This window comes from Galleria mellonella, unplaced genomic scaffold, assembly GCF_026898425.1.
Source record: "Galleria mellonella isolate WM207_F2 unplaced genomic scaffold, CSIRO_AGI_GalMel_v1 utg172, whole genome shotgun sequence".
In the NCBI taxonomy this organism is placed as follows: Eukaryota; Metazoa; Arthropoda; class Insecta; order Lepidoptera; family Pyralidae; genus Galleria; species Galleria mellonella.
Window position 1 is genome coordinate 6,082,704 of NW_026442015.1, and position 53,501 is coordinate 6,136,204.

Consider the following 53,501-nt stretch of genomic DNA (forward strand, 5'->3'; position numbering starts at 1 on the left):
ATTTGGTAACATGTAAACAGCCAAATATTAAAATAAAATCGATAGTAGGCGCCCAATGCAATTTATAACGCCGGTATCAAATTTGAAACATGTAAATGATTTAAAAAAAGAACATTAAGAGCGAGTAGGTATGGGTAGTAAGTGTATGTCAGGATCACATAATCTTGATCGCAAGCAGACGAAACCAGCGGACGCAGCTAAGTCACTCACTAAGTTCACAAAAATCTTCTCAACCTCTATTAATCTTCATAAACAAAGTATCAAAATTAAATAACTTGCCGTCTTGTGACGTCATCATTCTCCCTCGGCCCTCAAACACAACGGCCATAAAATTCATAGACCATTCACTTACTGCCTTTTTATTGGATTATATTTTTATATATTACCAAAGGTATATTCCACCGTAAAAACAAGATCATAAGGTTGTAAATAGTACGACAGGGCGTTGGTGTATAAGCCGTTCGGCTCCGAGGGCCGTAGCCAATAACACAGCGTGGGGGGTGTGGCTAATTTCAAAATTGGAAGCCTTTTTCTTCAGGTCGCGCGCGCTTTTCCTTGTTTCCAACCTCCAACGTACTCGGTCAGACCATAGACTATGAATATGTCGCGTTCCGTTTCATATGTTCTTTTTTTTTATTCACTGTCAGCTCTTTGCCCATTTCTTTGTGCGCGTGGATTTCAAAAGTAGAAAAACCTATTATATAGTGTTTCATGTTTCTTGAAAACTGGTATACGATTTGTATACCAGTTTTCAAGTAAATCCTTCAGGAATACAACTGTTAAAACCGTATTCATTTTGGTGCAGTAATTTTTGCGTGATGCTAGTACAAATATAGAGACAGAAAATTTCTAAAAAATATTATTTTGACTTTTAATAATATTATATAAAAATCACTTACATCAATTTTTTTTTTTAATCTTTCATACAAAGATTATCAACCAATTGTAATTTAATTATGTAAGTAAAATTAGTGATTATTTACTTTAGTTTTTATTAATAGACTAGCTTTTACCCGTGACATCGTCCGCGTGACCTATATCCTTCTCCATCCCGTATAGTACGTTTATAGATAGATAAATAGAATATTTATTACCACTGTTGCTATATATGTACACACCTCCAGCGAGATGTACCTAAACAGTGCTGATTTACAGGCGACTCCTATTTATTATTGATTATAACATTATTATTTGCAATTATATATATATATATATATATATATATATATATATATATATATATATATATATATATATATATATATATATATATATATATATATATATATATATATATATATATATATATATATATAAGTTTTTTATTTGTATCAAAAGGAAGGGCGGAGGGAGGGGTACAATTATTAGGTGCTAAGTCGTAGACATTACACGGCGTAGTGGCTACGTAGCACACCTACATTGCTACGATTTCGCTACGAGAGTGCTACAATTGAATTATCTATACTTATACAATAAAGAAAAAAGATTTGACTGTTTGTTTGTAAAAGTTTGTAAAACTCTAAAACTACACAACCTAATTAGTAGTACCGCATTCGAGTATTCTGCCACTTCCCTACGGTTGACTGGGAGAGAATGCTTTTAGCATTAAGTCCGCCATGTACACATATATGTACTAATGAATAAATAAATAAATAAAACTTATTTTAAAAATTCATAACATGCTGTATATAATATTTTCGAAAATTCTAAATTAAATATTCTAATCAATCCGTGCGAAGCCGGGTTGGATCGCTAGTTATTAATATTTTATATTATGTTATATAACAATGAGATATAAAAGTAATTTATACATATATAAATGTCTCCTAGTCTTGATAAATTTTAATTGAGCTTGAAAATGTAGGATGATTAAAAATAAAGCGAATAAAATGTCATTTAAGTGGCGACCGTGTACAAGCAAACGCAGTACAACCCCTAATCGATATCTGCAGGCAGTTAGAAGATAAGTTCTATGTTTAGCAATAGGTAAGTGATGAATAGTAGAAATAATGATAATGAAAATATACATAAAAAAGGTATTAAATATTAACAAGTTATTTTTGTCAGGTTGTAAACAAGCATACGGTTTGCCTGATAGTAAGCAGTTACCTTATCCTGTGGATGCCACGTGCATGTTGCCGACTATGAATCCCCCCTCCCCTCCCACTCTCTGCGACTCCCTCTGCTCTTAGCAGCTCTCATTACACACCGCAAGATCATTTTTATAATATGGTAGATAGTAGTACTTTTTCATATAAAAATCCCACTGTTGCCTTAATTTTTAAGCATCCATTTCAGCGGATGCAATAGCACTTGGCTAGTTTTATATAGAGAAATTAAGCCACAAACATTTTAAATAAAAGCGACATGATATACGCCCTAAATAAATCTGAATTGAATAAAACAATGAATCAAATCAAAAACAGATAACCCAATGAAAAAACGTTCGTAGCACTTACAACCTTTTTAACCCTTGTCTATGATTCACACATAGACAAAGATATCTCAGTTAGTATTGCAAACTCATTACAACAAACTTATCAAATTATATAAAACCTTATTTTTATATTGTATTAAGGTGAAAATAGAATAACAATGGACGCAATCGTAAGTTTGTAAGTCGTTACACGTCCAGAATAACTTGAACTTTGTTGTTCAGTACAAAGTTCAACTGTGGCCACGATTGTACGAACAGATAAGAGGAGGGTGGCTCCAGTTACGCTGGTTGTTTCCACACAAAAGCGTTGCTAAAAAGCCACCCCGTGCGCTCGAAAACCCGCCCCTTCAAAGAACCACTCCCTTGAAAGTCAGTCGCTCTATAACCATTATAGAGAGTACATGTGTGCTCATATCGTGTATGCGCCTATAATCGCTGTGCGCTATCGGGTGTTGCGAATTTGAAATTGGAATAATCGAGTTCCAATTTCAAAAACTTCACAATTATAGTGATGTGTTTTGCAACAATCATGCGATAACCTGTTGTTATTGTTAAGAGAAATAACTGTTATTTTTATTATGAATGTATAATGTACCCAACGGAAAATTTAAAACATGGACCTTTGAAGTTGAATCCGTTTGTCGCGCAAAAAAACTTGGACCATAACATTATGTTGAAGACTATACAAAATCTCTGTTACAACAAGTCAAACGCCAACCCGTTTAATATGACATCGCCATTTTTGGTCGATAACATTTTGCATCAACAGAAAAACGTTAATTTCCATAATCAATATCTGAACCAGCAAATTGAGAATTATGTTTTACACAGGCAAAATTATGAAAGATCGAGGGAAAATTCGCCTGAAGTTGAAGACGGAAAGGCGGATTTAGACGATGAAAATAATAGAAACGACGAATCAGAAGAAGCCAAAATAGAAAATGACGAAGACTCCAAAAGCAGAGATGAAGAAGAAGGTTATAATAATGTAAAAAATGAACAAAATTATTATAATAACGATTATTATAGAAACGAGGAGAGTAGAAACGCAGACAAAGAGGTATTAAACATACCGAGCTTATCGCGTAGATGTACAAGTTGTGGTACGTTCGATTGTCCGCCGTTTCATTGCAAAAAATCTGGCATTAGACGGTTAGAAGAGTTAGAGAAAAGGTTTAATCTACATAGTTACCATGAAAACTCTGGTGATGAAGGGGAAACAAAAGACGGGAAGCCGTTCAACACGGACGATATGGTTAGGAGCTGTGAGGAGTACAATAACGAACAGAAGAAGCCCATGTTGAAATTCAGTGTCAGTGCTATTTTAGGCGACCGGGAAGAAAGTGCGGCGAAAAATAACAGTATAGCCGGTAAGTTATTTAAACTAGTTATTTATTTTTTCACAGATATAATAATTTTTAACAAGTGAAACGTTTTAAAAAGGCGTTAAACTTCACGAAACCGAAATATAAGCATAATGTTGTTCGTATCAAGTGTTCTACTATCTGTCTATGGTAGACAGGCGTAATGTTATTATTTATAAGGATGAGGTCATTTCTCAAACTCAGGATACCTTATATTCGACCAGTATTATCGGAAAATCATTTCAGGCATTAGAAAGATACTGTGTAACTTTAGCAATCATCATCATCTTCCTACCCTTATCCTAATCATTTGGGGTCGGCGTGATATGATTTTATCCATATTACAAAAAGATTTGGTTTTTTAGTTTTATGACCAGCCACCTGCTTGACGTCAACCCTCTTTGGGAATTCAACCCTCTTAGGGAATGTGTAACTTTAGCAATATATATACCAATAAAAAAAGAAATGGGTAAGAGTTTTTTAAAACTCGCTCTGACTTCTTGGGATAAATATTTATGGATATATTCTATTTTTTAACGATATTATTTTATGTTATTCTACAAATTTAAAAATCGAAGATTAATTATAAAAGTCAATCAAAGGACATTTGATTTATTTAAAATGCTAAATTTGAAATATAATTTACGTAAATTAGGCACTGATCGATTAGAAAACACGGGTTGTCGAATTTGTAAAAACACAGATTGGACCGTCGGAGTGCATTTTATTGAAAGTTTACAATTAAAGGGAATTATCTTTATTCGAATTGGATTGCCAAGATTTTATACAACATACATACATACATACTTTTCAACCGATTGTAAAAAGAAGCAAGTTCTCAATTAGACTGTATTTTTTCATGTTCAGTACCCCATAACTCCGTCAGTTGTAAACCAACTTGGATTTTTTTTTTGTCTGAGAGGTGTGTAGTCCGCACATTGATATAATACAGAGTGGCTCCATAGAGACTTTATCAATATCGATTTAGTTGTTCATTTTTTAGTTAGTTTACTCTGTTAGTTTATAAATAACTGATTTTGTTTCAATTATAGTAGATTCTTTTTGTGAGACACAATCTTTATATTTTTTTTATACCACTGAGGTGGCAAACAAGCATACGGCCCACCTGATGGTAAGTGGTTACCGTAGTCTATGAACACCTGCAACACCTGCACAATATTAACTTATTTTATTATTATATTTATCTTTATTTCACCGCCGGATTTGAAAATTTATTTTATGACGAGAAGCGTTTTTTTAGAAGAGAATCCCGTCTCTTATAAACCGTAAACCATGCAACCCGAAAGTATAAAAGTTAATTATTTTTAACCGACTTCGAAAGGGAGGTTTTCAATTGGGCTTTTTTAAATATATTTTTAAGAGCTTAATTAACGCGATAATGTGTCTAGGCAAAATATTTCGACCGTCACGTAACGACCGTCGCCGTGCAAAGTGTTTTAACCAACTTGAAAAAGAAGGAGAACTAAATTCGGCTATAGTTTTTTATATTTGTTATTTCATAACTCTTTTTTATCTAAATGGAAATATATCCATGCATAACATACATCCATCCATACATAACACAAAATGATACCATAGATATTTTGTCAAAATCAATTAAGTGGTTTAGTTTCAAAGTACAAAATTACTTTTTGCCTGTTTTAATGTGCTTTTAGTGCCACATTTGAAATCTGTTTTTTTTTTTTTCTCTAAGTAACAACATTTTAATTTATATTTTTTATTTAATAATAATAATAATCTTTATTTCAAACAATGGATTACAAAATTGATTAACAACGGTCCCCATATGGGTCGGGCCTGTATCTGGGGAACCAATTAACTATATATGGATAGATATAATTTTAATATAAATATATATAATAAGGCGGTTCACTTCCGGGAAAGATGCAGAAAGCGGTGCTCTTAGTTCTGCCCGCATTGTACGCCGGTTTCTCTGTGTGTGTGTGTGTGTGTGTGTGTGTGTGTGTGTGTGTGTGTGTGTGTGTGTGTGTGTGTGTGTGTGTGTGTGTGTGTGTGTGTGTGTGTGCGTGTGCGTGTGCGTGTGTGTTGTGTGCTTGCATTTCAATAAATATTTTAGAAAACAGGTCTTATCAGATCCAATTACTTTTTTTTTTTTTTTATACAACTTAGAATGGCAAACAAGCTGACGGCCCACCTGATGGAAAGTGTATGCACAAAGTTTCGCCCATGATACCCCCTATGCGTTGCCATTCCTGAGGACTCGGGTGTTATTTAGAGATATCGCACCCTTCAAACCGAAACACAGCCATGCAAACACAACTGCTTCACGGTTGAAACACGAATGGGACAATTACGTATTTTTAATTTTGCTTCTTTCACTGAACAATATTAAATATTCCAACTCTATTTCTTTTAATAATATGTTTGCCAGTTGTTACTCCGGCTAATGGTTATTTAAATAAAGTTCACCGCGTCACGCATTCCAATAATCAAAATTACATGACAAATTAAATTCATACAAGAAATAACAGAACAAGCAACATTACAAACAAAAAAATATGTAAACAAAACATGATAACATGGATTACAATAATTCCTCACCTTCACCAGAGGGAGACTTTGTACAAGAGTCGATTGCTTGGGTACCACTGTCCCATTCGTGTATCAACCGTGAAGCAGTTGTGTTTGCATGGCTGTGTTTCGGTTTGAAGGGTGCGATATGGCGTGAATTTACAGGGTACAGAGGAATAACACCCGAGTCCTCAGGAATGGCAACGCATAGGGGGTATCATGGGCGAAACAGTATACTCTGTTATGTCCATGGTACTGTTCATGTCTATAGGCGACGGTTACCACTTTCCATCAGGTGGGCCGTCAGCTTGTTTGCCATTCTAAATTGTATAAAAAAAATTGTTATTTTATTAATATTATATATATTAAATCATCATAATCATTACAGCCGTATAACTGTCCAATACTAAATATAGTGCTGTCCCATAAGACGGGTTTTGCCAGTAGTTGCCACGCTTAGCAGGCTGGTTGGCGACCGCAGTTAGGCTTTTGTGGTGTTTTAAGAGAGACGCAACTGTTACCCATCCTTTTACCATAAGCTCCCTTAGTGCCCTCTTACGACACCAACGGGACTTAGACAGATATTTATTTCATATTATAAATTGATTTTAATAGTTTTTTTTTTTTTTAAATACAATTAGTGTTATGCCACCGATTAAAAGAGTTACGTTAATTGTTACAAAATTAATGTGGAACCGACTCGTGAGTAAATGATATTGATTAAGGAATAATCATCAAATCCATTCGCAATTTAGAATCTTTTCTTTGTAAACTTATGCACGATAGTATATTATGTATGGCACCAAAAATCTATAATAAAATACCAAAATCTATAAAGGATGCACCAACTAATGTATTTAAGTATAAATTAAAAAAAATCTTAATCGATAAATGTTATTACAATGTATGTGAATTATTTAATGATAAAATTTGACAAAACGAATATTTATTTATATTTATTAACATCATTGTGACATCGTTCTTTTATTTTTGACTGACAATTGTTATTTGTTTAAATGTATTTGAAAATTGGAATGTGATGACGATTAATGGTATAAAATGGACTTGACTTGTGAACTATCTGTGTAACTAACTACATATGTTTGTATGCCGTACAGGCTAAACATGTCGAACGTTATTATATTGTCAACATCTGCATGTATTTATACGCATGTTTTACAAATAAATAAAATCTTGAATCTTGAATCTTGTAGTAATTATAAAAAAAAAATATTATATTTACTTACACAAGTAACAATATAACGCAACGCCTCGTCTATTGTTTCATTAGAGCGCTATTAGAATCGACACCTCATAATAACACCCTCTTGTAATTGCTCGCGTCCAATACTTGAGACAAAAAATGTAATAATAGAGAAATATCAGCAGTATCAATAATAAAGCAACTTACGTTCCAGTAAAGGACATATTAATTCCGTAGCTGGACTCCCTGTGTAGTGCCGTCTCACTCTCACTCGGATATCGCGCTATATAGGCGTCCCGTTCACGCCCCCGCGCTTAAGTGTTCGCCCAGATGTTGCCACTTTTATTGAAAAAGTCGGTAGCCATACTGTGACTTTCTGTAGTAAATTAAGATGTAGCGTTGGGCAAAGAAAATTGTTTGCAATAACGTTATATTAATAGCGCGTTAATAGTTTTAACCGTTATTTTTTCGTTATAATTAGTTTTTTGTTTTAGCTGTTAATTATTAGTTAAGAGTTAGGTTATTAAGAATTAAGAGTATTTTTTTGTTTTTTTGATGGGTGAAAATGGTATGGTAACCCCGCCTGCACTAACGGGATACGCTGGCGGAGCACCAGTGAAGGGTGATAGATGAGAATGGAAACAGGACAGTTAGCCCATCATGATGAATTCATTAGATATTAACCATGACAGTTTCCAGGGAGAATCGCGAGGAGGTCGACTTGGTTGGGTATATTGCTAGCAATGGGATTCTCAGTCTCTGTTACTAACAATCCCTTTCCCCCCAATTTAAAGTATTAAAGTATTAGAATTAAGTTAAGAGTTAATAAAAGAACATCTGTGATTTATTCAATAGACAGGAGATTGGTTTATTTTCAAATATACTCGCAGAACCACATTCCGAAATGGCAAAATCTTTAATTACTATATTTTTGTATCAATAATTCCCTTTATGAAAATAGACTACTAAGATATTATGTATTATCTATTTATGTATCAATGTTATAAGTATGTGACGTATTTTATAAAATTAGGGTATGATGAGACTGACATACCCTTATAGGATAAAAGCCTCTAAATAAAAAAGATAAAAAAATCTGTGATTTATGAAATTGCTTCTACAAAAACTATTTTATAAGAAAATCTCTGTGAAGAATAAGTGGTATACTATCTCGACTTATATAAACCTTAAAAGTACTTCATATGTATATGGTATACAGTTAACACTAAAAACAAGTAAAGCTTCTAGTTCTAATGATAGTAGTCAATCCTTAAACGTTGGCAGTTGTGTTAATATTCACTGTAGCGGAATTTAACAAAATAATTTCACCAAATAACCAGTTATAAGGATTTTTATAAAATAACACTTATTCACTATTATTCCATAGTCATGTATACACATTTTCTTTTTTTTTTTCATAAACTTTCAACCGACTTCAAAAAGAAAGGTTATATTTTTTTGTTTGTTATTTCATAACTCCGTCTGTTATAAACCGATTTGGTAAATTCTTTTTTTATCTGAAAGTATATGCCCCATAGTAAAATTATCAAAATTTGTTTCAGTTTCTAATTTTTAAATCAAAATAACTGGTTTTGCTGCAATTGGAGACTTTGTATAAAAGTCGTTTACTTGGGCATCTCTATCCTATTCGTGTTTCTACCATGAAGCAGTTAAGTTTGCATGGCTGTGTTTCGGTTTGAAGGGTGGGATATGGCAGTGAATTTACAGAGTACGAAAGAATAACACCTGAGGCCTCAGGAATGGCAACGCATAGGAAGTATCATGGGCGAAACAGTATACTTTGTTATGTCTATGGTACTGCTCATGTTTATAGGCGACGGTTACCACTTTCCATCAGGTGGACCGTCAGCTTGTTTGCCATTCTAAGTTGTGTAAAAAAAAAACAATAGGTAGAAAGTACTGATACAAGGTTTATAGTTAATTGTCTCTGATCTCTTACTTCTTCCACTTTTCTAAGCTGCCTGCAAAATTATTTAGACAATTTTATATCGTTTCATTGAAACCTTAGATTATATAGATAGTCTCCATAGAAATGCTTCGAGAAGAATAGGTCAAATTTTTCATACAAGTTTGTGTTAAATAGTTATGAGTGATTCCTTTATAACTTCTATATTTACTTTGCTTTATAATTTCTTCATCTTTTTAATGCGTGAACACTAATTTTATTTATTAAATAATACGTCGAGATGCATTATGCATAAGTATAAAGAACCCTGATAAAAAGAAACAAGTCAGCTAATTTGACAATTAGCTGACAAAAAGTGGACTCGTTTTTGAGGCTCGATGCTCTATTTATATAATCTATGATTGAAATATGACTTAAAATGAAAAGAAAACAAAAAAGTTACAAGACGTGTTCAGTACAATACCGAGCCAACATAAAACCTCTTTGATCTTTCAGATATATTGGAAGCAGCTGAAAGATTCAGCAGACAGCACGTGTCTCAAACGAAAAATCCATACAGAAGCGGCATAACTCGAAATCTCGCAAAAACCAACATCGAGCGTTATAAAATTATGCATATCGGTCCCGGAGGCCCGTATTAACATGTCATTGGACGCCATATTGCAATATTTGAATTCGGAACGACTCGTTCGCTCTTACTGCGCTCTACTTGAACAAATATAACCTTTATTATTGCCGAACGACTGTAGACTCTATTATATCAGCGTCAGAACCCATGGTAGGTGCAAATCAAAAAGTAGCATAAGATTATATTACTCGAATCTGGCGGGTTCTTTTAAGTGAGAGCTATAAAGTCGGAGCGTCGATGTTTTAGGCGATAAATCGTTTCGGAAACTCGCGATTCGATTATCGAATGAGTGAAATAAAGGAGTATTATTGTAGCGTTATCGGCAGAGGGGTGCCGATTGTTTTTACAAGTGCATTTTATTGTTGCTTTTAGCCATTGTGATCATGAAATAGGGTCATGTTTTTCATTGTTGTAGATATTGCTAAACTAGATGTATTCAATTAGTATAGAAAAATAAACATATATTTATGTGGAAATTATTTACATAAAACAAAGAGAAAATACATCACTGTTTTAAACTTCTACAATGATAAATGTTGGGTTAAAACATTCGTATATAATTTATTTTTTTATAAAAGAATTTATTTAAAAAGAGATTTGTGTGTCTAGGCGCTGACTGATAACACTGTTTATTTTTATAGCGCCCAAGTTAGTTCATTTTATTTAATAGTATCGCTTTAAATACTTAGCTAAACCATACCCATAATAAGAAATCAAATTCTTTTAAATTCACCTTTCAATATTAACCATTTTTTTCATCATCAGTCGAAAAATCTTTTTAATTATGAATTATAAAAATCATTTGTAATCACTCTTAGTAGTAATAATATAAAACAGAGTAACAACAAATTTAAAATAATATAATACTAGTCCTCATCTGCGACTTCATCCATATGACCGGGATAAGTTAATTGGCCAGAATAAATAGTAGCCTATATAGTTCTCCATCCCAAAAAGTATACCAGCATGCCAAATTTCATAACAATTGGTTGAACCGTTAAATTGCCAAGAGGTAACAAACTCGCTCTTACATTTATAATATTAGTAAGGACAATTTGCCTGTGTGTAACACAAACTATTCAAACTAACCTCACATGTCGCTATACGCGTAACGTGTACGACACTAATGCACTACAGTACACCTGTTAAACATAACAAACGTTCTAATTTCGAAACAGTACACTCCGCGACGGTTAACACGGCCGCAGACGCGTTCGGAATTTAAACGATACGGGTTGCGGTAATTTTGAAATTTTCGGGTTACGCTATTTGTTTTGTGGGGTCCAATAATTTTGATATTAGCACTGACCTAGTGAATGTTGCTGGAATATTAAAAAGAAATATGTAAATAAAATGTCCATTTATACATGAAATAATATAATAATCTAATATTCATAATAACGTTTTCAACCGACTTCAAAAAAGAAGGTTCTCAATTTGCTTGATTTTTTTATGTTGGTTCTGCTATAACTCCGTCAGTTCTAAATCGATTTGATTTTTTTTCTGAAAGGTCAAAATCAGCTCAGTATTTTAGTTTTTAAATCATATTTTGATTTTGACTGGTTTTGTCACAATTTAAGTCTTTTTTTGTGAAGCACCATCTATAATTATTTCCCTATGATTTTGTTCTAAAAAAACAGCAGCACAAGTTGCCACTAAATTAATAAATACTATTGAATATAGAAGTAATCATTAAATTCAGTTCAAAATTAACGAAGATATCGTATAACATATAGACAAAAAGAAATACAGTCCAATTAATGGAATATACAGTTTATGAAAGCTTGTTCTACCATCGTACAGCTCGCCATCGACAGGACATTCACTTCCATAACTTAGAGTCTAGATGTTTCCTCCCACGAACGCTCAGGTTATGGAATAAGCTCCCTGTCGAGTTTTTTCCAAGACACTACAGCATGGGGTTCTTCAAAAAAGAAATAAAGAGGTTTCTTCAGGGTCGGCAACATGCGTGTAATGTTAGCGTCAGGTGGGCCGTATGCTTATTTATAAGTTCAGTGGTATAAAAAAATATCTCCATACATTACACTCCTACACTATCATCAAGCCCTGTTCACTGCAGAATAAAAACCTCCCCCTAGATGGCATTGTTAGTAGTTGCCACGCTTGGCAGGCGGATTGGTAACCGCAGTTAGGCTTTGGATATATTTTAAGAAGAACGCTGCTGCCCATTCTTCGCTCTCTGTTAGTCGCCTCATACACACCCACGGGATAGGAAGAAGTGATCTATTCTATGGCCGGACCACACGGAAATATAGACCATATACTATAATAATCACATATTAACATCCGAATGGAGTGTTGAACACACTATTTTGTGTGACAATAAAACATAATATGCCAGTTACAGCGCGCCCACCGCAACAGGCTGTACGCTGCGGTGATTCGTTTATAATCGTACGCATGTTGCTTTAATATTAACTATTTCATTTACTTTAACTCAGGTACATAATAGTCTCTTGATATATAGACTTGTAACTTCTAACCTTCTTTACTGGGGGGAAAGGGATTGTTAGTAATGGAGACTGAGAATCCCATTGCTAGCAATATACCCAACCAGGTCGACCTCCTCGCGATTCCCCCTGGAAACTATCATGGTTAATTCCTGATGAATTCATCATGATGTGCTAACTGGCCTGTTTTCATTCTCATCTATCACTCTTCACTGGTGCTCCGCCAGCGTATCCCGTTAGCGCAGGCGGGGTTACCATTCCATTTTCACCCATCAAAAAAAAACTTCTTTACTTACTAGTTTTAATTCAATTACTAATAAATATGATTCTGATATAAAAAATTAAAGAAATTTGAATTTATATTCGACCTTTAGATATAAAGCGTTTGACTATAATAAAAAAAAAAAAAACAATTTCTTCATAAAACAAGATTAAATACGAATAGCCAAGAGCGGTGAATATAAATTAATAGTTTGTTTTTTATAATACTGGGTTTTACAAAAGAATTCATTAATGCACACTTAATAACGTATATTCATTTTAGATTTTGAAATTTAATAACACATTGACAAATATGACTTAACTTAATTTAAAAAAAGCCGCTAAATTTATTTCTTTTTAATTTTTTTTTTTGTTCTTGTAATAGTTCATTTGTAAGCTTAACTGAATATACTGTTGAAATAATCTTACTTATAAATGTAAAAAATTTTCAAAAAATGTTTCAATATTTAGATGATTGTTATTTACATACATTTGCATACATAAATGGCTAAATGGATTTGTGTGAAATTCGGTAGACGGATAGGTTATATCCTAACTTAGCACAGCATAAAACAACTAGTTAAAATTAATAACCAGAATAAATAACCAGACTGACTTCAGTTCACTTTTATATGATTAATTTGATATTTTTAATTTTTATTCATTTATTCAATGTACCTAAATCGAAATTATTGCATGACAACTCTAAAAACGAGTGGTTATTTGTAAAAAGAAACAAATATAAGCTAACATCTAAAATGATATATCGATATCATTTTAGATGTTAGCTTATATTTGTTTAATCGATATGTAGCTTATATTATACATACATCGGTATGTATAATATAAGCTACATATCGATTAAATTTTGCTACACTCAAACAGGGTTCTTGTACTTATTCTTCATAAAGATATTGTAACAACTCTATATTATGTACATAAATATAAATGTGTATTTTATGAAAAACCTTTTTCAGTTAGACGTTAAATAGTCACTGTTGAAGAAAAAAACAGTGTTACCAACACAATGCGTACAAAAAAAACGTGTTTGAAAAAACAAAACCTGTAACAGTGTCCAGAATTAATTTTCGATACAGCGGCCGCTCGTCCCCTTCGAAATCAATTATTTTCACACTTCGCCGCAAAAATTGTCGCCGCCAGCGGCCCGAGCGATAACCTCGCACTCAATCGTTTAACGAATAACAGTTAATTAAATAACGTTATTACAAACGATAACGGTTTTTATTCGGCTATAACGGTTTATTGTTTCGTGCCTAGTTCTTTTGGTTGTAACTAACAATTCAATTCGTAGAAAGTGGTGACTTTTTAATGTATAATAATGAATTGGTAAGCCCGCCTGTGCTGGCGGGATGGATTTTTTTTAATGAATGATAATAGAATGGTAGCCCCGCCTGCGCCAATGGTATACACTGGTGGGGCAGCAGTGAGGGATGATAGATGAGGATGAAAAGGCAGGTCAGTTAGCCCATCGTGATGAATACACCTGGAGTTCAGCACGATGGTTTCCAGGGGGACCACGTGGAGGTCAACTTGACAGGATATATTGCTAGCAATAGGAGTGGTAGTTTCCATTGCTAACTTTCACTAACCCCTCCCCCCCACCCCCAGAAAGTTGTGACTCTCGTCTATAGTCATGAACAGCACCATGGACATAACAAAATATATAATAAACACTGTGCGGTTTCAGAGGTGCTTCCTCCGACACTCAGGTTGTGGAATGATTTTCCTGCCGAGGTTTTCCCAAGAGATTATTGCATGAGATTCTTCAAAAAAGGCGTATTAAGGATTGTTAAGGATCGGCAAAGCGCGCGTGATATTCCTGATGTTACAGTATATATATATATGTCAAATTTACTTTTAATTCTGGTATTTAAATTAATCACTGGTACAGAAGTCATGAACGGAGTAATAGAATTTTTCCAATAAAAGGGATCGTAATTTAATTTTAAAAGAATTGACATTTTGTATATATTTCAACTGGACAGGTAATTTATTAAATAACAATACCCGTAAATATTATCAAGAGTTTCATGGCTGTCTTCGTTGCCTCTGGCATAGCTAATATGTTATTAGCAATTTACATCATATCTCAAAGCTTACTCTTTCATGGTAAGCACTGACTTACTATCAAAGAATAAGGTACTATTATTTGTAGACTACATTTATTACTGAAATAAATTTAATACATCCAATAATTCATGCAATTACGAATCTCTGTCATAATAATAAAAAAATATAATTAAAATATATATATATATATATATATATATATATATATATATATATATATATATATATATATATATATATATATATATATATATATATAAATAAATAGTTTGGCATAAAACTGGCTGGAAGAGAATATATGAAATAGTTGCGCCTACAAGAGGAAACTCTTAAATAAAAAAAGATAAAAAAAATATTTTTCTCTAAACCGGCTACTGGTAGCCAGTTTCTCAAGCTAGAATATATAAACTGGCTAATAATTATCTGTGGACATCACTCAGAAATCCCAGCTTTAAACAAATTCAGGAAAGTTCATTTCTTAAATTAACCCGACCGGGAATCGAACGCGGCACATTTATATAAAGCAACGTATCCTCCACAGCGCCATAATACGTCTCTTTCTATAAATTAATTGTCACTATAAAGATCACTTAGCGAAAAACTGACTTACAAGCTAATGAGAGGCGTGGTGAACGCCGAGTGGAATAAACTTCTTAAATCTCTTAAGCGAAACTCCACTAGGGGTAACGCACCCTCAGGGAATATTAAGGGATGAGGGAGGCGTCGACGTGGAAAACTTCAGCCCTCGATTTAAAACGTATGCCCTCTCCACTTCTAATTATAATTATTATAAGGATTTAATTGGTTTTGGTAATAATCGCTTCCCGATTTCACACTTGTTTTCTATTTTGTCGACCGCTTTAATTACTTTAAAACATTAAGTTTTGTACTTGTGGTACTTTATTCGTATGATATGGTACTATCAAATAGCTTAATAAATAAATCAATAATTTTTTTATACAACTTAGAATGCAAACAAGCTGATGATGACGGCCCACTTGATGGAAAGTGGTAACCGTCGCCTATAGACATGAGCAGTACCATGGACATAACAGAGTGTACTGTTTCGCCCATGATACCCCCCATGCGTTGCCATTCCCGAGGACTCAGGTGTTATTCCTCTGTACCCTGTAAATTCACTGCCATGTCCCACTCTTCAAAGAGATTCTTCAGGGTCGGCAACACGCGCGTAATGCCCCTAGTATTGCAGGCGTTCATAGGCTACGGTAACCGCTTACCATCAGGTGGGCCGTACGCTTGTTTGCCAATGTATGAAATGTATGCCGATGTTTGAAAAAGTATAAAAAAAATTCATGATAATCCCTTATGAACTCCCGCGGTGCAGTCTCGCCTAATGCGGGGTCCAATGTGCTCATGTTTCTGATAAAAATCATATGGGATGGAAGAGTTTTCTAAATCGGTTTATAGGTGACGGAGTTATGATGTAACCTCTTTTTTTGAAGTCGGCTAAAGGCATGCACGAAGAAATTATATGAACTCCCTCATTATTATCATATTTCTTCAGGGTCAGAAACACACGTATAATGTTTTTTTTTTATACAACTTGGAATGGCAAACAAGCTGACGGCCCACCTGATGGAAAGTGGTAACCGTCGCCTATAGACATGAACCAATACCATGGACATAACAGAGTATACTGTTTCGCCCATGATACCCCCCATGCGATGCCATTCTTGAGGACTCAGGTGTTATTCCTCTGTACCCAGTAAATTCGCGCCATATCCCACCCTTCAAACCGAAACACAGTTATGCAAACACAACTGCTTCACGGTTGAAACACGAATGGGACAAAGGTACCCAAGCAATCGACTTTTGTACAAAGTCTCCCACTGGTCTACAATAATCGCTTATCATCGGGCGGGCCGTATGTGTGTTTGACAGCTCAACGATAAAAAAATACATATCCGCAAGATAATTACAATCATGCTTCATTTCTAAACGGGTTTGAATTAAAATTTGGTAAAAAAACAACACATCTGTATATCAAGTATCGAGAGGTACAAAATTTTATGTCGTTCATGAAACATGTGTCATGTTTCTTTACCAATAATGTTAATTTTCCCTTGTAGAACGTTGTTTTCACCTGTATGTATGTCTAGATAGGAAATATTCATTAAGATTTTACTGAACTAGGTGTTATTTTGCGGAAATCCATATCACTGGTTATTTGTTTAGAATTATTTTGTTTAATCCCGCTACCATTACTATGTGTGTGACTGCCAACACTCGAAGATTGACCGCTACTATTAGTACCAGAAATTCTACAACCATCCATATTAGTCATCAATCTCCTACCGCGCATGTTTTGCGACACGTATTTCACCTCTAAACGAGGCATTTTTACGCAAATATTGCTGTTTGGAGCCTAGTGTCGACTGTTCGACGCCCAAACTGGGAATCCTAACTAATATGATAATGATACTAATCCATGCAAGTAAAACTGCAGGCTATAGCTAGTATACACATAAAAATTCTATGAAGGATCAATAAAACCCATGATTTTCCTATGGTCCCATATCTAAACATCCGAAACACCCTTCATAGGTAGTTTAAATTAATACACGCGAGTCAAAAACAAAATGCTTTGGGAACATGATTAATGGCATTACAAAGGCTATACAATATATTAAGCCCGGCGTGGCTCTGACAGCGGGGGTGGTAAGAAATCGGTGGGGTGCTCGCCGCGTGGCCCCACTCACGAGAGGAAGCGATATTACTCCCGCGCGGGAACTAATATCTCGACAGCAGACGTAACAGCACGTAAAAACGCGACACTCCCCACGGAAAGTGTGATAGCTCACGTTTCAGTGACGGTTTTTAAAGAAAAAAGCCTATTTAATTTATATTTTTATTTAAATTTATTTATATATTCAAAGTGAAATACAATTTGTATATAATTTTAATTTAATTTCAATACTTTTTACTGTCCGTTGATTAATTAGACAAAATATTAGTCTTGTGTAAGATTAATATCATAATCATCGTCATCTCAGCCATTATCTGTCCACAACTGAACCTCCTTCAAATTGTCAAAAGGAACGGTCTTGTGCCACCTGCGTTCACTGACTTCCTGCAATGCATTTAAGGTCGTCACTCCATCTCCATCTTTAAAGGGTCGTTCTACACGTATTAATATGTTTAGTACAATTTTTATATTATCTTATTGGGTTTAACATACATGCACAAACGGGAATTTTATGAACTTGGCGTGTTTGTCGTTTCCGACAATTGTTTCAACTTCATCCGGAAGTCTTCTTCCGTTAGGGGGCGTTCGGTGCTTTACGTCACAGCCTCTCGCCTCGCAATGCGGACTGCAGCTAGCAGCGGCTGCGAAGACGTCGATGCGGGCAGGGTAAAATTCCTGTTGCACATGTATGTTATATGTATGTAAGAATCATTAAAAAATGTTAAAAATAATATTATTGGATTTTAATTTAAATAGAAATTTAATACAATACCAGGTTGTCTGTAAGAGATTGCTTTTAGCGATAAGGCCGCCTTTTGTATATGCACATTCTGTATAAACACTCCTTGTATACATCTCTACTGTGCGCAATAAAGAGTTTATTATTATTATTATTACAATAATGCAAGTAAATCATTATTCGGTATATTAAAAATTCGGTATGTCTTGATTATTAATTGTTGATTCCACAATAAAAAGGTTAAATGTTCATTATCTTCGTTGTTTATTAATATGAATAAATAAATAAATCAGAAAATAAACTTCATTACTTTTTTTATTTGAATTTTTAAATCACATAAACGATGAGAATTAAAATCGCTACGCTCCAAACTTGGACCGTACACCAACAATTGAGAATATTCGCTCCGTATTGTATTTATAATGGTGTTACGCGATTAAGGCACTTAATGCTGTACCGCTCGTTTTATTCTGATTTGTAAAGCCGTAATCTTTAATTATTAATCGAAATGACGATCCTCGCAGCATTGATAAATATATGACTATATTTTTTGTTAAAGTAAATATAATTAATATATTTTTGAACTAATTATGGGATTGGACGTTGCTACAGGTTGCTACGCTTTGTTATAGATTGCTACGCACTGCTACGGGTTGCTACGCTTTCCGAGTTTCACTCGCTTTTACCGACTTCAAAAGAACATGAGAGTTCTTTATTGTGTAAATTACGTATTACACAATATCTTAGCTAATTCCGAGCCGATTTTAATGATGATTTTATTACTGGAAGGGTTTCACATTTTGGTGCCATTTATTATTTTTATCAAGATTGAAAAATGCTTTATTTAAAAAAGAACTTAATTTTTTTATCTTATTAGATTTTACGTTTGAATGCCGTGTTTTTTTTTATGCAACTTAGAATTGCATACAAGCTGACGGCCCAACTGATGGAAAGTGGTAACCGTCGCCTATAGACATGAGCAGTACCATGGACATAACAGAGTATACTGTTTCGCCCATGATAACCCCCATACGTTGCCATTCCTGAGGACTCAGGTGTTATTCCTCTGTACCCTGTAAATTCACTGCCATATCCCACCTTTCAAACCGAAACACAGCCATGCAAACACAACTGCTTCACGGTAGAAACACGAATGGAACAGAGGTAGCCAAGCAAACGACTTTTGTAAACACTGCTGTACTAAATTATATATATATATATATATATATATATATATATATATATATATATATATATATATATATATATATATATATATATATATATATTACATATATTTACACTTTAAATTGTAGAACGTTTTCACTATTATAACCTTCGAGGTCTAAGTTAAAAACTGGCCTTTATATTATTATGGTATGCCATCAAGAAGTATTTCATTGGTATTCCTGTTACTGAAATCCGAGTGTTTTCTACAGACGGATTTCATAATAATTTCAACCTAACCCTAACCTATTTGTAGAGAGCAAAATCTAGTATATATAGTGATTTAAAATCTTTCCGTGTGGTCCCCGCATAGAATAGGCCACCCCTTCCTTTCCCGTGGATGTCGTAAGAGGCGACTAAGGGAAGGCAAGGGTTGGGTCAGCAGCGTCTCTCTTAAAACATCTTCAAAGCCTAACTGCGGTTGCCAATCCGTCTGCCAAGCGTGGCAACTACTGGCAAAACCTCCCTAGGGGGAGGCTTATGTTCAGCAGTGGACAGTTAAAAGCTGATGTGGTGATGATGATGATGAAGATCCTATGTATGTGTTAAATGTTTGCCGTTCATTGCAGAATACCGTCAACCGATGATGAACAGTCCGTGGCCCATCGCGAAGCCGATAGCCAGCCGCCCGATACCAGTACAGCATCAGCACCTCCAGCATCTACTGGCGCATTGTCATCATCCATACTTAGCTGGTAAGTAAGCCCGTATGGAAAGATGTATGGAAAGATGTATGAATGTGGAGGAAGTGATATAGGAAGGTTTTTTAATTGATGATAAAATTATGGTAACTCCGCCAGCGCTATCGATATACGCTGGCAGGGCACCAGTGAAGGATGATAGGTGAGGATGAAGCAGGTGTTTCGGTTTGAAGGGTGGGATTTGGCGTGAATTTACAGGGTACAGAGGAATAACACCCGAGTCCTCAGGAATGGCAACGCATGGGGGATATCATGGGCGAAACAGTATAGTCTGTTATGTCCATGGTACTGCTCATATCTATAGGCGACGGTTACCACTCTCCATTAGGTGGGCCGTCAGCTTGTTTGCCATTTTAAGTTGTATAATAAAAAGGTAAAGCAAGTCAGTTGGCACATCGTGACAAATTCAATAATAAATCAACCACGGATGGAAACCATTTCCAGGGGGAAACGTGAGGAGGCCGACATGATAGAGTTTATTACATATCCACTATTCTATATTATATACATAAATAAATAAAGCTCAATGGTCGAATGGATGGGCAGCAGCGTCTCTCATAAATTGTCACCAATGATTAACTGCGATTGTCAACCCGCCTGCTAAACGTGGCAACTTCTGGCTAAGCCTCCCCTTATAGAGATGGCCTATGTTCCTGGTGAACATTGAAAGCTAATATAATAATGATGAGAAAGAGTGAGACAGCTTGATTGCCATTTTGAGTTGTATAAAAAAAAACCTATATTCAATCCCGGCACCCGTATTCCTGCTTCGATTATCACCACATTACTTCATACCAGAAAAAGCGCAAGAAAATAACATTTCCAAATATATTTAAGGATCGGTATTATCACAATAATAATGCAATACATGTATTTTTTTATAACCAACGAAACACAAAGACGAATAAAGCATAGACTAAAAATAAAAAAAAAATCGCGTTCAAAAGAGCGCCCACCACAACGTTAAAAAGGCAATCTTTTGTTGTAAAATGTAACAACAAATCTTTAGTTGTAACAACAGTCTCCCCGCACGCTCAATTTGATGGGCATTTGTTAAAATAAGCTATTGTTGTGTTAATCTCCAAGATAAACATTACGAGGTTGGTAATATGTTTTTTATTTTTTTTTTTTAGTGATTAAATTTATGGCCTTGGATACGTGTTGTTTATACAAGAATAGATGAACTTATTTTTATTAGGTTGTCTATTGTGTACCGAAAATAATAATAAATATGCTCGCGACTCTAATCCCTGGTGGGGTGGTCAGAGATATTTGTCGACTGTTACCGTTGATCGACTTAACACTTAATATTGTAGTGGTTAAACCTACCTCCGACTCTCAGATTATTTTATTTTAATAATAATAATTTATATTATTAATCTCTATTTATTTTTCCGTGTGATCCCGGTATAGAATAGCCCACTCCTTCCATTCCCGTGGGCGTCATAAGAGGCGACTAAGACCGAGCGAGGGATTGGCAGCAGCATCCCTCTTCAAACATCTCCAAAAGCTAACTGCAGTTGCCATTCCGCCTGCTAAGCGTGGTGATTATTGGCAATATACCCCAAAGGGGAGGCTTATGTTCAGCAGTGGACAGTTAAAGGCTGATATGATATGTGATGAATATTTTTTTTTATACAACTTAGAATGGCAAACAAGCTGACGGCCCATCTGATGTAAAGTGGTAACCGTCGCCTATAGACATGAGCAGTACCATGGACATAACAGAGTATACTGTTTCGCGCATGATACCCCCTATGCGTTGCCATTCCTGAGGACTAAGGTATTATTCCTCTGTACCCTGTAAATTCACTGAAACTTAAATGTGTTCATACGCTCTCTCTTTCTCTTTCATGTGAGCGTTGACCGAAACGGTTGTATCAATTGATTTCAGATTATAAATACTCCTCACAATAAATAGGTATCTGCTTACTTAAAAATTTCTCATAACAAAGAAACTATGGGGAGATTACGAAAAAATTTAATACGGAAACGTCATTTCTAAGACGAGATATATTAAATATTCGAAAAAAAAAATATAATAAAACGCTTTCAACGACCACAGTCCAGTGGGCGAGACCGCACAACCCATTTTTTTTCCGTTTTATTGGCACATTTTTTTTTCCCGCTCGAATTATTACATCGCCACCATTGTGAAATATCAATGAGCTATCATATTTTGTGAATTAGTATTGTGCGTGGATTATTGACTATTCCCTATTGTAATGCAGTTTTTTCTAATCTAATTTCGCCTCCCGAGTCCGTTTGCCATTTGGTTCTGTTAATAGAAATAGAATTTGTTGAATAGGATTTTACCAAACTGTGAGTGGTAAAAAAAAGTCTTTAAAAAGTCTCTTTTCATACAACAATCATATTAATATCATAATGACCACTATATCGAAGAACTTTAAAATTATCTACTTGATCTAAACGGTGTAGCTCATGTAGATAATTTTGAGGTTCTTTGAATGTACATATAATTTTTTTATGATATCGTTTCGTGAGTTTTCGTATACCTATTTTGTTTATGCAACTTAGAATGGCAAACATGCTTACGGGCCCACCTAAAGGAAACTGGTAACCCCGTCACCTATAGACATGAGTAGTACCATGGACTTAACAGAGTATACCGTTTCGCCCATGATACTCCCCATGCGTTGCCATTTCTGAGGACTCAGGTGTTATTCCTTTATGTCCTTTAAATTCACTGAATTTTCGTATTCCTATTGTAGGTATGTTATTTTTGCAGTGAGACCGGCGCAAGCGCACACACAAGTGTTCCCACTACCCGGAGGCTTCCCGTGGGCGCATAGTTCAAGAGGTGAGTAGGTACTTATTAGTGAGTACCTAGATACAATTCGAAATTGTTTTATTAAATTGTTTTTTTTTTTTTATGTAAAATGGCAAACAAGATACAATAAGCATACTATTGTCTATTAAATAGAATCTATAAAAAAATTTAAATTTTTTAAATATGGAACTTTGTAATAATTGAATACGAGAACGTAAAATACTTTAGTGCGCTACGTGCGTTTGTATTAAATTTTAATTTTATATAAATACAATAAAAAATATAAATCTTCAAAAAGGTCTCTTCTGGGTCGGCAACGCGCACATGACACTCCTGGGGTTAGAGGCGACCATAGACTACAGTGACCGCTTACCATCAAACGGGTTGCATGTCTCAAATAAAAATTAAAGAACTGTATTTATTATTTATAATATATATATATATATATATATATATATATATATATATATATATATATATATATATATATATTATATATATATATATATATATATATATAATATGTTGTGTGGGGTAATATGTTTTCATAGTGATTTAACTACGTAATCGTAACTTTACATGGTATATGTTATATTCTTTAGCAATATAAAGATTGTAAGCGTCTTAGTAATAAATAGAAATGAAGCACAAGTACTCACAGTTCATTTAATTTAGATATCATACTATTATATCATATATTTACATATTTTACTTTGTATATGAGATATAACAAATAATATAACATAAATACCCAACTTCTGTTAGTCCATTGACACTTATTTAACTATAGCTTCTTTGGGACTTCCATCAACAATAATTGTGGTATATTTTATATAATGACCACGTGGTTCACTATACTTGTTCACTCTTGATACGTCAGGGAGCTCCGCTCTGTTCAACGATTGGACAAGAAATGCCTCCCCACCCAAGTAACAATCTTTTATATCTATAGAGCCGAATTCGAGTGAACAAGTCAGTGAGACCACGTGTTCTTACAATTTCATTACTTTTTATTTAAGTATCATGACAATAAATAATTATAAAATCAGTTATATATATAAATTAGTGTTTTATATACATTACAAAATTTGGTATAATAATAATAATTTTAATATTTTATTATATTTAATGTAATTAATCTGATTTTTATTAATAAATGTAGGTACACATTTTAACACAAGATATTTAAGAAAATTAAATTATTTTAAAATAAATATCTAACACATGCATGTTTGTAACCTTAGTGGTATCAAATAAAGTCATATTTATATATTACATAAGAGTACATCTAAATAAACATATCTAATATTTACAACATTTGAAATATGTAAATTACATTTTTTAATATTGTTCTAAACATAAAATAATAATAATAAATAATACACTAAATTCTGAATTTATTTCAAAGGCAAACCTCGTCGAGGCATGATGCGAAGAGCTGTGTTCTCGGACTTACAACGCAAGGGTCTGGAAAAGAGGTTCCAAGTCCAGAAATATATCTCTAAACCGGACAGGAAGAAGCTAGCGGAGAAATTAGGCTTGAAGGATAGTCAGGTAAGAGGATTCTTCTTCTTCCGAACTATTAATAAATACTTTAATGTGTTCTACTAGGAAACATGGGGGGGGGGGGGGAAAGGGATTGTTAACAATAGAGTTTGACAGCCCCATTGCTAGCAATATGCCCTATCAGGTCGACCCCCACGTGGTTCCCCCTGAAAAACATCGTGAACAATTCTTGTTGAACTCGTCACGATGGGCCAACTAAGCTGCTTCATCCTCACCTATCATTCTTCACTGGTGCCCCGCCGGTGTATACCGATAGCGCGAGTGGGGTTACTATTCCATTATCTCCCATTAAAAAACTAGGAAACACGATAAAGGTACAAAATTCAATTACGTTCTAATAACCAGTAGGTACTAAGTTGTTCGGTATGGTCCCAGCATAGAATAGCCCACCACTATCTTTCTCCTTTCTTCCTCATTGGTGACGTAAGAGATGAGAGATGGACAGCAGCATCCCTCTAAAAATATCACCAAAGCCTAACTGCGGTTGCCAACCCGCCTGCCAAGCTTGGCAACTTCTGTCAAAACTTCCCGAAGGTGGAGGCCTGTGTTCAGAAGTGTTCAAACAGTATGAGGATGATAATGACTTAGTTGTACAACGTATTTATAGAAATCATTATGACAAAATAAAAAAAAAAATAGTTACGTCGTACTACGTATGTCCACAAAGATGATTCACAGCATATAAAAAAAAAATTATATACGTATTTTTTTACTTACGCATTTCTTTTTTAGGTATGCTCTCGATTTAACAATTTAAATTAATAACCCTATCTTATTACCTTACAAATAAACATATCAATACAAAACAAACTTTACCGCCATTACAATAAATTCGTAAATATGATGAAATTATTTTAACGTGAACGTGAACGTTTCGGTTGCGTTTAGCGAACGCGTTCAGGGGTTAGCAACATAGGGTGTTACAAAAAACTGTTACCCCCGAGGGTATAAGGGAGGGGTCTGTCACAAACAGCCGCTTGAAGGGGCGAGTCCCCGCCCCTCGTAGAAAAGGAGCTTTAAAACAATTACCGGTCGTATTCGATATTTGAATTTTGAATTCCGAACGGGTTGGGTTTTTTGTTGGCCGCATTGATTTGATTCCTTTGCTCAGTTGAATGGCGCGCAAACCTCCACGTTTAATCGGAATTAAGTTGATATTTTAGGAAAATCTACATTTTTAGATAAAGGACTTTTCACATTATTTTTTTTTAATTTATAAATGATTATTACACTAACTATGTATATTTTACTTTTCCTATTTTACTACTAAAATAATTAATATTATGTATGTACCACTAGGTAGCTGTGTAGTGAACATATATGTATATTACAGCGATGTTGCTTACGTGAATCAGTATATAAAGTACCTTAAATGTTAAGTTAGGATATAACCTATCCGTTTACTAAATTTCATTCAAATCCGTTCAGCCGTTTAAGCATGATTGAGCAACAAACATTCAAACATATTTACAAACCTGTATGTTTATTATAAGATTAGTAGGCAGTATGATGATACCATTCAAATATTTCGTGGAACATTGTTCTTCTTTTAATTTATTAATCTACTTAAAATTAATAGAGAATATTAAACCACTCACAAAATATAAAAGGAAACCGACGGCCATTAAAAATGTTTCGTAATAAACTCGGACCCCGCAGATATAAACGGCATTTACCGGGAAAATGCGGAAGTAATCGACTTTTACCCTCCCTATCACATTTTTCTTAAATTGATAAAATGTGACAAAGGCATACCGGTGTATTGTTATAAGATTGAAGTCTGTTCTCTAATTTATTTTTAAATATAACAGCGTAGACAGAGAATCAAATATAATATAAATATAATAGATATCTGTAGGCCAGGTATTAATCTATGTCATATCGTTCCTTAATCTATATCTGTGATTTTTTTTCCACAGATGTTATTTAATACTCATATGTTTTATTCGATTCTTTATCTATGATCGTAGTATAATAAATTGGACTATTTTATTTTCTTATCAACAAAATATTTTTTTTTGTAAAAAAAAGACAGCCAAGTATAGAGTAAAATGAAATTATATTTTCGTTTTTTCCTAAATATCTTCTGTGTATAGACATCGACTAGTAACATATTTTATTATATTAATAAGATTGAAATAAATATATCACTTGATATTAATTTGGATTTGACAAAAATAACTAAGAGGGTGAAACGGCAATCTTAGCAGCTTAAACGGGTGGGGTGGGGGTGAGTAGAACAGATAATTGCCGGCGTTTATCGAATTAGGGGCTGCGTCTCGATAGGGGATCGCTTTGGTTTCTTAGTTGAATAACTGGGGTTCACATTCGATTCCAGATTATCATGATTGATATGGCAAGTGAATAATTATATATTATATTTATTTATTATATCTACTGGATTAGCTTAACAGTCTTCCAATACACTCACCCAGGAACATATTATGATAACAAAGCAAAAACTTAAAGAAATAGCACAATTGTTAACAGTTTTTTCACAGTATCCTGAACGAACACAGGGACAATATGGCTCATGAAGACGATTAACCGAAAATAGAACGTCCCACCTCATCCTCACCCATCTCAACTGTTAGCCGCACTATGCCGATTCTCTAAGTGTTTTTTCACGCTACGTTTGAAGGATCTCACATTATTGTGTATAGTGTAGTGTAGTATATAGTATAGCATTTACGTTAAAACTATTTTTATTTAATATACGTACCAGTTGCGTGCAATTATTATAGTAGTATAAAATGGCCCTTCGAGCCGGATGGTACTTGATTAAACAGTAGATGGTAATTAAGGATGTTTAATAAATATATAGAGGTCCGAGAGATAGTCTTCAATGAATTAACAGTTAGTCGAATACTCGTTAAGGAAATAGATAATTTGAACGAGTCAAAATAACCATAAAAACTAAGATTTGCGAGTACTGTTCGAATTACGGACTATTCTCGGACGAAATCCTGAGTGAATATTTTTGTAGCAATGTAGGTATCGCTTTGTAGCAAACAAAAGCACAATGAGTCAGCATATATATATATATAAAACTTCATCTGTTTCTCGTAATACGTAATAATGAGATAATTAGCAGACAATATGTAGTATTTATTATTGAGTAGCTGGTAACTTTATTGTAGTTTTAAAGTACCTATGCTCATAGGCGTATTTAAAGGGGGGACCGGTGTGCCGTACCCACCACAGAATTATCTGGTACTACCCTCAGGATGCAAGCGGAGTTTTCGGCTATCGGTCTAAATATACATAATGTGCCTTTTTGAAAAAGCCAGACCCTTCGTCTAGAATTTTTTTAAATACTTCAACGCTAATCTCATCTCTTCTCAGTTCTCAGCCCTAGTTAGTTTTTTTGACAATTCAAAATTGATTTTTATTAAGTTTACTTAAAAAAAATGCTACTTCATAGAATCCTTTTATCTCAACCTTGATTTTATCTCAATCTTGACATCGATCTCTTTATAAAAATCTTTATCTACTATTGATAAATTTAACTATAATAAACAGGGGTAGACAGTATATTTAAATAGATCTAAATTTGTATCCTCAACTACTCATTCAATCGAGGCCCATTTCCCCTTTCACGTGCAATACAGCAAGCAATAACAACATAATCTGAAAACAAAAACAATATACCTTTTATTCTCCCTTCACAAAGGAGTTTAGGCAACATGGCGCCAAGCAAATTGCCCGCCAAAACCATACAGGCCGATTGTTCCAATACACCGGTACATAATTTCACAAAATGGCAGATAATAAAAAAAATATATCGCATTCTCTATGGTATTGAGCGTCTTGAGACAAAACGTTTTATTTTCAAGACTATATTTCCCGCTCGAGTTGGAAAGAGACGGTCATAGTTCGGAATTGCGTCTTAAAACCCTCTTCTATTGGGCGATTCGTATTCGATATAAAAGTGTGGCCGCACTGTATTGGTGGGTCGAGTTTTACTTTTTATAAGCGTTTCGTTTCCTTGTTTGCAGGGTTTTTTACGATTTCTGAATTTTATAGGGCACTCGCGAACAGATTTGCCGGTTATTGAATGTTCTCGAGTTATTACTCCCTTGAATGTTTCAGTTGTTTGTATTGGATTTTTACTTAGGGTTAATATACACTGAGGACTTTATCGGATACCGGCCGATTTTGCCGCGTTTAATCATATTCACTCACCGTCGCGAGTCTCTGTCGTATAAACTTAATAATACTGATTCAGTGAACAGGACACTATAAATGGAGATTTAAGATCTGTCTTTAACCTTTATGAGGCCGTCGCTCCTTCTAAGGGAGGGTCGACCTACGTTTTTGCTGATGCGGGCTCGCTAGTAAAGAAAGCTGTTCCATTAGTTTAGTCTGAGATTATTTGTTATAATCAACGATTTAGGCAAACACATAGTGCGTTATATTTTATCTAAATTTGTAGACATTAAATTAAATCACAGGTTTTTCAAAAATTGTGTGTTTCACAAAATTGACAAATAAATTACAGTTTTCCAACTGTTACAATTTATCGTCTATAAAAACTAAATAAGACATTAGAGTTTGCGTGCATCTTCTTATAGTATTTAACGTCAGGTGAGGATATGGTCAATCACCCCCGAATTTCATAATAATAATAATATTGTGATTTTAAAACATATTTTTTACACAACTTAAATAAATAAGCCAAATAATAAATATATACAAATAATAAATAAGCCAGGTTGTCTGTAAGAGAAGGCCCGCCTTTTGTATATGTTCTGTATAAAAGTATACATCTTTACTGTGCGCAATAAAGAGTTTATTATTATTATTATTATTAAGCTGAAGGCCCACCTGATGGAAAGTACCATGGACTTAACAGAGTATACTCTATAACTTATGACACCCTCCATGCGTTGCTATTTCTGAGGTTACTCCTTAGGAATGACATTGGTGTTATGCCCCTGTACTCTGTAAATTCACTGCCATATTCCACCCTTCAAACTGAAACACAGCCATACGAATACAAATGCTTCACGGCAGAATGTAATAGAAGTACGCAACCAGACGAATTTCCTACAAACTCACTATCTCTCTCTGTCTCTCCCATAAAAAAGCCATTTCATTTGTGACAAAATCTGTTATTTTGGTCTAAAAATTAAATTACTTAACCAATTTTGATAAATTTTCTATAGAACCAATCTGTAAATATATCCTTTCAGATAAAAAAAGAGTTTTTCAAATGGGTTTGCAACTGACGGAGTTATGAGATAACAAACATAAAAAAATACAACCGAACTAAAAACCTTTTTGAAGTCGGTTAAAAATCAATATTTGTCAGCGACGTCATTAGTCGAATGTTACAGTTACCGTTATGGGTAATGTTGCACATGACTTTTATTTTTTAAAAACCATGGACATTTTGATCCGCGACGTCTCTAATAAAGATGTCACAGCGGAGCTGCATAGCGTCACGTCTCAACCCTCACTAACTGGATGCTGTCATTAAATAAATTTCAATGGCCGCCTCCCCCTGCGTAGACCTAACACCTGATAGACGCGGCACATTTTTATATTTCTTACCACAGGATCCATTTGGAATGGTTTTTTTTTCCGTTGCTCCCCCTTGTGGAGTATCCATAGGCCCGGATTTTCATTTCCAGGTCGTTAGTTTGAGAGTACTTGGCAGCGCTGTCCCTTCTTATTTATGCTTACATTCATCTCTCGCATCCATCATCTCTATTATTGTTTTACTAATACTTTTCGAGCATGTTTTATTTGTAGTGGTTTGTTTCGATCTTATTTTCACGTCTTTTCTGTCGTTTGTTCAGTTTCGCTGTTACTCGGTATCGCTATTTGTATGACACCTTCTCCATTATTTTGTTTTATGTGCATGCGTTTTAATATTCAGGTTTTAAATAAATCCCGAATATTATTTGGAATGGTCTGCCGTGCGTAAAATGTAGAATCTATCTATGAAAAACAAAAATTAATACAAAAATTTCGTAAGACAAGTGTCAAAAACGGCATTTTTTTTTTTATATATTATCTTAATAGCACGACGCACAGTGTTAATATGTCAGGCTCATAACTACTTGTTATTTTTTAATTAATTTTTTTCTCGTAGTTTTCTATTATACAGAGTGAAATCGAAATAAGTAATAAGCCATTCTAAGTTGTATAAAAAAAAAAAAAAGAAGCTTGCGCAGAAAAGAAAATTGTATCTATACTGTATATGAATATTTTTTTTTGATGGGTGACAATGGAATGGCAACCCCGCCTGCGCTAACGGGACACGCTGGCGGAGCACCAGTGAAGGGTGATAGATGAGAATGAAAACAGGCCAATTAGCCCATCATGATAAATTCATCAGGAATTAACCATGATAGTTTCCAGGGGGAATCGCGAGGAGGTCGACCTGGTTGGGTATATTGCTAGCAATGGAATTCTCAGTCTCCATTACTTTCCCCCCTATATGAATATATCAAAACCGAAATTTTGTGAGTCAAATGTTTAAAAACGACGAAAAATGTTAAGCCTCCAATATTAATAGCTGAACGCTCAGTGTTAGTATGATGCGTTCATAATTACTTGTCGTTTTTTTTATGACAATGTTCAATATCACTGGTAGAACAATCCCTTAATAGCATTAGCGTATTTAAAATTAATTTCCATGAGGAGAGCTGACTTCTTAAATAAAGCATATATGGCATTTGCACATAGTTGAAAGTTTTTCTCTGTTTCTCTTCTCTGCGCCAAACAATTCTGTGGTTGACACAAAGGAATAAATATAACTTGTTTCAGTATATTTGATTAAAAAGAAAAAATAATTGATAGAGAAAAAAATATTAGGTACCATCATTATCTTAGCTATTATCTGTTCACTGCTGAACATAGGCCTCCCCCATTGACGCCATAAAGAACGGTGTGCAACTTGCATCCATTGACTCCCTGCAATGCACTTGAGGTCGTCACTCCATCTAGTAGAAGGTCGTCCTACACTATATTTGTCCATAGCTTTTTTCTCCGTCAGTTGTTGATCTTAAAAATATCTTAAAAAATAGTGGTCGGTTCGGTTTCTAAAAAATATTGTCAATTGTAAAATCAATCTCTCATAACATAAAAACTATTTATCTAAAACTACAATATAATTAAATTAAGATAATAAAACCGGAAATATAAAAAATAAACGCCGGCTCTATGGTTTCTAAGCGATAATATCGGAGCGGTCGGCGCCCAGCAATTATTTAACGTCAGAAGCAAGGAGTGCGGCAAGATTGCGGATACGGGCGCGGAGCGGATACCGCCGCGCTGATGTGCACACAGCTTTATGATGCGTTCCATTTATTTATTTTTTTTACATTTTTTTTAGTACGGCCACAGTTTATATAATACTATACTAAGTACAATCATATTTTGTTTATGTATTTTTTCTATTTATAACATGGGGGTCAATTTCGTGTTTTCGTTCATACCTAAATCGGCCCAGTAAGTGGAGCTTAACATTTCGTTCGTCATAAATCCTACCATAAACATCCAAAGGAATAATATTTTTATATTTTTAATGTCTTTAAACGGTAAGTGTTATGTAATTTTAACATCAAATTTGTGTTTCGTTCGGCTTCGAAATTTCGGAAAACATTTCATAGTAGGCCCTCTGTTTCGATACTAAATGAAAATATAAACCAACGAATAACTGACTTTGCAGTTCTCTAACTAATATTCTTTCGATTTTTACTAATTTCATTTGACGATTATTACTGTGACAATTTTAATTAAACTTTGATTTTATCATATTTTTAGCTTATAGAATATAATTATCGTCAATATCAGACGTTTACTATCTTTGCTGAACATAGGCCTCCCCCAAAAGTGGGGTTTGGCCTGTAGCTGCCACGCTTGGCAGGCAAATTAGCAACCACAATTAGGCATTGAAAATGTTTTAAGAGTGATGCTGCTGCCCATTTCTCGACTATTAATTTACTTAGTCGTTTCTAATGACACCCACGGGATAGGAAGAGGTAGCTTCTTCTACGCCGGGACCACACGACAATCTTAATGCAACCAATAATAAGCAATAAAAAAAGTACTAAGATGCAAATACTGTCACATTGAACTCTTCATAGTACTCCTAATCAGCTATAGCAGGAATTTAAAGTTAAAACAATAATATGTTGCACATAACTATGCAGCTATAGGTATTCGTTGGACAGACAGGACTGCGTTTATTTTCTATTTATATATTCAAATGTATGGCATTCAGAATGCACTCCGCGAGTCTGCTTTTTGGTTTTAGATAGCAACTGAAAGTTAAAAGGAAAATAGACACTATTAAAATATTGTTAAGGTATTAATTAAACTAATATTTAAAAAAAAAACGTATAATTAATTGTTCACAGAGTAATTTGAGCATAGACTAAATATTTTAGTTTTAATTATATCTAGCAATCCGCTACAAATTCGTATGGGTAGATAATTAATTTTTTTTTTTTTAATAAAATAATATAAGATTTATTGCATATAAATATACAGTCATGGGCTTACAGAAATTTCAAAGTGAATTATATGTGTATAAAATGTAGCATTATGCCCAGCACATTAGTGTCTAAACTAGGCCTAGCCTGTATCTTAGACACTAATGCCTTCTATTAGATACATATTTTCGTGCAGTTTGCAAAATATAGCTTAAGTTCCTCACTGATATTGTAAAATCTATGATTGTAGCTTTTTATAGGTAAAAAAAAAATTATCCGTTAAAAAAAAATTTTGCTTTTTATAATATTAGTTGGATACCTAACAATCCCGTGTCATGATATTCGTTCACACTAATTTTTGAAACCGCTTGACTGAATTTATTGTAATTTTATATTTTGTTAAATACTATTTGTTTTGCTTCAACTTCAGAGATATTTAGAATAGTTTGTCCCGATGTATATAAGTTACATAGGTACCAACTTATATGTATTTAATTAAAAAAATATACAAACTGCAATTTTTTTTATATAATAATACCTACTCGTCTATAGTCCAAGAAAATGTAAAAATATGCCTCCCTGAAGTATTATTTTGTGTGATTTACTCTGTTTATAACTACATCTCTACCACGTCCAATGAATCTGATTTTCGGACGCGAACGCTTCGAAATTTGAAATATTCATATTTCTAATGAATATTCAAACGCCGCCATGTTTACATTCACGGCCGTTCCAATTTCAAATATTTGCATTTATTTATTTTGAATTGCGAACGATTCTTCTTTTTACCTACCTACTCTTTTATTATTTTTTACGCGCGCTTTTTGACTTTTGATTGACGGCCATATTTGCATTGTAAAATGTCAATACAACATCTTTTTATTTGTCTATTCAAATAAAGTGAATTTGAATGATTATAAAATAAATATCTCTACAAATGTTTACAATATTGTTTCCAACGAACCCTTTTTTATTTGAATAAAAAATGACAGGGATATTATAATAAATATTTGACCACAAATAAATAATATGTTTTTTGTTTTTATTAATATCTTTAGTATTGTTACTTATACTATTCTAAGGAATATTCTCTTTTTACGCGTCATGTTAGCATTGGAGATTTTTTATAACTCCCAATTTTTTAGGGGAATGTGTACAGTTTGACTAGTACAATAATCTATTACAAAAAATACTAATTATTTCTCTGTCTAAAAACACTAGGACACTTCCGTAATACGCGCGTCTTTCCATCAATTATTATTTCATGTGGCACGTCCCTGTAAATATGAAATGAAAGGGTCTGGCGTCAGCTGCCTCCGGCTGATTGTCGCCCTTCGCGCCGCGCCACCGCCACCGCCACCGGCCGCGCCGGTCAAACTGTTACACCCTCTTACTGTTATTTATATCTAAATAGCAATACTTAAGGAATAGACAAATACATTTTGCTTTATAAAAATAAAACCAGCAACAATAGACGATGTTGCGTTGACACGTTTAGGTCGATGTCACTTCGAATAAAAAACTGTTTGTATAACATTTATGTAACCAGGAGGTTGATTACAAACTTTTAGAAACTCGACAGTTTTAAGTCACATGTCAAGTTGGTTCAATTTATCTATAATAACTTTTTATGCAATTTAGAATGGCAAATAAATATTAATACCAATTTTCAGGGCAGCTTAATTTAATATGTGAAACTGTAAAGTTTTTGGCGCTCATAATAAGGTCAATTCATAGAACATGAACATTGTATATTATAAAGTAGGTACATTTTTTATTATGTCTATCGGTATGATTATTTTAGACAGAGGCAAAGTCTAAATAGTTGTACATCTGTTGATTATTATTTATTTTATTATGTTAACACTTCTATTGTTTACATTTCATCAATATAAAGCTAGTGTCGACTCTTAAATAACAAAATTATTACTTTTTGTGTGCATACATTAGATTAAAAGTAGATATTTAAATTTAGATACGGTTGTGTACCTGTTAGATAAAATATATTTATATATATTTGGTAAAAACCACGTAGGTTTTGCTTGGGTACATTCTTAATGTAATATAAGCCTGTTTAAATATTTCTTTTTACACTTTAGTTATATGGTAACAGAAAAAAGTTTATGTTATTTTTTATCACAGACCTACTTGTCTTCTATTTATAAAGTAGATTATTAGAGTCCCAGCGTCACGGTGCTACCTAGAAAGTGACTAGTTTAATTTTTTTTATTTATGTTAAAACTTTAATAGATATTTTCATGCGACTATAATTGTGTCAACAGTTATCTGTCATTCAATTCACTCACTAACGATTCAATTAGAGCCGTAAAAAATTTAACGTGCCGTAGAGAAATAAAAAGTTCCATATTTAAAAATTTGACAAATGATACAAATTCGAATTTTGAATCGAACACGCGTACATCGATCAATAACTGATTGGACACGGCCAATCGGGAATGTTATTTGTCATTCCATTTCCGAATGCGTAGAAAAATGACGTTACATTTTTTAGACACCTATTGGATATTTCCTGCCTGTGACTAGGTTCTCTTGAAGTTTTTTTTATGATATTAGAACAGTAAACTAACTAATGTAATGGATAAGTAGTAACCGTCGCCTATAAACATGAACAGCACCATGAACATTACAGAACGCTATATGTGATACCTATGGTATTATTATACGTTACTATTCCTAAGAACTACGGTATTGCCTCTGTAATTTCAAGGCCAACCATATTACCCTTCAAATCGGAACTCAACCATGCAAGCACAATTGTTTCACGGCAGAAAGACAATGGCGCTGTCATGACCGTAAAGGACGTTTTTTTCAATAGGTGATAATGTAACGGTTAGCCCGCGCTATCGGTATGCACTGGCGGGGCACCAGTGACAGATAATAGGTGGCGATGAAAGCAGATCAGTTAGCCTATCGTGACGAATTCCACTAGAATTAACCACGATGGTTTCCAGAGGGAACGACGTGGAGGTTGACCTAATCGTGTATTGCTAGCAATATGTTCATTAGACCCCATTACTAACAATCCCTTTTCCCCCCGTAAAGGACAGTTACCACTTTCCAGCAAATGGACCATCAGATTGTTGGCCATTCTAAATATCATAAACAAATCACACCACCCTGTCAACATTTGTTCTTAATTAAATTTAAAATGCGTTTAATTTCAAATAGACACTATTCCAATCATTGTCATTTCACGCCCGCACTAGTGACAGTTGTGATAAATTACCCAATGCAGCGACACCTAGTATTTGTCTATTGCAAAGAGTCTATTGTCACAGAGTACCAATAAGTTGGTACAATGACGTGTCATTTTCACATTTTGTATAACTCTATTAGATAGATTAAGCTGTTTATATTTCTTACAATTTAACTTCTGAACTAGACAGATATCTACTGGACATTTATCGTTTTTATATTTTTTAATCGACTTCAAAAAGGAGTTTCCGTATTCGATTATATTTTTTTTTTATGTTCGTTATCTCATTATTCTGTGTAAATGGATTTGGAAAATTCTTTTCTTTTTATCTAAAAGGTTTGACAGATTGGTCCCATAGAAATTTTATCAAAATTTTCCAACAGTAGTTGAGATCAAAATAACCAGTTTTGTCACAATGAAGTCGATTTTTTTTTTTTGGGAAACACAATTTTAATTCTTTTTCATTAAATGCTTATTAAATAAACTTGTTAATTGTAATTTTTAAAATAATATCTACTAATAAGTAGTTACTTTATGAATTTTACAATTTATTTTACCATTATTTCAATTTGTTAAATAATACTTACTTGTAAAACGAATGAATGAGTGAAAACTCATTCTGTTCCCTTCAAAGAAAGGTACGATTACATAATCTTTTGTTTGATTTAAACCTTTGAATTTATCATTTATGACTGTATCGATAAAAAAAAAAAAAAACAAAAATCATAGCCACCGGTCACACGTCACGTCTTTTGGCGCGCAGGCGAAGGAAACACCCGCGCCACGCCCCGCACCATCAATAAACTCTGTCAGCCACACAATAAGCTGTTACGCCGTATTTATCCCAGAAAACAGTTGGGATTTATCGTAAAAATATAGAAAAATGAGGAATCGATGTGTTGTAAAAAATATTAATGTGCTAATGCCCCTTTTTATTATTATTTTTTTTTGCACTGTGATGAATTTGCGAATTTGAGGCAATGAAATATGACATACGGTTTTAGCTACAATATAAGAATCGATAAAAAGGTTCTGGATAAAAATAACGCATTATTTATAGAACTGATAAATGTCGCAATTAATATTAAATACAAATTGATTTTATTATTATTGTGTAAGTTTTGTTTAGCGATCTTAGTAGTGTAACAGTTAATACACTGCTTTATTTGCTAAAGGTCGATGATTTGACTTTTTTTTAATTCATTTAAAACAAGAGAATCGTTTTAAACAAGTTGATCTCTGTCATTTATAAATATACTTATAAGGTATATTTGCGTATTGGTATTAAGTCACAGTTGAAGTCTTTAAATTATTAAATGATTCAAACACGAATTTAAAAAGTCTTAGAATTGAGGTTCGAGCCCTGATCACAGACAATTGTTCTACCGACTAAGCTATCGCCGCTTTATATTCCAAAATTGAATAGACTACTTACATTTTATATTGTTACAGGTCAAGATATGGTTTCAAAATCGGCGCATGAAATGGCGGAATTCAAAAGAGCGAGAGCTTCTTGCTTCAGGTGGTTCTAGAGAGCAAACCTTGCCAAACAAAAACAACCCGCATCCAGACCTATCCGACGCCGAAGCCGACAAACCTAAATTATCACCATTATCACCTATAAACGAGGAACAAAGCGAAGAATTAAAAAACAAAATGTACGCGTCAACTTCTAATGACAGTTACAGGTACGATGACAAAATGGCGACGCCTTTTGGCGGGAATTATTCAAATATGGACGAAGAAGATTTCGATAGCGATGCCAGCGCGTCCGATGAAGAGATTAATGTAACTTGACGTGCTTTTTAATTGCTAATATTATATGTAAAGAAACTTGTACAGAATTGTGTGTTTTAAGATGTAAGATGTACCTATCTACTTAGTATACTTAACTACAACATCCGTGATTTGAATAATCAATCAATGTAAATTAAAATAGCAAATAGGTTTATAAATAAAAAAATAAAATAGTAAGCACGTCAATGCTATCTTAACGTAGGATTGCGTACTAAATCAAATTATTCATACATTAATACGTATTATTCTTTTAAGATGTTTAATTCTCTCTAGAACTTTATCTTTGTGAGACGTTTATATCCAGATAAATATACCTATGTATTGTAACAAAACCGAAATACATTTATTTTCTATTGTATTTAGCATTCGTATATAGAAATATTCACAATTTACATTCCCAGCACCACACATGAAACTGCTTCGGATTAAAACAAAAAAAGAATCAAAATAAACAATAAAATAAAAATCAAAGCATTGAATAAATACTGCAAATATAAAACCTACGTACGTGTACAGACGTTGTATTTAAAAAAAAATTAAGAAAATTTCAGCATAAACCTTACTGGCTTCGCAGACAGGTCTATCCTTAATCTATGCTGACTGGTTATAAATAAGTATCTAATTTCATTAAAACCACTGTATTTTTTATTCCTTGTTCTTACATTTTCAGCACTGTCTTTTACATTTATTTGAGAATTATCTAAGATCTCTAAATTACTGCATATCTTGAATTTTGTAATATACCAACGATATTTAGATAACAAATCTTATGTGAGCACCTATCTGAGGTGTCCTTTTCAAATATGGAATAGAATCTCGAAAAAAAAAAGAACAAGTTTTTAATCAAAAAGTTAAGTTGAAGAAAGGGAAGACTTTACCCACCCATCTTTGGATTCAAGTAAAAGCTATTGAAATTCGAACTCCAATGATAATATTTTATAAAACTGATAAACTTTCTTCCAAGAAGAGCATGTTAGGTTGAAATGAAAAAGATTTGAATCCATCTTATAAACCGATTGCACGGTTTAGTATAAACATAAATTGTTTGTACAGTTTCTTAAATATTATCGTTGGATTAGATATTATTAAACGATACTTTTCCCATCACTACTTATTAAAGTAAATCTGTATTCTATTTTGTTCTTAATTTAAAATAAAGTAATTATTCTAGAGTACCTGTATCTACATTATAAGTATTTTTATTGATCGTACAGTACCTTTCAATATTTTTTTTTATTGTAATTAAACTAATTCTAAATTTAATTAAATAATTAATAGCAAATAATAAAGATCTGTATATTTATGCACAGAATACTCTTCATTTAAGAATTATCTAAAAATGTCAAGAATACTTATGTACTTACATCCTTATTCAAATTGTAATGATAGTTTGTGATAATGATTAATAAATTCTAATTCTAAATTAATAATGACAATTAATAATTATTTGTATATAAATAATAATTAATGTGTATATTTTAATATAAAGATATAATTATTAAATCGCCATTTGTTAAGGGGCTACTCCGAATAAGAAAATATAATTATAAATACACTCACGACTATAATCCTAGACGGAGTAGTCTAGAGGGTTGTGTACTAACTATTACAGTCGATAAATATTATTTTTAAGAAGCTGACCTCCTCTAGACACGGTACAAATGAATCTGTCGATAGTATCGTTTCGGCCAACGTTCATATGAAGAAGGAATAAGACAGCGCATGTCGCCATCTCATTCTATCTCATGGGCTCGCTAACAATAACGATTCTATGGATAGATTCGTTTGCCACTTGTCTAGTAGGGCTTGAATCACTTTATATTAAATTCCATAGATTTGTTTTTTTTTTATCGTCGTTATAACATGACTTCCTTAAACATTATTTAATCTACATCAATTATGTTATATTATAATATGTATCAAATAGAATCTAGATATAGTTATATGAAGCAAATTCAATCCAGGTACATTTATAGCTAAGAAAAATATCAAATTAATAACTTACAATTACACAATTCTTAAAAATTTATGCTTCTTTCCACTTAGGGTTCGCTGGAAGAGAATTCTTGTAGAATTAAGCTCGCCTTTGCATATTTGCTTTCCACTGTCATATTTCTTTACGTATTATTACTATGCACATTTAACTATAAATAAATAAAAAATAACAAGAAGCAATTCTTAGCAAGAACTGCTTTTTAAACAGTTTACATTAACATTTCATTCACCGTTAAATACTTATAAAAATTATAAATATTTTGTGATGTGTGTAAGTACGTTTACAAAGGTGCAATGATTCTTTGTTTTGTAGAAATTCCTTTCGTCCCAATTTATCTATTTCACATTCAGTTATAAACATAATTATTTATCCTTTAGCCTTAGCTTTAAATAAAAAAATTCAAACACTCGATTAGTTAGTAGTTGATTTTTATTTGCATCGTATTTATATGGTCTTAGCTCTCCCTTTTATTTAAATTCATTTGTATTTAATTTAAGATTCTATCCCACAAATAAACTGACTCTACAATAATAATAATATAATAATAAACAATAAAACGACCGATAAAATTTCTACGAGACTAATCTGTAAGTTAGAAAAAATAAAAAATAAATAATTCCCTTCAGTTAAAAAAAAAAAAATAGAATTTACCAAATCGGTTTAGGTACAACTGATGGAGTTATATGGCAACACAAACATAAAAAAAAAGTCAATCGAATTGAAAACCTCCTTCTTTTGAAGTTGTTTGAAAAGTTATAGTAAAAATTAGTAACATTTGCATCTTATTTATATTATTTCTCACCATATTATACAAATAAAAAAATTAATATGAACATTTTGAAGTCAAAATATACAATAATATCTAACGAAAAAGTATACCTACTAGATATGTTCATAGTAAAGCCATTAAAACATTATACACATATGTAAATATATATGTATATCTATATTTATTCTAATGCTATTTACCAATCTCTTTTATCTATCTTTAATTATATATCAACGATATTTGAATTTCGACTGTAATAGTTTATGAGAAAAAAAAAATTAAACATTGCACCATATTTTGTGTATATTAAGTGTATAGAGCAGTGATCTCAATAGTTAAGCTTGGTCGAGACCATAATACATAACTAAATTATTATAATAAATTTTATGTGGAAAATAAAACATTGTAAAAATATATCTTTTCATTTTATTTATAGGACCATAAGCTGAATGTCATTCACCGAACCATAATAAACCGAAATGTAGGGGGTGACGTCCACAGAAATCATTCCAATCGTTTTGTCGGTGAACGGTCTTATCCCAACCAGTCTGGAACAACATTTCAGACGGTTGAGATTCCGAGGCGGCTCCCTCCCGGGGAAGATGCAGAAAGCGGTGCTCTTAGATACTGCCCGCATTGTACGCCGGTTGCTCTCCCTAGACCTTGAACTCCGGCCGACTGCGCTTTTGCCGGGGGTTAGTTTGCCAACTCCTCTTCTTATGAGGAATAAGAATTTTTGGGAAAATTTAAATATAATAATAAATCTTTTTATTTCAAGTATATACCCATAAAGAGAGCTATGCCATAGACAATATAATACTATGCTAAGACTACATTTGATAGATCAAACTCATAACAATATAATTCTTCAAAAACTATAGACTAACAAGTCTATGGAAAAAATTTACCTGTGAAATGACCCAACGTGAATAACGCTTAGAAGGAAACTTTACCGGAGATTTTTTTACCGGACGGAGACTTTGTACAAAAGTCGATTGTTTGAGTACCTTTATCCCATTCGTGTTTCAACCGTGAAGCAGTTGTGTTTGCATGGCTGTGTTTCGGTTTGAAGGGTGGGATATGGCGTGAATTTACTGGGTACAGAGGAATAACACCTGAGTCCTCAGGAATGGCAACGCATGGGGGTATCATGGTGAAACAGTATACTCTGTTATGTCCATGGTACTGCTCATGTCTATACATAAACAGGAGACTTAGAACTCAGAAACATGAGAAATTGAGTTATCCAAGGGCACAGCTATATCTCTTTTCTATATCAATAAATAAGAAAATTCTTCCCAAAATTGGGGACTAGAAATAAATAAAAATACCAATAAAGCCGGCCACACACGCTGGGCGTGAAGCGAAGGTGCAAAAACCGTTATAAATAAAGTTAACGGGCCGCCCTGCGAATGACGTGTGGAGACACCTTTAAATTTACTTGTATGCGCCCGCCCATAATGGTTGCTTTATAAAACTCTTGGTTTATTATATTATTTTTAACTAGCGGCCCGTCCCGGCTTCGCACGGGTGGACATTTTTCAACGTTTAAAAAAAATGGTTATTGTGACATAACGATAATAGTTGGACATATAGTATCACAGAGTTTTTTGAAGCTATTGATATTTTCTTCAATATTGTAGAACATACTTTTGTTCTATCACCAATAGTTTCCACAGCGCACGCGACGAAATATATTTTATAGCATTTTTTTTTACACCTTGAGTTACGTTAATAAGTTTTAGTAAGGATCCCTAATCTTTTCTAGCAATAAATATAGTCTATATTGCTCAAGGTGAATGTAGTTTTCGAATGGTGAAAGAATTTTTGAAGTCGGCAAAGTAGTTTTTGAGTTTATTCATTACAAACATACATACACACAAAAATATAAATCTTTCCTCTTTATAATATTAGTGTAGATAAATTTTATTAACGCTTCCATATTTTATCTAGTAGGTACCTACTTATTGCAACCCTGTACTATTATTCCATGCGTATAGAAAGCTCACAGAAATTAAACCAAATAAACTCCATATTGTTACATTTGTAAATATAAAAACTATTACATTTTTAGTTCATTATAGACTTTCGCGTTGTTTACATATATTTTAAATATACATTCAGGACTTAACGCGATATAAAAGCCTTTACAAGTTATTGAAGTCGCTGGCGGAAGACCCAAAAAAAAAACGATTTTATAAATATAACTAAATTTAATTCTAAAATTAATTATTATAATAATAGGTATATATTTCAGATCGATGTGTAATAATCAGAATTAATATTTTAGTTATTTTTACACAAAACCGTAGTAACAGTAGGCAATTTTTTTTTATTTATTAGGCCCCTGAAAAAAAAAAGTACATTCCTTTTTCAAAAATAGAACAACAACAGACAATAATAACCTTCTCCACCAAAAAGGTGCGTAAGAGCCATGTTTAATCTTAAAAATGCTGATAGTTGTATGCCATGTTTCAAACAATATAATATATTGAGGGTGTGTCGTAATATTTGATAGTGTGTGTACTGTTAACATACAGATAAATTTATTTACTCGACTTTCAGATATTGTTAAACCACGGCGTGATAATGATAAATTATATCTAAAAAAACGTAGTACAAAACTTAAGATAGTATATTATGTACTATTTACCTGTAAAGATTTATAATAAAATCGCAAAATCTATAAAGGATGCACCGATTGATGTATTTAAAATATATTAAAAAGATTTTTTAAATGGAAACAATGTAAAAATTCTTTAATGATAAAATTTGACAAAACGTATATATTATTTATATATATATAAATCATTGTGACATCGTTCTTTTATTCTTGCCTGACAATTATTATTTATTTAAATGTATTTAAAATTGGAATGTGATGACGATTAAGTATAAAATGGACTTGATGTATAAGAGATCTCTGTCAGAGATTTGTATCCACAGGCTAAACTTGCTCACGAACGTTATTATTTTTTTTTTAATAAATAATGGAATATTATATGTATCTTACAAGTTGATAGTTTAAATATTAATAATCAGAATTAATATTTTAGTTATTTCTACATAAAACCGTGGTAACAGTTGGCTAATTTTTCATTTATTAGACGCCTGAAAAAAAAAACTACATTCCTTTTTCAAAAATAGAACAACAATAGAAGAGAAATAGACAATAATAATCTTTTCTACTAGACAGAAGTCACAGGACTCTGTCTAAAAAAAGGTTACTAAACGAAACGTTTTCCTTTTTTAAAATTTCCACAGATAAGTAATCTTCTTTTAGGCAGTAACTACCAACATTGCGAAATGAGATTTAAGAACCATAAATATTTTATGCTGCCATCAGACCGATGTGCGGCACGCGACACGTGTGCGGCACGCGCCGCCAAACGTCGCGTCGTGTCGGGAACATGTGTTGCCGACAAATTGCCCTTTGATCTGACTGCAACACGCATCGCAAGCGATGTATTAAATAAACAAACTCATGGGGTACTGTACATTTGCTTGACTTGTCTGCCTGCTAAAGCCAAAGCTGCCCTAGAAAATAGTTCATACACTTATATATGTAAATAGATACAGTATGCTCTACTCTGTATATGCAGACACGATACAATATGCTCTCTATAAATTTTACTAATATATGTATATAGAAAACACTTATATAGAAAAAAATTATGTCAAAATTGAATATAATGTATTCGAATAATTTAATAAAGAAATAAAAAAAAAGTATGTTTGCCTCCTACCAACCTTCGTTTGATAGTCGACTCATATATATTTTTTTTTAATATTTTTTATTATTATATCCGCCGTTAACAGTCCACTGTTGAACATAGGCCTCACCTAAAAGGAGGTATTGCCAATAGTTGCCACGCTTGGCAGGCGGATTGGCAACCGTAGATAGGCATTGCTAATGTATTGCTAGCAAGCCTCCAGCTTATACCTCAATCATTTAATTCCCTTAGACACATCTTACAGCAGCCACAGGAAAGGAAGGGGTAGCCCATCCTATAGTTGAACCACACGGAGATTTTTTTGATACATAGGATTTTTTTTACAATTAATTAATACAAAACTATAAAAATAAGATAGAACAAGCTAAAAATTTACGTTATAATTACTAGATTCGACTGGGTCTCAAACATAAATGTATTTAAAAGGAGGCCAGGTGGACAGTGTCGACTCCAGAAATGCCTGTTGCCTACCCCAAGAGCCAAGAAAAACTATCATCTATGTTATGCAAAAATATCTCTAACATATACACTTGTTTTTCAAGGGTCAGGCTCCTCTGAACATAATTTTAAATAACTCAATGGTAAAGGTATTGTTAGCATTAGAGTTTGATAGCCCCATTGCTAGCAATATGCCTTATTAGGTCGACCTCCACGTGGTTCCCCCTGGAAACCATCGTGAACAATTCTTGTTGAATTCGTCACGATGGGCTAACTGACTTGCCTTCATCCTCACTTATCATCCTTCACTGGTGCCCCGCCGGTGTATGCCGATAGCGTGGGTGGGATTACCATTCCATTATCATCCATTAAAAAAAAAATGGTACAGTGTGAAGTTGGCTTTATTAGATTTACTGGACTATCGATTTAAACTGCTCCGAGTTTTCGTAACGAGGACTAGGAGCGCTACTTTTAATACAAATTATAGATTTTTTTGTTTAAACATAATTAAAACGTATAACTACAGGTAGTACTTCATAATAGTAAAACACATATTTGGAGTATTGTATTTTATTCTATTCTATAAAAAAAAATTACTTGTTTTTTTTTAATCTGATTTTTTTTCCGTAAATATCATTAACATTCAGAAATGAATAATTTTATTATTTAAACCATCCCGATTTTAATTAAAAAATGTAAAAAATCTAAAAATAAAATGCGACTCTATATCAAAACAGTTTATTAAACAAAATCCAATTAACAAAATTTCAATATTTGAGTATTATTCTGACCCATTAATTTTCTATCTTTTCTATACATTACAATATGATTGTCTCGTTCTACTTATACACACGTCCCCCTCGTACACCATATGACGGCCGCGTGCGTGTCACGTGACCACTTGTTAAGATTTGACAAGCGCCCATGGTTTTGGCGGGAATAAATCTTTGATTAACTTTATTGCTATTAATTTTGATCTAACTCTGTTAATACTTATTTATTTATAATAAAAACGCCTACTTTATTTACAGGCTTAGAAAAACAAATTTACATAACTGCAAAAGTATGTATATATATGTATGTTTAGACTATATACATAGCTAATAAAAAAAACTACGTAGATGTAAACTAAATAACTAGGGGGGAAAAGGATTGTTAGCAATGGAGTTTGACAGCCGCATTGCTAGCAATATACGTTATTAGGTCGACCTCCACGTGGTTCCCCTGGAAACCATCGTGAACAATTCTTGTTGAATTCGTCACGATGAGCTAACTGACCTACTTCATCCTCACCTATCATCCTTCACTGGTGCCCCGCCGGTGTATACCAATAGTGCGGGTGGGGTTACCATTCCATTATCATCCATTTAAAAAAAAAAACTTAATAACTAAGTCTTCGAAAATGACAATCCACGAAGGTGTCATATTTATTTATTTATTTCTTATTGCATTCCATAATGTTATTAGTAGATAACATTTCAACTTCAATTATGGACCCTGTTGGGCACAGCAAGCAGGAGAGACATCTATATTTAATATTTAATGATTTCTATGGTGCGGTCACCATATTCATGTTTCCATCAGATGGACTACCAGATTGGTTGCACCATTGCAAGTTCCATACAAAACAAGAGGAAGATTTTGCACAAAAGTCGTTTGTTTGAGTACCTCTATCCCATTCGTGTTTCTACCATGAAGCAGTTGTATTTGCATGGCTGTGTTTCGATTTGAAGGGTAAGATATGGCAGTTAATTTACAGGGTACAGAGGAATAACACCTGAGTCCTCAGGAATGGCAACGTATTGGGGGTATCATGGGCAAAACAGTATACTCTGTTATGTCCATGGTACTGCTCATGTCTATAGGTGACGGTTACCATTTTCCATCAGGTGGGCCGTCAGTTTGTTTGTCATTTTAAGTCGCATAAAGAAGACTCTTGCGCCACCTACCCACTTCTATCTGTTCTCCTTTAACCAAAGGTTGTCTTTAAGAAATTGCCCTAGCGATAAGACCGCCTTTTGTACCTTTATGTATGTATGTATTTCAATCTATATTTGTAGACGGTTACCACTTTCCATTAGATGGGCCGTCAGCTTATTTGCCTTTCTAAGTTGCATAAAAAAATTAACTACATTTTTATGGATTTAGTACGTTTTTTGGAATAACATATTAAACATATACTATCAAAAATTGTATCAAGAGACACCCCAAAAGCAACCCTTAACTTGTTTATTGTATAAAAATAGGGGCGCGGACGCATTGTGACGTCACCCGCACAAACCACCATTATCAGCTCTTTTGATGTTTCGATATCTGTTACTTAGATATATTTCAGATATCAAGTTATCTAACGGGAGTTGTTCTGAATGACTGTTTGGTTAACCAATCTATCAACGCACAACCAAAACTGTAAATATTAAATCTAATATATAAAATTCTCGTGTCACGGTGTTTTTTACCAAACTCCTCCGAAACGGCTTCACCGATTTTTATGAAATTTTATGTGCATATTAGGTACGTCTAAGAATCGGCCAACATCTATTTTTCATACCCTCCCCCAATGATAAGAGTGACCCACCCCTAAATTTATTTTTTATTTTTTTGCAATTTTTATTTATTTTTATTTTATTATGATTAAGCATTGAAAAATACATACAACTTTAAATTTTCACGCTTTTACGATCAACCCCTGTTTTTTAATCGCGATTTTTATATTCCGCAATAGGGTTGCAAGATGGCGATCGAATATAATAATTGTAGTAGGATACATTTTCATGTATAGTTCACGAAATAATGTATATGGTAAAACAACGTTTGCCGAGTCAGCTAGTAATTATATAATAATAAATATTAAATGTGCCTATTTATTTTATTACGTAGGAATGTAAGAAAATACTTTGTTATTATTATTGTGAAAATATATGTATATGTTAGATTACATAGATAAAGTGTCTCCGTAGAAATGCTTCGAGTAGAGAGAGTCAATACATTTTGCGTGAGGGAGAACGGATTCTTAGTAATGAGGATTAGTAGCCCCATTGCTAGCAATATACCCTGCCAGGTCGACCTCCTCGTGGTTCCCCCTGGGAACCATCGTGATTGATTTCTTGTTAGATTCGTCATGGTGGGCTGATTGACCTACTTCATCCTCGCCTATCATCCTTCACTGGTGCCCCGCCGGTGTATACTGATAGCGCGGGTGGGGTTACCATTCCATTATCATCCATAAAAAAAAAATACGTTTTGCGTGATAAATAGTTGAGTGATTCCTTTATAATTTCTATATTTATTTTGTTTTATAATCATTTTTGAATTTTTTTTAATACGTAAAGACTTATTTTATTTATTAAATAATTAAATATAGATACGTCAACATACATATGCGTAAGTATATAGAACACTGATAAAAAAAAAACAGGTCAGCTAATTTGACAATTAGCTGATAAAAAGTTGATTCGTTTTTGAGGCTCAATGCCCTATCTATATAATTCAAGATGTATATACATATATAAAAAATACATGCAAATACAATATCTCTTATATTTACCACGACTACAAACTACTTCGTAAATAGCTAGTTTATAAAAAAAAATCTGATATTGTTAAAAAAAATTACATTTGTTAAAATTAAGTAGTGTTACTCCTAAATTGTTTAAAAAACGGATCATTAAAATCTGTCTACAAACTGGTAAACATAGGCTTTCCATAATACCATACCTGGTCCCCCCATGGGGGTTTTGCCAATAGTTGTCACGCTTGGCAGGCGGGTTGGCAACCGCAGTTAGACTGGTTTTAAGAGGGACGCTGCTGTCCATCGCTCGATCACAAAATTTCCTTAGTCGTCTCTTACGACACCCACGGGCAGGCCATTCTATGGCGGGACCACACGGCTGTCTAATGAATATATTCCCATATTTAAAGTATTACAGTCATATTAAAAATCTTTCCCTATTTTAAATTTTCAAAATTGCGAGACAGTGTCTTTGCACTTTCTCATGGTAAAAAAAAAAAAACTAAACAACAGGGACGTGTCGCTGAATTCTTATTGTATCAGATAGAACTCTGAGTTTCGCCTAACAGAGTCATCATTATCGACATATTAACATTTCACTGTCCACTGCTGGACATAAGCCACCTCCTTGAGGGGTGTTACCAGTAGTTGCCACGCTTAGCAGGCGAATTAGCAACCGCAGTTAGGCTTTGGAGTTGTTTTAAGAGGGACGCTGCTGCCCATCCCTCGCCCTCCCTTAGTCGCCTCTTACGACACCCACGGGAAAGGAAGGGGCCTATTCTATGCCGGGACCGAGACTCTAATGGAGTATTAACTAATTACAAAGTGAGACCCGAGGTCCTAAGATGTGTCTACAACATGCCGAACCATCAATAAGGTCGAGAGCTCATTAAAGCACTTGTCTCACACAACGTCACTACATAATACAATATCTACGTATATGTGTCTCACAGAGAAACGGCAACATATTTATATATATATATATATATATATATATATATATATATATATATATATATATATATATATATATATATATATATATATATATATATATATATATATATATATATATATACCATATACGTTATTTTACCATATACATCATTTCTAGAACTATACATGGAAATTTATCGTAGTACAATCATTATATTCGATTCTCATCTTACAACCTTATTGCGGCAAAAATCACGATTAAAAATAGGGGTTGATCATAAAAGGGTGAAAATTTGAAGTTGTATGTATTTTTCGATGCTAAATCATAATAAAAAAAATTGTTAAAAAAATAAAAAAAAAAATTTAGGGGTGGGTCACCCTTATCATTGAGGGGTATGAAAAATAGATGTTGACCGATTCTCAGACCTACCTGATATGCACACAAAATTTCATAAAAATCGATAAAGCCGTTTCGGAGGAGTTTGGTAACAAACACCGCGACACGAGAATTTTATATATTAGATTATTTTATAATCTACATTTGTGTTACTTGAATTTCACTTGAATTTATTTATTTAAGGCAGTCAAACAGCTAGAACAATACATGATTACACACTTAAACAATAATTTGACAGCCACTAAAATTTGCACAAATGTATAATACAAGTGAAGGAAACACAAAATTAAACAATACTAAATTAAACAAATTAAACAATACTAAATTAAACAAATTAAACAATACTATTGGAAACTCAATAGATAATGCTCAGATGTTAACATTTATGAATTATTCAATTGTCATTGTATTATTTTCATGTTTCTGTTTAAATAAAGAGTTAAATAAATAAATATATAATGAAATTGTAAACAGTTCGTCAATGAGACAAGTGCCTAACTGCAACATGCAACAGTATCCCACAGAAACTCGACACCCCGCAAAGTGCCCGGCGACTGTTTGTTTGCCGTCTTGTTAGCAGAACTAACGTTCGAGGTCGCAGGTTCGTTTCCCCGATTTGTTTATTTAATTAATAGTTATCGTAGCTCTTCAAATAATATTAAATATGATAAGATAGGATAATAATAAAATTAAAATTGTCGTTGTCGATCAAAAAAATACATAAATGTACATAGAACTGCTAATGTTGATTTTACGATCTTTGTATCGGCGGGGGGGGGGGGGGAGGGATTGTTAGTAATGGAGACTAAGAATCCCATTGCTAGCAATATACCCAACCAGGTATAATGCTAGCAATATATATATATAATATTCCTCGCGGCTCCCCCTGTAAACTATCATGGTTAATTCCTGATGAATTCATCATGATGGGCTAACTGGCCTGTTTTCATTTTCATCTATCACCCTTCACTGGTGCTCCGCCTGCGTATCCCGTTAGCGCAGGCGGGGTTGCCATTCCATTTTCACCTATCAAAAAAAAAAGACCTTTGTATCGCAGCGGTGGACATATTGCTTTCCGTAAATGTGGTCGACTGGGTTCGACTCCCAGGCAGACCAAATAAAAAAATGCCACTTTTCCAAATTGGAATGAATTTGATTTGAGAATCATTTTGATTTGTGTGATTGTGTTACATTCATTTATTTATTTATTATTATATTATTATTTTACTTGCGTGATGTCAGAAGTAAAAAATTTTTATACCTCATTTAAAAATTGTCTATTTCGTTAATAAAACACTTGTACAAATTTGGGTACAGAGGAATAACACCTGAGTCCTCAGGAATGGCAACGCATGGGGAATATCATGGGCGAAACAGTATACTCTGTTATGTCCATGGTACTGCTCATGTCTATAGGCGACGGTTACCACTTTCCATCAGGTGGGCCGTCAGCTTTTTGGCCATTCTAAGTTGTATAAAAAAAACTGTCCACTGCTGAACATAGGCATCTCCAAAAGGGAGGTTCTGCCAGTAGTTGCCACATTTGGCAAGCGGATTGATGGTTAAATTTTGATGATGTGATGGAGGGACGCTGCTGCCCATCCCTCGACCTTTAAGTTACCTTAATCGCCTCTTACGATACCTACAGGAGAAAGTCATTGATTATTTAATTGAAATTATTTTGTTTAACCAATCAAATAACCAGCAGGAGGTCGACCTCCTCGCGGTTCTCCCTGGAAACTATCATGGTTAATTCCTGATGAATTCATCATGATGGGCTAACTGGCCTGTTTTCATTCTCACCTATCACCCTTCACTGGTGCTCCGCCTGCGTATCCCGTTAGCGCTGGCGGGGTTACCATACCATTTTCACCCATAAAAAAAAGTATAACTATATCATCCATCACGATATGGGCAAATGAACAAACGGACATAAGGACGAAGCATTATAGCTACGGCATGTCCACTATTCAACTGTCAGTGTGTAGGTCTGTACGTCATTAATGTACTCTGTACATATGGAACGCTTGTACTGGATTGTAAACATGGCACTCGAGCGTCCAGGGACGGAATTAGGATGGAACGGTGTAATTTTTTTTATTTATTTATTTATTATTATTATTATAATGCATTCATTTATATAATAAAAGGTGTTACAATGTTCTCATGAAGGGTAAGTACATAAACTTCGTTTTGGGCGTAGCAAAATTAAATAGATTTATATCTACTATTGAAAATAGCAAACGTTTTGTTGAGTTTATCAGTAGGAGAAGCCCAGAAGTTCAGTAATAAAAGGCACAACTTTATTATTATTGTTTTTATATATACAAATTAATAATTTATTAATAATAAATAGATAGATAGATAATTTATTTGCCTTACTTACAGCACACAAACAGCAACAGACACAAATGCACAGTAAAAAGGTAAAAAAAGAAAGATACATGTGCAAAAAATAAAAAAAAAGAAACAAAATCAGAATGCATAAAATTAGTAAAAAATTTTTTTTCTTCATGCGCGTGCCACAGTAATACAAAATGGCCACAACTCAGCTTATTGCTTTGCCCTAAAAAGAGCAAAACACTGATATTCTGTTGGTGGTGTTATAATATTATAATTACGTACGGAAGCCACCATAGTTTGCAGAGAAGAGAGAGAGAGCGGGCGGCACAGATAAGAAAGGCCAGTGTTGAATACAGATTAAATATTGTATAGGATATAGATTACTTATTCTAACACGCTTGATGGAAAGATAACAGTTGTCTATTAATATTTTACTGAACTATGTGTTATGTTGCCGAATTGCTATAATATCTATGCATGTCATAAAATAAATTATATTTTCTTTCTTTCTTTCAAGCACAAAGTAAATACAAACACGAACATATTGGATCCTGCACTAATCAAACCTGTATTGCGGAAGTCCACAATGAAATTACAAAGATACAATATTTTATAAAATATAGATCAGTGAGCCAATTTCACAGAATTTAACATGGAAGAAAAGACGGAAAAATTTATTTATGAAGATATTTTTTTATTATCTCTAACACACACCAGACATTCCGAGTCCATCCCTGCGGCCTGTTAAACTCCCATCGTGTCGTATTACGCAGCAATTTGTGGACACTCGATATGACGCATTTTGCAACACGCGATACCGTTTGTACTAAAGCTGATTGTGGTTAGTTGGAAAAACTAATATTGCAATAAATGGAACGTACTTTGGCAACTCTTTTCACTTTTATTTAACTAATTGCAATTAAACAAAAAAAAAGTATAAAATCGTACTTCCATTTTTTTTTTTGTTTAATGTTTGTCGATTTCCGTCTATTGTATATTATATATTACACAACGTGAAAGTCTAAAAATTAATACGTTTGTTCATAACTTCGCCAATAACAATCTGCTTTGAATTAAATACTTAATATATTTAAAAAAAATGTCCTCCAGAATTGCACGATTATAATTTTTTAAAATTTCTTTAGTGTATTAAAAATAATATTTTTTATAATTAAATTATATTTTTTTCTCTATAATTATCATCTACCTCAATCTACCATACAAAATTTGGAATCTATTCTAGATAAAG

General features: G+C 33.4%; 1 protein-coding gene across 1 annotated transcript; it reads left to right on the forward strand.

Moving 5' to 3' along the window:
* Nucleotides 1–2,729: 2,729 nt before the first annotated feature.
* LOC113513652 (homeobox protein DBX1) lies at nucleotides 2,730–39,334 on the forward strand. The gene is made up of 5 exons (XM_052893048.1): nucleotides 2,730–3,807; nucleotides 20,179–20,304; nucleotides 23,060–23,131; nucleotides 24,510–24,655; nucleotides 37,784–39,334. Exons 1-5 carry the CDS (start codon nucleotides 3,027–3,029, stop codon nucleotides 38,126–38,128), a joined length of 1,470 nt encoding a protein of 489 aa, XP_052749008.1. The 5' UTR covers nucleotides 2,730–3,026; the 3' UTR covers nucleotides 38,129–39,334.
* The last annotated feature ends 14,167 nt before the right edge of the window (nucleotides 39,335–53,501 follow it).

Coding starts and splice junctions, on each gene's coding strand:
- LOC113513652 (XM_052893048.1), top strand. CDS start 3,027: ATGTACCCAACGGAAAATTTAAAACATGGACCTTTGAAGTTGAATCCG. Junction 20,305..23,059: donor TCATCATCCATACTTAGCTG/GTAAGTAAGCCC, acceptor TTATTTTTGCAG/TGAGACCGGCGCAAGCGCAC. Junction 24,656..37,783: donor TAGGCTTGAAGGATAGTCAG/GTAAGAGGATTC, acceptor ATATTGTTACAG/GTCAAGATATGGTTTCAAAA.